Genomic DNA, 72,089 nt, shown 5'->3' with positions numbered 1-72,089 from the left:
GTGAGCATTATGTTACAGTATTGAAGAGTCGAAAAAAAACATTATAAATCCATGTGTTTTGGTCGTGCAATACAGTTTACCTTGTTCAATACCTTGTACTTAAGGCTTACATGCCAGATACATTATGTATGGATCTCATGTGCTTGGTTGGGAGTCTATGTAGTCTTTTGAACTTTAAAATTGTGCTTCCAATGAGCTGTTTCATCTTCCACCTTTTGTTTTAAAAAACAAGCAAAGCATATAGTAGACAGCATACTAGTTTGTAAAAGCTTTAATCAACTATTAATAGGCTGATTTATGAAAGCTTTAGAAATCATGCTCGGACGAGTCGGCTGTGGCTGGCCCAAGATCAGTCAAGATGCTGAATTACCAATTACCATCTTAAGCTGGAATAGTTGGCCCGGCCTTATTTTTTTTTTTCCCTTGATAACTGTTTATATCCCAATAAACCAATCTCATCCCATTTTCTTGACCACTTGTTTTCCAACTTAATCAAACTATCAATTACTCACTAAAGTAAGGAAAAAAAAAATGCTAAAAGTTAACAATACTAACATGTCACTCTAGCCATCCATTAAGTTTCTCTAAAACTAAAGAAAAGTATATTTTAGATAATCTGCTAGTCATTTTCAAGTTGACAAAAGCCTTCACTGATAATTGATGCCTAGAATGCCTCCAATCCCTAGACACAATTCTGGACTTGCGATGCTTAGTGACTGTGTAAGCTGGCTTATTGACTCAATCCAATATCCATTTTGGTACGCTACATTTTTGGTTTGAAAGTAGGGATGCTTAATCTCTATAATAAAAATATTTAGATATAGGGATTAGAGAGATAAGACATCATAATCTGTTTTCTTTTTTGGTAAAGAGACTTCATAATCCTCAATCAAACCAAATATCAATATGTTTTTCCCGGCCCAAAAAAAAGAAGTAAAAGATCACTAAAACAAACATGGATGCTGAAAAATTGGTTATGTCTTTGATTCTAATCGCTATTTTATTTCCATTTTGCATTTCCCTTGACACCTTAACACCAGATGAATCCATCAAGGATGGCCAGTCTTTGATTTCCAAAGAATAATTTTGCCTTACGCTTCTTCAGCCCTGGCAACTCCAGCTATCAGTTTCTTGGTTTTTGTTATGTCAAATTGACAAAACAAACTGTCGTGTGAGTTGCAAACAGGAATGGTCCTATCAATGATTCCGCTGGAGTTCTCTCCATCAACCAGCTTGGAAACCTTGTCCTCTATGACAGTCTTAACTGTCTTCTTTGGTCTACAAATGTTTCTGTCCAAGTTACAGCCTCCTCTGTTGCTCAGCTTCAAGATTCAAGAAACCTGGTATTGATCCAGGGGAATAACAAAAAGGTGTTATGGCAAAGTTTTGATTATCTGTTTTCCTTCTTTCTTAAAATTTTTAATCTTTTTTTGTTCTGTCATGTTCTGATCTTGTACATGAACTGTAGTATTGATTTAGAATGTTTTACTTTGTTTAGATGTGGAAAGTTTATTTTTTGAGATTTGGGTCATGGTTTTGGGGCTTTCTAGTTGATTTTGGAGGCTTTGGTGGTTAGTTTTTTTGTTAGTGAAAAACTACATTTTATTGACTTCTCAAAATCTAACTTTGATTCCAACCTTTGTGCACCTGTTTATTCTATTTAATGCTTATCTAATAGATAAATTTATCTTTTTTTGAAAATTTGACTACTGAAAAGTTATTGCAATGTGTTGTTATTGTAAATTGTAGAGTTTGAGACACTTGTATGACTATTGGCATGTCAAATTAAGTTTTCTATCTGATGAAATTAAATTTGTGACATGTATGTTCAATGTTCTGGAATAGTAATATAGATATAATGTTCAAACACTTTGTATCACTATCTATTATATGAGGCAGAAAATTATTTATGCATGTATGAAAACTGATTTTTTTTTTTTCTTTTTTCTTTATAAGCTTTCTGGTGCTACTGTGCAGTGGACTGGAAAGCAATTTTTTTTAGCGTAGCTTGGTTGGTTTGTCAACTCAGGGAGGTATGTGCTTCCCCTTGCCTTTTCTAAGAGAAAGGCAACTTAACTTGTAGTGCAATGCAAAATTAATTTTACATCTTAATCATATTGGCATTTACTATTTAAAGTAGCAAAAGTAATGAGTTTAAAACACCAAACTTGTGATCATATATAGCTTGCTGAAGAATAATTCATTTGTTAGTGATCTATTACGTTTTATGGACTTATCAAAAGCTCACATGGACCCAAAAGAGTTGGTTATTTTGGCTCTTTGGTGATTTCATTTTGTGATTCACAGATTGTAAATTCCTGGGCTAACTTGGGTTTGGTTTCTTAGGTCAAGTTAATGATGTTATGACTGAAAAAGCCCATCTTATGTTTTTTATTAGAGTATAAGATAGATAATTAAGACCTGTTACCCCATTGGTCTTGTGAAATATACAACAATGTTTATAAAAGTCGCGTGAATACAAAGCTAATTTTAATGAGATAACTATAGTATCTCCAACTTATGGTCCAATTCCAATAATCATTGTTTGGAATTATAAAAAAAAAATAGACATCCTTTTTGGATTGGTCTGATGTTAAGGTGTCAAGGGAAATGTAAAATGGGAAGAAAAGAAGAATCAGAATCAAATAAATGACCAGTTTTTCAGCATCCATGTTTGTGTTATTGGTCTTTCACTTAAAGTAACTATTTTTGGGGTATGGGGGAAAATATCGATATTTGGTTTGATTTAGGAATATGAAGTCTCCCTACCAAAGGTATAAAATTCGGGGTTTTAGGCTCTTTGTCTTATGCTAAAGGGTGTGGAGGAGCTTGCTGTTGCTGTCAAATTTACCATGGGTCCTAAGGTATATTCTATGGCTACCATATGACACCATTCCTTAATTCATATTTCTGATCATTCTTTAATAATGTCTCAATAAGAATTTTGATTAGCATTGCTCTTTCTACTGACTTTAGGCCAAAAATTTAATCATTTGTTGAAGTTCTCTATATCTGCTTCTTCATTTAGCAGATTTTGAAATGGATGGGAGATATGGTACAATAAATGAGGTGACTATTATGCTACACTATTAAAGGGTTAATGAAAGACATTATAAATCCAATTGTTTTGGTTGTGCAATACAGTTTACCTTGTCCAATACCTTGTACTTAAGGCTTTACAAGACAGATAGAATATATATTGATCTCATATGCTTGGTTGTGAATCTATGCAGTCATTTTTAAAAGTTAAAATTGTGCTTCCAATGAGCTGTATTGTTTTACACCTTTTCTTTTTGGATACAAGCAAGGCATGTAGTAGATTGCATACTAGTTTGTAAAAGCCACTGAAATTTGCTGTACTGAGGTTAGCCGAAGAACAGAAAAAAGCTCTAGGAATCAAGCTCAGATTAGTTGGCTGCGGCTGGTCCAAGATCAGTCAGGATGCCGAATTACCAATTACCATCGCAAGCCAGGATAGTTCGCCCTGCCTTGATAACTCTATGTATCCTAATAAGCCAATCTTTGGACTAAGCACCTTTTTTTCAAACAAAAAAAATAGCGTATCAAAATGGATATTGGATCAGGTCAATATGCCGGCTTACAGTCACTAAGCATCACAAGTTCAGAATTGCATCTAGGGATTGGAGGCATTCTAGGCATCAATTATCAGTGAATGCTTTTGTCAACTTGAAAATGACTGGCAGATTAAATATCAAAATACTTATTTTAAATAGTCCATTTTGGTTTGCAGAATGGATGCTTAGTCCTAAATAAAAATATTCCGAGACAAGGATCAGAGAGATTCCTAACTCCCTCTCTCTCTCTCTCTCTTGGTAAGGAGACTTCATAATTCTCAATCAAACCAAATATCAATATATTTTTCCCAACCAACAAATTTTTAATTTTTTTTTAATTTAAGTAAATAATCACTAAAACAAACATGGATGCTGAAAAAATGGTTATGTCTTTCATTCTAATCATTCTTTTCTTTCCATTTTGCACTTCCCTTGATACCTTAACACCAGACCAATCCATCAAGGATGGCCAATCTTTGATTTCCAAAGAAAATAATTTTGCCTTAGGCATCTTCAGCCCTGGCAACTCCAGCTATCAGTATCTTGGTATTTGGTATGTCAAAGTGACAAAACAAACTGTCATTTGGGTTGCAAACAGGAATGATCCTATCAATGATTCCTCTGGAGTTCTCTCCATCAACCTGTTTAAAAACCTCGTCCTCCATGACGGTTAAAACCGTCTTGTTTGGTCTACAAATGTTTCTGTCCAAGGGACAACCTCCTCTGTTGCTCAGCTTCAAGATTCAGGGAACCTGGTATTGGTGCAGGGCAATAACAAAAAGTCAAAAACGTGTTATGGCAAAGCTTTGACTACCCTACAGACACTTTGCTTCCATACATGAGGCTGGGGTTGAATTGGATAACTGGACTAGGCAGGTTTTTGACATCTTGGAAGTCACAAGATGACCCTGGAACTGGGCAATACTTTTGTAAGATGAATCCTACTGGCTCTCCACAAGTTGTCTTGTATAAGGGTTCGACCCTGTATTGGCGGTCAGCCCCATGGCCATGGCAAACATTAGCAGTAGCAACAACAGTATCTTTGGGTTTTAAGTACGATTTTGTTTACAACGAAGAAGAGGTATCTTATGCCTACTTTTTTGATGAGCCCTCCATCATTTCTAGAGTAGTGGTTGACAACTCTGGTTTGTTCCAACAACTTTTGTGGAATGATGGTGATCATCAATAGAAGGAACTATGGTCAACACCTAAATACTCTTGTGATAACTATGGACACTTTGGTGCATACAGTAAATGTACTCCTGACAATACTAACAGATTTGAATGTATGTGTTTGCCAGGGTATGAACCCAAGTCTCCAAGGGCTTGGTATTTCAGAGACGGTTCTGAGGGATGTGTGAGAAAGCAGTTGGGTTTTTCCATGTGTGGAAATGGAGAAGGATTTGTTAAGGTGGCACGTTTGAAGCCTCCTGATACATTTGTCGCAGCTTGGATGGACATGAGTATGAGTAGTTCAGAGTGTGAGCAGGCATGCTTGAGGAATTGTTCTTGCACAGCTTTTATCAATTACAATATTAGTGGGAAGGGATTCAGTTGCTTGTCATTTTATGGTGATCTGATGGTCATTTTAGAGTTTACAGATGATGGGTTTGATCTAAATGTTCGTGTGTATGCAGCTGAGTTTGGTAGTCTTCTTCGCTTGTTCTCATTTTTCCAAATTTTCATTTCTGTCTTTTTCATTTTATGAATCATTGTTAATTTTGTTCCCTTCAGCTAAGTATACCAGAAATTCTATAGATTTTCTTGGCAAGAAGAGGAAACTAGCTATTACAATATTGTCTTGCTGTGTTGTTTCTGTTATCCTTGCTAGCCTACATGTGGCTAATGACGAAGGAGGAAAAAGAAAGGTAAAAAAATCATTTGCATTGCATTGTTCATGTATATATACGTGTGTGTTCCACTAAGTCATGAAAAATGTCCCATATATCAGGAGTCATTTAGATTAGTTCTCCATTGTGAAATTATAGTGAGCACTGTCTGTCAATATGTTTTAGGACAGTGAAGAGAAAATTACATAATCAATCATTAAATTTTACTGGTACCAAAGGTTATTTGGAGGGAAATGAGCTAGAGGACAGTAGTAGACATCCAGATATATCGATTTTTTATCTAAGCAGCATAGTTGCTGCTACTGGCAATTTCTCTCTGACCAACAAACTTGGGCAAGGTGGTTTTGGTTCTGTTTTTAAGGTACGTTTACAATTCATAATTACATTGTTGAATGTTGATAGCATACCTATTTTCGTTTTTGTTTGATATTCCATTATTATGCGGGTGAGAATGGGATAAAATGAGTTTCATAATCTAGCACATAAGTTATTGAAAAATCAGATTGAGCTTACCCATCAAAAAAAAAAAAAAAGATTTAGAGTCCGTTTGGATAGAACTTATTGCTGAAAACTGAAAACTAAAAACTGAAAATACTGTACAAAAATAATTTTTTAATGTGTAAAAATTACTGTTCATCCCAAAAAGTACTGTTCATTGGCCTAAAATTACTGTTCATGGCCAATGAACAGTGACACATGCGCGTGGAAAAAAAAAAAAAAAAAAAAAACTGCCCAGACGTGGACGCAGCCTCCTATCCAAACGCATTCTTAGTCTTTGAACTCAATTTCTTAGAACTAATAGTTATGAGTAAGCTTATTCTTGGTTCATGAATTCAGGGACAGTTATCTAACAGGCAACAAATAGCTGTAAAAATTCTATCCAAGAGTCCAGGACAAGGAATAGAGGAATTCAAAAATGAAGTTATGTTGATTACAAAACTTCAACAAAGAAATCTTGTCAAAATTTTTGGCTATTGCATTCAGGAGGAAGAAAAGATGCTTATTTATGAGTACATGCCAAACAAAAGCTTGGACTCCTTCATTTTTGGTATGTCTTCTTTATTAAAATCTATTTCCATCATCTGATTTATTTTCTTTTATTATATGTTCAAAGAATAAATGTGAGGTACGTAAAAAACACATATTTCAACACTGTTTAAATTGCATTTTGAGTAAACTAGAGTAAAAATTTATTGTAGATCATACAAGAAGTTCATTGCTTAATTGAAGGAAACGCTTTGAAATCTTCATTGGGATTTCTTGTGGGATTTGCATCTTCATCAAGACTCAAGATTAAGAATTATTCATAGGGATCTTAGAACCAGCAATGTTTTACTAGATGCTGAGATGAACCCCAAGATTTCGGATTTCGGGATAGCCCATATATTCAAAGGGAACCAAATTGAAGACAAGGCAACTTGAGTTATAGGAATATAGTAAGTATCACACAAATACACGTGCACACATGCTCCCGTATATTATGCAAAGACTTGCACACTTACTACACATAAGGAAATGAAAGCCTTGCAAACTTTAACATTATGTATATAATGTTGTTCATGTGCAGTGGTTATATGTCACTAGAGTACGTAGTATTTGAGAAATTTTTAACAAAATCAGATGTCTTTAGTATTGGTGTCATATTGTTGGAGATTGTTAGTGGCAAGAAGAACAACAGTTTTTATCACAAGCACCGTTCCATAACTTTGATAGGGCATGTAAGTAATAGAAAACAGAAATCTTTATGGTATGCAGTTATAATACAGCCACTTATGGGTAATGCTACAAATCACACAGGTCTGGGAACTTTCGAAAGAATATAGAGCCTTAGATATAGTTGATTCATCGATAAATGTGTCATTTGTTTACCATGAAGTCTTAAGATGCATTCAAATTGGGCTCTTATGTGTGCAAGAAGATGCAATGGATTGACCAACAATGTTGGCAGTTCTTCTCATGCCGAGTTGTGAAACAACTCTTCCTTCTCCAAAACAACCTGCTTTCATCTTCCAAAGACCTACCAATGATTTGGGATCAATCACAGGAGGGGGATTTTATTCTACAAATGATGTGACAGTAACTAAGTTTGAAGCTCACTAAAGGTAAAGATTTTAGTTAGCTGCATCTAAATTGCTTCTATAAGGATTTGTGAGACAAATTGACATTTTACTCTTTGTATTAAAAAAATGTATTACTTGTTCTATTCTTTTTCTTCTTCTTTCTATCCCTTTTGTACCAAGTGATCCAAAGTAAAATGAAAAATGTTGGTAAATACAACCTAGTTCAGTGGACTGTAGTCTCCCTTGACCTTTCAAGATCTGTAACTGCAGTTCAAGCCTCATATGCTAACAATTGAAACATATTAGAGAATTATGTAAGCTATAAACAAATTTTCTGAGCCCCAAGCAATAAGTCATAGCCCAACATTAGAATTTTAAGGAAAGCTAAAAGCCAAACGTGCTGTCTGTGATGGATGGTAGTCTAGGAACAAAGTTCAATTAATTTTTCAAGTAAATATCCTTGTCATAAACAACTGATAGGAGTGTGTTTAATGTTTAACCTCACGTGTTAATCTAATCACCAGCAAAATCCTTGGATATTTTGATTCAGGTTTTTTCTGAAGTTTGAACTTTAGTAACCATATATATTTGAAGACCAAAATCTACTGTATAAATTATATTGGCTTTATGTTTACAAAAGTCCCCGCTTTAAATCTGCATGATCTCAGTAAGAATTGCAAACTGAACAAAACTTGAATCTAAACTTTCGATATTGTTTTCCTGTCCCTTCATCATCCATTTTCTTGGTTTTTTGCTTTAACAAAGTTTTGACTCATAATATGTTTAGAGCTATTTTTTCAAACCCGTTTATGTGGCTATTTATAAAATTATTTATGTGTATTATTTAAACAAGTCATATGACTAATTAACAAAGTCATGTGACTAAAACTATACATGGATGGTTTCTTCAATGCCACATAGTGAGTTGGAAAAAGAGAACTCTAAACATGTTTAGAACCAAACTTTTTCGTTTCCTTTTGGTTTGAGGCCAAGCTTTAGGTGTTTGATTGCATCATGCAGTTATATTGGATGAGTTTTACTTCTATATATACTCAAAATTGGGTGTGATCAAACCAGTAATAATGCACCAGGTCCTGTCAAAACTCCTTGATCACTTGTACTTAAAAGAGTAATATTACTGAATGATAACATAACTATTGTTTAGGCAAAGTCAAAGCAGGGCATGTTTCACATGTAGGCTTTGTTATCTGAGTCCATCCCAAAACGCGTGATCGCCATAACTCTTACCTGGTCATATTTCAATGTGAATGTGTGAATATGAGAAGCTGAATTTGGGTCTGGTCGCCTCAAATAATAGCCTTACATTACATCTCACATTGCCATTGACCAATGATCGTTCCATGTACATAAGTTATTGTCAACTCGTCCCAGGCATCAATGTTCAATCATCATCATGATGGACCCCAGTCACGTCTATTTTAACCAATCACACTTTTATGAAATTTCATTTAATTATTTATTAAATCCATTTATAATGGACAATTATTAGTTATTTATTGAAATTTATTGGGTACTTTTTTAGATTTTTTTTTCCAGGTCTTATAGACATAGTCACCCCCAAAATCATGAATTTCTTTTATTAGTTGTTACTTTTGAAATATAAAACCACCAAGTCTTAATATTCTATATAAACCTATTAGTTAACTGTAAAGTTGTAATTTACAACTATCTTGTGTTGGCTTTAATTCCGTGCCAAATTTGATTGTAATTTTGTTCAATCTTTTATATCCTGTATTTTATGTGGGATCTATTTGTAAAGGTTGTGTGTAAGAGAGAGAGTGTGAAGACTCAAGGCATCTATTGAAGACAAAAGGAGTTTTCGTGAGTAGTTCGAGACTAGCTATCCCGTGAAGTGATACATGTGCCCAGCACATAACTGGAATGCAAGAGTCATGACAGATGGTGACAGCTGGTTTTCGCGAGTGTCTCGCGGGTAAAGCCTTCCCGCGAGATACCCGCGGGTAAGGCCTTCTCGCGAGATACCCGCGAAACAGTCTGTTTTACTATTTTTTCCTATCTGTTCCACTACATTCTCATACACACTATATATACCATCATTATCCACATATTGAGTATAGAGCTTTTTAGAAAGAAAACCCTAGCCTCAAATCCTTGAGAGTGTGAGATTGTCATACCCATAATTCTTTACACCATCCATTGTGGTTTTTCTCTACTCCTACCTCTCCATTTCCAAATTTTTGAGAGGTTGATAGCCCAAACACTTATCACACTCATACTGAGTGTTTAGTGAGTTTTTGGTGCTGCTGGGAAGCATTGGAAGAAGCCAAGCTTTGGCGGATGCAATTGAATGCATTGCGGGATTTGGAAAGTTAGACAAGATACGGTTCCGAGAAGCCTTGTAGAAGTAGGAGCTTGGAGGGCTTAGGTACATTATGTGGATTAGGCTTGGAGGGTCTCTTGCTATTCGTGTATTCCAACTTATTGTCTAGTGGATCGATTTACCGCTTGGAGGGCGGTGGAGAGGTTTTTCGCCGAGTTCTTCGGTTTCCTCTTCAATAACACATTGGAGTATTATCTTGTGTTCGCATCTCTCTTCCCTACTCTTTTAGCTTTCATTTTATTGCTGTGTTTTGTTGAATATGGCTTAGAGTAGTTGTATTGTTTGTTCGCTCGCATTTACTCTATTCCGCATTTAGTTTAAGTTAGAGTAAAATCAACCGAGCCGTAATTTATTAATTTAGGGTCTTAACAACTCTTGTGTTTTTAACACAAATTCGAGCTTTCAATTGGTATCAGAGCGGGTACACTTGTTTTGGTTTCATTACCTAAGTGTGATCCTTGACCCCTTTGTGTGTATTGCCATAGATAGTGATTTGTATGCTTCTATGGATGTTGTTGATTGTAACATGCCATGTGTTTGTGAAAATGCCTCTATGAGTGTTAATCCTCAATATTATGATGACATGTTACATGAATCTATGGGTGTTATTGTTAATATTCCAAATGTCAAACTCTTGAAGAAAAGAGCTAAGAAGGTTCATGAGAATTTGAGCAAGTTTATGTGTGAAAATGATGATTTGATTGCTAAACTCAATGAATCCAACAAATTGGTTAAAAAGTATAAAAAACTTGCTGAATATTCTCTTGAAAAACTAAAGGAGTTTGAATGTTTGATTATGAACTTGGATGCTAAACTTGTTTTGTCTAAAAAATTAGTTGATGAGCTAAAATGTAAAAATGAATCTCTTAAGATGCATGCCAAGTGTTTAATTGCTAAACTTATTGCTAAAAAGGATGAAAAAATTTGTTGCAATCACGTTGTGGTACTCGATTTTGTGCCTATTGTGTGTTCTACCTCAAAGGACAAATCGGTGTACATTCCTCCACACAAAAGAAATCAAAAGGTGGAGAGAAAGGCTCTTAAGCCAAAACCTCCGTTTAGGTCTCAACCTAAGGTTTTTTATGGATCTAAGTTTGTTCTAACTTGCCACCATTCCGGTGTGATCGGTCATATAAAACCTCAATGTCCCAAGTTGAAAAGAGAACAAAACCATGTTGTTAGATCCCTCCCTAAAAGGCCTAGTGGACCTAAACCCATTGTGGTGCCTTTGGTCATCTTAGACCTCATTGCTCTAAGTTTCAAGTTCTTAAAAGAATCAAAAGAAAAGAGAAACTTGAACTTCTTGGAAGTTGTGCTTTGCAAGCAAAACTGGATTTGGAGGAAAATGGTAAGTTGTTGAAGAAAGTTTTTAATGTTCTTACCATCTTGTCTATGTGCATCTCCAGTTCTCATTCTTCTAACTCTCGTTTCACTTCTCATGAGACACTCATTCCAAACAATCGTTCCATTTGGATGAGGAAGGGTTCATATGGTTGAGCTTTTGCTCTTTTGGTCTTCAATCTAATTCTTTCGATCTTTGTAAGACTCTTCATGCATTAGATGCTTTAGTGTCATTCATTTATGCAACATGCATCTCTTTGTATACATTGTTTTTGTTGTTTTTGCATTTGATTTTGTTGGGTTCTAAGACTTTGAGTTTAAATGTATTAGAACTTCAATTTGTAATGTTGGCAAACCATGATCAAAGCGTTTAGTCTTGTTTTAGACTTGCTCAAAGTATGTTTATGTTGTAAAGTTGGAATCGAGTGTTCCGCAGAATTTACAGTGTAAATCTGCCTGACTTGATCGATCGAAAATTAGACTCGATCGATCGAAACTCATGCAGATTGTTTTTCTGCAGAATTTTTCAACTCAGCCCAAGTCTAGTTTAATGTGTAGGGTTTTATGTTTTGCCATAGGTATAAAAGGGAATACCTAACCACGTTTTATGGAGGCTCTTTATGCTGTGTGTGCGAATCTTTTGTGAGATCTAGAGGTGTTTGCCTTCGCATACACTTAGGGTTATCAAGATTTAAATTGATGTCAAGAGCTTGGTGATCAATTCAGTTGCAGATTCAAGAGCTTAAAGATATACAAACAGAGTGCTTGTGCTTGTTGGGAATCCAAGAAAGAAGTAGTTCATGAACTCGGAGCTGTCACGTTGTCGTAGTAGTAAGTTTCCTACTCGAGGTAGCAATAGGATATTAGTGGTCTAAGTCGCTATTGTGTAAATTTCAATTCTTTCATAGTGATTCAGTTTACCTTGAGGATAGTTAGGTTAAATCCTCCTCAGGTATTTTACCGGTTTGGTTTTCTTGGGTCATCATATTATTGTGTTATTTATTTTTCCACTGCTTTACATGATATGATATATATGTGTTAACCTAAATCTGCATAATTTACCTAAGTTAATCACTTGGCTAAATAAATAGGTGAATCTGGTCGTGTTTAAGGGGTCTAAAAACGTACAAATTTTACTTTTATGCTTTTGTTTTTGTGTGTGTAAAAAATCAAAAACACATAAAAAGTGGAGAATTCAAAAAGTTTGATCATATATGTTTGAGCACATATAACATGTAAGTTTGGCCTAGTACATTCGTACTAATGGCGTAGTGCATTTACGAGCTTAGTTTGTTTTGTATGCATATCTATCTTTGTGGGAAAATTTTTGAAATCTATGTGTGATTGTTGTAAATCGATCTTCAAGCTTGTCATGAATGATTAGTCATTAGTCTTGTTGGTCTTGATATATGCATAAACTTGTGTCTATATCTTTTCTCACATTTTTATGTTTTTGCTATATAACTCATCAAATGTCAAATCTCGAAAAGAGATATTGAGCTGCAAAAGCCGTCGCACATACTAGTATTTAACTGGGAAAAAGGGAAACCGACTTGTATTGAAATGTATGGTGCCTTAAAAAGCCAAAGACTCATTCACAAAATTGAAATATCCAAAAGTTCAGGCATCGATATCAAAATAAGATGTATTTTATTCAAAAATGACCAAATGTTATGATTTGTAAAGAAGCCAAATGAAAAGCTTCAAAGAAATGTAATCATTTTCTTGTGGGAGATCATATATGTTTATTTCTATAATTGAGATAGTCCACTTGACTTAGTACTAGTTGTGTATGACTTGATTGAATTGATCATTAAAACTTTACACTAGACTAAGGACTATTCCACATTTGATACTCACACACAACACACAAGACTTTGTTTAATAAATGATTATTTCATTTGTGTGATTATACATGATCAAATGTGATGTGTATGCTCAATTGCTTGTCAATCAAACCCGAAAATATTTTTGAGTACTTTTATATGTTTTTGAAAGTGTATTTATACTTTCGTGTTTTAAGTTTTTGTTTAAAATGCATTTTTGTGTTGTTCTTATAAAACTGGTTCAGAGGCATTTTTGCGAGAAGCTCGCGACTAATAGCTTCCTGCGAAAAGAGTTTAAGGAAAATTTAAAAATCTCATTTTTCACATAGAGAGTATCGCGACTATCTCGCAACTATTTTGCGACCAAGCTCTTTTGCGAAATATTTTTTAGGTAAAAACTAGAAAACACAATTTCATGTAGAGACTTTCGCGATTGTTTCACGACTGTTTCGCGACTAAAAGCTTCTTGCGAAAGTGTTTGTGCTTCAATGGTGTTTTTCGCGAGTAATTTTGTGACAGTCTAACCCGCGAAAAACGCGTGTTTTCAGTTTTATGTTTCCTCCTTTGCCTCACTCGAACCATTCTTAACCCAAAATTTTTTTCTTCACACAAAACCCAATTTCAAGTCCAAATCTCTGCAAAATCTCTTCAAAGGTATGTTTCTTAACATTCTTTTCTGTTTTTTCTTTCTAGATTATGCTGAATTTGTTTTAGGGTTCTTATATTGGGGTTTTTGGAAAAAGGGGTTGAGAACCATGTTTTTGGACAAATTTTTTAAAAAAAATTTAGATTGGGCTGAGTCCTATTTGGTTTGTGTGTATATGTATTGGCCCCTTGTGGCATTTTACACTTGTATTTAGGCAGATTTCTTTGTATTCATGCATTGTTCATACAAGTAGAACTGTGTTGCATGCTATGTGTTTGACAAAATTTTCAAGTGACATTTTTGTGTTGAATTAGACTCAAATGAGTTCCAATGTCTGGGTTTACCCTTGATTGAACATGCTTGACATGTTTTGATCATTGGGTGTGTGTTTTACACACTTTGCCCAATTTGTGCCTCAATGCCATGTCATGCATCACACTAGGCACACACTAGGCACACTCTTTGCATCACCTAATGCACACATGCATAGTTGATATTTTCTTGGATTTTGCATAGTGTTTACGTGGTTTAGATCGTAAAGCATGTAGTTTTAACACTGTTATGTTCTATTTTAAGTATTTGTACTTATTTGTTTTGGACTAACTTGAATCTAATCAAGTTTTGTGGTCTGTTTTGTGTTTCTGTTTTCTCTTTGTGCTTTGTGTCTGTTTTGCAGATGTCTCCCACCAAGCATGCTGCTACCAAGAAATCCTCAAAGCGTACTCGGACTGACTCGGCAAATTTCCGCTCCATTGAGGCAGACATGGCCTACAATGGCTTTTTCAAGGGCGGAACAATCATCATGGAAAAGGTTGTCGGAATGGAGACTCTTGAAAATACTGTCATTCCTGAGATTTTCAAGGAGAGAACTTGGACAAAGCTACTGAATCCAAGTGGATATGTGTATGGTGAACTCATCAAGGAATTCTTCGCTAATGTCATAGTGGAAGAAGATCATATCAATTGTTAGGTGCGCCAGAAAAAGTTCATTATCATAGGGGATTCAATTCAAGAGTTCCTTGAAGTTCGTCCTCCTTTTTAGCCGATTACCGTGCAATACAATGATTGTTTGGATTCCATTGAGGAAATGGTAAAACTTCTTGGTGGTACACTAAACAAGAGGTCAATGAACACCATTCCTTTCGTTGCAGAAATGAGGACATTGGCGTATATAATGATCCACAACTTGTACCCGGTCACTAACTTGACAACCTTGTCTAAGCTGAGGACCATTTTTCTATATGATCTCTTCACACATAAAGAGATCGACATATGTGGACACATTTATCATATTCTTATCAAGAGCATCTCCAAAAGGAACTCAAGGACAACCATGCCGTTTCCTACTATCATCATGGATCTCATTGCAAAAACAAAGTTGAAGGTTCCAAGCGGACTCACTATTGTGCAAAGGGACTATCCTATTGGTGCTCATACGGTGACTCGAAGCATAGCTCACATTTGAGGATCCAAAACTGGTGTGTCTCAAATACCAAGGGCTCAAGTTGAGGAAGAGAGTGGAGATACAGAAGAGGAGATAAACATATTTACTTCTGCTCCAGAAAGTTCTGCTCAGCCATCATCTTCAGCACTAGCACTAGGATCCGATTATCTTGATTGCCTTCTTACAACGGTAGAACAGATATATGGCATGCTCGAGTCTCATGTGCAGCACACCGCAGATCACTTTACCTACATCCAAGGCTAAATCATTGCATTATCATCTCAGCTTGAGGATAGGTTGTGGCGCAAAGATCTGATTAAGAATCTGAGCAATTCTAGCTCCTTTGGCCATTCTGGTCAACAAGGGGGAGAAACTTTTGAGGGGGAGTTGCACATTTTGAGGGGGAGCATAGCGTAGCACATGCACTTCATAGACATATTGGTTAATTTTTGGTGGTTTAGTTGTTTACTTTCTTTTGCCATAGTCTAGAATGCTTTTATTGACATTGCTTTCTTTTAAAGCTTTAAGTACTTTGGTTTAATTCAAGTTTAATATTCAATACCTTGTGTTTATCTCATTGCTTTGTAACATTTTTTTGTACTTTTAGTTTATCTTAAGTACTACATTCTTGTGCCCTTGTTGGATCTTGTATCCTTAATGCGAATACTTTGATATTTTGCATTGGTTGAGTGTTTTGGACATGCAATCGATTTTTTGCTTTGCACTTAATTGCGTTGTGTGTCCGGATGATCATTTGCTAGTTAAATGATCATTGTAGTCATTCTTTAATGACTGTTCTTGTATGATCATGTTATGCTTCATAGTTTATATCTTGTCGCTTATCTTGATCGCATTATACTTGCTTCTATACGTACTTTGTATTCAACTTGTCATGAGCTTAATGAAGGTTTTGTTTGTGTGCAAGTGTTTCAGGATACAGGTGTATTTGTGCAAATTCTTCACAGCTTCTAGATTAGGTGTGAGTGAGTTTTGCCATTGTTCCCAAACTCACGTTTAAATCTAGAGTCTGTTATAGGGTGTTTTGTCACGAAATAGCCAAAGGGGGAGATTGTAAAGTTGTAATTTATAACTATTTTGTGTTGACTTTAATTTTGTGTCAAATTTGATTGTAATTTTGTTCAATCTTTTGTACCCTATATTTTATGTGGGATCTATTTGTAAGGGTGTGTAAGAGAGAGAGTGTGAAGACTCAATGCATCTATTGAAGACAAAAGGAGTTTTCGTGGGTAGCTCGCGACTAGCCATCCTGCGAAGTGATGTATGTGCCCAACACATGACTGGAATGCGAAGAGCCATGACAGATGGTGACAGCTAGTTTTCGCGAGTGTCTCGCGGGTAAGGCCTTCCCAAGAGATACTCGCGAAACAGTCTGTTTTGCTGTTTTGTCCTATCTGCTCCACTACATGCTCATACACATTATATATACCATCATTACCCACATGTTGAGTAGAGAGCTTTTTAGAAAGAAAACCCTAGCCGAAAACCCTTGAAAGTGTGAGATTGTCATACCCACAATTCTCTACACCATCCATTGTGGTTTTCCTTTACTCCTACCTCTCCATTTTCAAATCATTGAGAGGTTGATAGCCCAAACACTTACTACACCCATACTGAGTGTCCAGTGAGTTTTTGGTCCTGTTGGGAAGCATTGGAAGAAGCCAAGCTTTGGCGGATGCAATCGGACGCATTGCGGGATTTGGAAAGTTAGACAAGACACAGTTCCGAAAAGCCTTGTTGGAGTAGGAGTTTGGAGGGCTTAGGTATATTGGGTAGATTAGGCTTGGAGAGTCTCTTACTATTCGTGTATTCCAACTTATTGTCTAATGGATCGACTTACCACTTGGAGGGCAGCGGAGAGGTTTTTCGCCGAGTTCTTCGGTTTCCTCTTCGATAACACATTGGAGTGTTATCCTATGTTTGCATTTCTCTTCTCTACTCTTTTAGCTTTCATTTTACTGCTGTGTTTTGTTGAATATGACTTAGAGTAGTTGTATTATTTGTTCGCTCGCATTTACTCTATTCCGCACTTAGTTTAAGTTAGAGTAAAATCAATCGAGCTGTAATTTATTAATTTGGGGTCTAAATAGCTCTTGTGTTTTTAACACAAATCCGAGCTTTCACTAACTATACCTATATAGGAACTAGGAAGAAAATTATTAGGTACTTTGCTCAATTTTATACTTATAATATATACCCAAAAATCCACAAAAAATTGTCAAAATGTATGTGCCCAATACCCATGGCATTAATAATATGTGTTGCTATAGGCATTTGCATCGCTAAGAAAGGTCCATGCATCTTCTTCACCTATAATACAAATGTGATTTATTTTTAAAATTGCCTAGTAAGCATGAAAATACGTGTAGAAGATGCCAACAATGCACCTATCTAGAATCTAGTTTTTGTATAAAATATGGATTCTTTTCGATTCCTTAAAGGAGAGTACACTACTTTTTATAATAATTGTCTAATTAGTGTTAATGTGGTGCAACTTACTGATAGTGAGTGTGTCTATATATATATATATATATATATATATATATGTTTCAAGTTACACTAGTCTGTTAGTAGATGAAGTTGTGTGGTTGGAAGAGTCGCCACCATCAGCTCATGAGGCTTTGTATTTGGATTCCAGTTTTATTAATTGAATGAAGTTTGGCTGGTTTTCCTTAAAAAAAAAAAAGTTACACTTGATGTAATTTAAATAATGTTTCACAATTCAATATTCTTAAATTATATGTGAATTTTGACAAATAAATCCACCGTTGGATTATATTATTTTCGTAGATTATTCATGTTTGCAAAATTTCAAGCATCAAAAATCGATAGTCATCTCATTAATCAATTTTAATTTAAAGTAATGCATGAAAAATAAGTTTATGGATTGAATAGTAATTAATATTCGATTGACATCACCATTAGCATGCGTGTTAATAACACATAAAACATGTAATGCGGTAGTAGAATTTTCAAAGTATGAGTTTTATAATAAATTATTAAGTAGTGTATATGCAAACATATACATATGCATAAACATAAACATTAACATATGCATATACACAAGCAAACATACTAAATTAAAAAATTAATAATTTTATAGGAGCATAAAATTTCTAAATGAATAAACATATATGTTTATAAAAAATATTTTTCCCACGAAAGTAACAATGACCGACCTTTATCATAATGAGGTCAGAAAAAGTCCCGTTTGTGATAAATTCATAAACTAGTAATGGTACTTTTTTTTCTAGACAACAACGTAATAGCTTAATCACATTCCAATTCATAATTTGAAAAAGCACAGTTATCTCATTTATGAATTGCTCAAGTTGATCCTAACTACCAATTTTGGACTTCTTAATAACAATCACAATGTTATCCGGTAATATTTCTGTATATATAGACTGTACCATAGCCTCCTTGTCCAAGGAATCTACTCTCATTATAGTTGGTGGTGACCTTTTCAAGCTCTTCTGCACTATAAATTTTGGTTGTCTACACAAAACCTTGATGATTAGATAGTTTCTTTAGTAATAGTAAGCCACCATTTCTCTCAAATAACTTTTCCTTTAGCTTGAAAAGCTTTCTATTTTTTCAGTCCCCAGTATATAAAACGACTTGCCACAAGCAATGCTAAAAGGTCAACACTGATACGTGCACACATTCACACATTCACACATGCATTTTCACCTTGTAGAACTCTTTAACCTTTTTATATTTCACAATACCTTTAAGAACTAAATATTTAACATATGAATCATATGAAAATGAGTTAGTCCATGTTTGAATTACAATGTAGCTAATGACCACCGCATCAGAATATATTTGCCATCAGTTCTGACTAGTTCATGGCAACTTACATGAAAATTAAAATTATAACAATTATAATAGAACTGGTGAATCAAAATTTTGAATTGGAGTCCTTTGTTAAAACCTTAACATTCTTTCTTAATAAATATTTATTCTAATAAACATTTATGTTAATCACTTAAATGAATAAAAAGTTTTTTTTTCATTTTATTTAATTTATTTTTGTTTATACAAGATAGAATTTCTACTCTAACCTAATTTAAGTGTATATGTGTATGAAGTTATTTCCTGGAGATTTGAATCCTAATCCTTGCCCCTCACACCCCACAAGCATTTATACTTATGGATTGACCACCACACCAAGAGTGCGTGATGGTAAATGAATAAAAAGTTAGAAACTAGTAAACCACAAATGTGCTCAGTACCCATGGTTGGCATCATTTTTGGGCCCTAGAACAGAGAGAAAGTTTATATAATTTTTGGAAAGATAGAAAAGCTAAACAAATAAATATTTGCCTTGGTAACTTAAACATATAAGTTTATAGATAAAAACCCATGAAGAAGAATAAAGTTAATGATTTTAATTTTATAAAAAAAAGTTAAAGAGTTTTAAAAGGTAAATCTGAAGTTATTTTATTTTGTAATTGCATTTTTTCCTTTTCGATGACATATTTATTTATGTGGGTTGTTTATGTGTAACAATTGAATTATTGTTATAAATTTTAACCAATCACAATTTTACAAATTTTATCTTTTTTTATAAATCAATTTATAGTAGAAAATTACTTGGTATTTAAAACCATCATTTCTTAATTATTTATATAGACCTATTAACTAGCTATACTAATATAGGAACCATCATTAGTGGGAGAATTTGCTTCAATTACTTTCAAACTCTTTCAAAAGATATATACATGCATTTATTATTTATTTTAAGTACAAAATTCATTATTTAACATTTTATTTTTGTTTTCATATATAAAATAAATAAATTGACACAAAATATGTATGTTATATTCTTCAAAAATAACAATATAAATATGTAAAATTAAACTATTATTAATAATACTTCAAAGGAGGGGGTTTTCTAACTATTTAAATTTAAGAATGTTTACTCTTAGGATACCATTATATCTCTCATCTTTATTTGTGCAACAATGGTTGTACTCAATAATTATTGTTTGTTGTAAATCTACTTGAGTGATCTGTGAAGCAAGCGTGGAGTGAATACTAGGGAATAACATATTTGTGCGCTGTGCCAACTTCAAATAGTCATATTTCACTTGTTTTAAAATCTAAATTAATTCAAATTTGTAACAAATTTAAAGTATTGTATGTCTACATTTCAATAAAGCAAGTTTTGAGTGAAACTTTTTTTTTTTGGAGAAATAATTACAACATGTTATTAACTCCGCAGCTCGAACCATTTCTTCCCTAGACCTCCAAGCACTGTGTACATGGGGGGGTGCCAATTCAGCTACAAGGCCATTGACAGTTTTGAGTGAAACTTGTTTAATGGAAACAAGTTGTTGCTAATTATGTTAATCTAAGCTAAAGTTTGCCGAATAGGACATTCCTTAAAACTCTATTTATTTCGCCATTCTCCTCATTAAAACTTTGCATTTATGTAAATGTATTACTTATTTTCCCTATGTTAATGAGATAGATGCATTTTTTTTCCATTGTTTTAATTATCTAAAGATAGTTATTTATATAAAAGAAATTTATATGATAATGTTTTTATAAAAATGACATAGGAAATAATTTATTTTGGACTACTTAGGGTCCATTTGGATAGAACTTATTTTGCTGAAATTGAAAACTGAAAACTGAAAACACCGTAGCAAAATAATTTTTAAATGTGTTAAAAGTGCCATGGGACCCATTTTTAATGAAAAAGTGGCTGAAAAGTGAAGTTTATGGGTCTCATGAACAGTGCACAATGCACTGTTCGCGGTTGAATTGGTCAAAAGTTGCGGCTACTGTTCATGCACAGTGCATAAATAGTAGCCTTTGTCCCTTAAAAGCTGAGAGGCTGCGCAGAGAAAAAAAAAAAAGAGCTGAAACGTGAACGCAATAAACGCAAACGCAATAATTTGTATCCAAACGGATACTTATTCTCTAAAAGATCAAAATAAGTTATTTTGAATATGGAATATTTTCATGTTTATTTTCTTTGGTATAAATTGAAACCACTATAAAAGGTAAAAGAAAATATAATTACGCATATAAAAAAAAATTAACTATATCAGTAAAGTAGTTGAAATAATCAACTTTTTGTGAACACACTAAAGTAATATGTTGATATTTCAATTATATCAGTCTTCACAATTTACATTTCCTAAATCCTTATAATGACATGTAGTGTGTGTGTGTGTGTGTGTTTTAAAGACCGAAATGTAGTAGCCTAAATTCTATGTAATTAAATAGAGTATTGTAAGGACACAATTCAAATTCCCAAACCACGATTGGGAGGAAATGGGCTTGAAAGGCCTTTCTTCACAATGAATTTGTAGAGGATGAGTTTGTAATCTAGATTTCAAGGATGACTTAGACAATTACAAAAAGAACGGGCTTTGGGCCCAATGGAACAAAACAAAGAATCGTTTGCAAAGAGTAAGACTGAGAATTCCTCCTCAGACTGTTTCCGAGGATAGTTTATAATAGTATTTCTCAAGTTTGGATACAAATATTGATTATCATACACTTTTTCTTTCTCAAAAAGCCTCTCCCTTCTTCGTATGCCTTCCCTTCTATTTATATTCTTTCCCTTCTCTTCATCATCTTCCACTTTCTGGTTGCAATCCTGATTTTTGGATACTTGTCCCATCCATTCTTCCCTAAAGCCCGCTGGGATTAGGGACCAAGTTCCAAGCTCTATGCTCAGGTCCCATCCTTCCATCTATACAGTCAGCGTATCACTTACAGAGCTTTTAATGTATGGGCGGTGGTAACAGCTTTACTTTAGACATTCCACCGCTCTTTCTTATTGTCCTCCACGTATACTGTGTATCCCCATAGTTGTAGGACTCTTTATTACCTAACTCGGGGACACTAAATTTCTCTTCCTATGTCCTCGGCTTAACATTCCGAGGACAAATCTACTCCTCGGACGTTTTGGGACATTTAAATACTCCACAATCATTTTGATGTTTTCGGATTTGGGTTTCTGGCCCAAAAGACTCCGTTGGGCCGTCCTTCATAAATTACCGGGCCCAATACCTCTACAATAGCCCCTCGAGATTCTTTATTTTTTTTCACCTCGGGAGGAAAATAGGATCTCGACTTAAAAGACCTTTTTACCCTGCAGAATCCTGGAATATTGCTGACGGAAATAACTTCTGAATTACCCATCGCGTGTTCCCGATACTTCGGTATGCGAAACGCCCCTGAATTAATTATTGGCGCTTCTATGTCCCCCACGTTTCATTGATATGACACATATCCAACGGTCGAGAGCGATTCCTGTGTTGAGGCGGGAATTCGCCCGCTTCAAAACACCTTTTGACATATAAATACTAATTTTCTTCAAAATTCTTCACACTACAGAAACCTCATAACGTACCTGCCACACTTTCCATCTCCCCGTACTCTCTCTCTGTCTATCAAGTACCCTGTCCGAGGTGACCGTGCTTTCTTCTTTTTTAAAAGTAAGTTCTTCAATACTCTTTCCCCTCCTTATCAGCTTTTTGTTTCTTTTCCTTCCCATCTTCTCTTTTTCACTGTATCTTTCATCCTCGGCGTAGTTAGTTTTCTTCACACCCCATTTTTTCAAAAAGAATGGGTAGATTTGCGTCCCTGGTGGATTCAAACGAAAAAATAGAGCAGTTTAAGGTTAAGTACAAAATTCCCTCGGATGTATCCATTAGGTACTGTAACGAGGAAGAGTATTATACAAAAAGAAAAACGGGGGAAGTTGTAATCCCGATGATTGTATTCATCGAAGGGGGAATGAAAATCCCCATGGGAACTGTTACTAGGGATTATCTTAGGGCCTTTAGATTGGCTCCCACCCAGTGCGCCCCAAATGTCTTTAGGATCCTAGGTTCCATAGATGCTTTAAATGAGAAGATGAACCTAGGGCTCACTCACCACGACATGAACTGGGTTTATAACCTCCATTACCTAAGCAAAAAAAGATGAATATTACCTAAAGTCTAGATACCCAGAAGTTAGGCTAATTCAATGTCTGCCTGAATCAAATAAGGGCCTAAAAAATGACTTCCTGATCGTATTAGGAAATTGGCACGACGGCCTCCCCTGTCCGACAAGGGAAGGAACTCCAGGTGAAGTTTCTTTTACATACTATTATCTTTCGTCTTTTTACTTATTCTTACCCACTTTTCCTTGGATAACTCTGCAGATCCACACGCAGCGGATCGTCATCCTAACCTTGTTAATTTCGGGTGGTTGGATATGATCCTACAAGCCGAGATCTTCGTGCATACCGACGGCCAACTCCTTGCGGCTCATCTGATCCTCGGCTACACTCCGATATCTAAAACTTTTCAGGCGCCGAAGTGCGTGATTAAAGCCCACGATCCTTGTCTTCCTCGGATTAGCGTTGCAGTGGAGGGTTTCTTGCTACCGGAGGGGACTACCATTCCTCAAGGTACTTTGGTCACCCAACCAATCCAACCACCACAATTCGTTCCAGTTGGGATTCCCACAGTTCCCTTCTCCACAAAATTAACCTCTGGTGAAGCTGCGTCTTCCCACTCTACTGTAAAGGAAGAAGAAGAAGAAATAGTTGAGGTACCAGATTCCGAGGACGAGTTTGAGGTTTTTAATCAACCCTACTCTCCTGAAGATTCAACTTCCATACTCGGCACTTCTACCCAAATCTCAAAGGTTACTACTAAAGAACTTGATAATATGGGCATCCAACGAAAGATTAAGCCCAGCCTAAAAGATGTCCTTGAGGGCGCTGACAAGGGCCCTAGAGTCCAAGAACCTTCAAAAGAGGTGCGCCCTCGGACTCAAGAAAAGGGTGCTGACAAAGGCCCCGAAACTAGGCTTCCTCCTCCTCCCCCATCCTCCCAAACTCAACGCACCAACATAGCTGATCTCAAAAGAAAAAGGGATCAGTTGAAAGGGAAGGAAGTGGTGGAAGTAGGAAAGGGCTCTATTTCCAAGGAGCCCGAGGTGGAAAAGGGTGGAAAGCAGGCTCGTACCATGCAGACTAGGTCGGAAAGAAGAACTGACCAACAGGTGGCCGTGCGCGCCCCTGTATGGCTTCCTGACATGTCTATGGACGACGAGGTCATTACCGTGGATGCGTCCATTAGAAATTCCGATGAAGGGACAGCTGCATGCGTCGCAGATGCATTGGAGCGAGCGCCGTTACTCCCGAGGATATGGTTGAGCTTAGAAAGAAAAGGGACCACACCGTCTTCATGACTTTGAAGAAGGAGCTTGCAATGGTGAGTTTTCTTTCTCTAAAACCTTGGCTTTTGTTTTTATTTCCTATATATATATACGTGTCTAAATTTTATATGTTTTGTTCGTAGGCCGTTCAATCGCCCAGGGCGAAGAGATTGCCATCAGTTCTACAAGTCTGCGAGGGCCGAGGAAGCCAGCGTGAAACCGCCCAAAAGATCTCGGACCTTCACAAGAAGAAACCGGCAGGAGGTCACAAAGCAAAATTGGCTAAGGCCGAGAGTGATAAGGCGGGCTTAGAGGCTGATCTGAAAACAACGACTAAACAAGCCGAGGATCAGTGCCTAATGCTTCGTCAAGCCGAGGATAACCTCTCAGCAGCACGAAGGCTCGTTGAGGATCTTAAGAAAGATCTGAACGAGTCTGAGATGGCCAAAGAGGAGGCCATCAAGGGCAAAGAGGAAGCCCTTGAGGAGAAGAAAAAGGCTGATAAAGAAAAAGAAGAGGCCGAGATCTCAAGGGACCAAGCCGAACAAGACGGTTATGATATAGGTGTGAAGGAGGTCACCGAAACTTTCAAGGCTCAGGTTCCCGAGGTATGTAGGCATTACTGCCTCCAAGTGTGGAATGAGGCACTTTCCCAAGCTGGGGTTGATGCTTCTTCCATTCTTTGGAAAGCGGAGTGTGTCTACTATCCTCCGGCAATTCGAGCCTCTACCATTCCTGAAGCTGCCCAAGAAGCTGCCCAGGGATCATCCGAGGATAAGGGGGGTGACTTGGCTGGAGATTCAGCTCTTCCTGAAGATGCTCCTAAGCAAGTTGATCCAGTACAAGAAAAGGCGCTTGAAGACGTACAGCCCTCAAGTGACCTTCAGGAATCTTCGAAGGATGAGTTGGGTGATCAAGCTAATCCAATAACCTTGATAGATGATCCCAAAGGCAAAGGAATTGCCGTTGAGTCCTCGGTTCAGCTTCCATCTCCTAAAGACCCCAAAGGCCCTCTGAAGATCAAGCTGAAACAATGAATGCTTGCTGCCTTTCTCTATTTTATTTTTATTTTATTTTATCTCTAAGTGTAATTTCTAAGTGTGATTGAAAAAGTACTATTTGGAATCTAATATAAGCACGAATCTAATATCAAGCTGATTCTTACTTTTTTGCTTTGTTTTGATCATATCATTCCATAAATACCATCTTTTTGTTCTTTACCAAAGTTAATAGCAACAACTTGAATTGAAATTGATAATCCAGGAAGGTTTAATTATGCCGGGAACTGCATTAAATGATGCATTTAAGTATTTGATTTTTCATTTTGGATCTCTAGTTGAACTATGTAAAAAATAAGGCATATAGTCTTTTGATTTAGACACGCAAAGATCTGATGTTTTTGACAAAAAGAAAAGAAGTGTTTAATTTTTCCCAAAGTAGATGATCCGAGGATCAGACGTAACTTAGGTTCTGTTTAACACTTAGTAAAGAATATCAATTTAGACGAGGTATGTGGTCCGATACCAAGCTTCAGCTTGATACTTAGACGAATAAATTGAAATGTTAATTTTCCCAAAGTAGATGATCCGAGGATTAGACGTAACTTAGGTTCTGTTTAACACTTAGTAAAGAATATCAATTTAGACGAGGTATGTGGTCCGAGGATCCAGGCATACCAAGCTTCAGCTTGATACTTAGATAAATAAATTTGAAATGTTAAATTTCCCAAAGTAGATGATCCGAGGACCAGACATAACTTAGGTTCTGTTTAACACTTAGTAAAGAATATCAATTTAGACGAGGTATGTGGTCCGAGGATCCAGGCATACCAAGCTTCAGCTTGATACTTAGACGAACGAAGATAATGAATGTAATGTAGTTTACAACAAAAAACGGCCGAAGTGCCTTTTATTTAGTAATAGTACCTTTGTAGATTATTTACATTCCAGGGACGTTGTACAACACGTTCGTCCAAATCTTCCAGATTGTAGGCCCCTATTCCTGCGACCGAAGTAATACGATAAGGTCCTTCCCAGTTGGGCCCCAATTTTCCCCACGCAGGATTCTTCGTCGTGCCCAAAACTTTCCTTAATACTAAGTCACCCTTCCAAGAGGTCGAAGTTTCACATGAGAATCATACCCCTGCTTGAGCTTATGTTGATAATAAGCTAGTTGAACCATGGCGTTTTCTCGCCGTTCCTCAACTAAGTCTAAGTTTCTCATTAATAGATTATCATTGCTATCTGGAATAAAGGAGCTTTTCTTCAGGGTTGGGAACCCAGTTTCTAAGGGTATTACTGCCTCGGCTCCATAAGTCATGGCGAAGGGTGTTTCACCTGTGGATCTTCGTGGTGTAGTTCGATACGTCCACAAGACATGTGGCAGTTCTTCCACCCACCTCCCCTTGGCGTCACCCAACCTCTTTTTGAGTTCGCTCACTATTACTTTGTTGACAGCCTCGGCTTGCCCATTTCCTTGGGGATAAGCCGGAGTGGAATATCTATTCGTAATGCCCAGATCACAGCAGTATTTCCGAAAGACTTTGCTATCAAATTGTAAGCCGTTATCTGAAATGAGAGTATGAGGGATGCCGAATCTGGTAACGATATTCTTCCATACAAACTTTTTTGCTTCCATGTCTCTGATATTTGATAATGGCTCAGCTTCAACCCATTTCGTGAAATAATCTGTTCCCACGAGAAGCCACCGTCTGTTTCCTGTTGCTTTAGGGAAGGGTCCGACAATGTCCAAGCCCCATTGAGCAAAAGGCCATGGGCTAGATAGAGGATTCAGGACTCCCCCTCGTTGATGTATATTTGTAGCGAACCTTTGACATTGGTCACATTTCTTTGCATAATCTTGCGCTTCTCTCTGCATATTTGGCCACCAATAGCCTTGAGTAAGGGCTCTGTGAGCTAAAGACCTTCCCCCAGTGTGACTTCCACAAATACCTTCGTGTAACTCTTCCAAAAGTAGCTCCGTTGCCTCGAGGTGTATACATAACAAATATGGTCCGGAAAAGGAATGTTTGTACAATTTCTGGTCCTCGGATAACCAGAAACGAGTGGCTTTCCTGCGAACTTTATCTGCTTTAGCCTTTTCTCCAGGCAGGATGTCATTTCTGAGAAATGTTACTATTTGATCCATCCAACTAGGCCCAGTCCTAATTTGGAGAATTTGAGTGGAGTTACCGTCCGTCCCAGTGGGTTTCAACAGATCTTCAACAAGGATAACTCGTGGTAGACTTTGTACCGAGGACGTTGCGAGCGTGGCTAATGAGTCGGCATGGGTATTGCCACATCTGGATACATGCAATAGTAAAAAAGACTCAAATTTAGATTGCATATACCTGACCTGGGTTAGGTATCCTTGCATTCTGGAATCTCTTGCTTCTAGCTTCCCTTCTACTTGGCCTACCACCAATAGTAAATCTGAGAACATTTGCACCGTCTTTCCTCCCATTTTATGAACCATGTTCATCCCCGCGAGGATGGCCTCATATTCCACTTCGTTGTTGGTGGCCGAGAATCCCAATCTCAAAGATTTCTCAAAGGTAATTCCCTCCGGGGATATCAAAACTAGCCCTATACCAGATCCCCTCTGATTTGCTGCTCCATCAACATGTACTTTCCATAATGGAGGCTCTTTGCATGAAATCATGCCTACTGATTTTTTACCCATGCCTTCTTGATATTCTTCTAACGAAGGCTCAGCAAATTCCGCCACAAGGTCCGCGATGACCTGTCCCTTTATAGAGGTGCGAGGCATATACTTGATATCGAAAGCTCCTAGGACAGTTCCCCATTTGGCAATTCTTCCCATATAATCTGCACTTCGCAGAATTGATTTAAGATGGAGTTGTGTAAGAACAACAACTGTATGAGACTGGAAGTAATGGGGAAGTCTTCGTGTAGCATGTACCACCGCCAAGATAGCTTTCTCCAGTGGCAAATAACTCAGCTCGGCCTCGTGCAGAGATTTGCTTACATAATAAACCAGTCTCTGGATGTTATTGTCATCTCGGATAAGAACCAAACTAACTGCATGGTTGGCCACCGCAATATATGCAAACGAATTTCATCAACTTCGATCGAGACATAACCGGTGGTCGCGAGAGATATTCTTTTAGGCTTGTTGGAAAGCCATTGCACACTCCTCGGCCCATTCAAAACCCTTCCATTTATTCAATAATTGAAAGAAAGGTCTGCACTCGTTCGCGGACCGAGATATAAATCGGTTGAGAGCAAGATCATACACCGTCACCTTTGCACTTCTTTAGGATTCCGAGGTAGGTGTAAGCTGTTTATTGCCTTAACCCGAGCAGGATTCACTTCAATTCCCCGAGTCACCATATATCCTAGAAACCTCGCTCGATCCCACACCGAAAGAGCATTTAGAGGCATTGAAGCCGCAATTTATACTCTCTCGGCTTCGAAAAGTGTTGCTCGGATCTTCCGGATGTGCGTAAACTTCTTTACTCTTTACCATCATATCATCCACGTATACCTCAATAGTTTTCCTAGGTGGGCCTCAAACATTCTCGTCATCATCCTTTGGTAGGTAGCCCCGCGTTTTTCAAACCAAAGGGCATTACCTTATAATGATAATTTCTGTTGGAGTGACGAATGCGTCTTCTCCCGGTCCTCAACGGCTAAAGGTATCTGGTGATAACCTTGGAAAGCATCAAGAAAACTCATCCGAGGATGTCCAACAGTAGCGTCAACCAATTGATCAATCCGAGGCATTGGGAATGAGTCCTTCGGGCAAGCTTTGTTTAAATCTGTGAAGTCTACACAAACTCTCCACTTCCCATTCTTCTTTTTCACCACCACCGTATGGGCTAACCATTCAGGATAAAACACTTCTTTGATAGCACCTGCCTCTTTGAGTTTGAGCACTTCCTCTTTTACGGCTTCAGAATGTTCTTTGGAGGACCTCCGAGGTGGTTGCCTCCTCGGTACTATAGTTGGATTGACTTTTAAATGATGACATATGAAGTTCGGATCAACCCTAGGGGCCTCATACGCGTTCCAAGCAAATACATCCATATTTTTCTTTAAAAATAAAATCAGTTCTGTCTTCTCTTCCTGCGGCAATTGAACTCCAACCTGGAAGAACTTCTCAGGATCATTGTCTATGAGAATTTTCTCCAATTCTTCACATACCGCTTCATCTACCTCGGCTGTGGGAAGAGACTTTGATTGCTATGCTTCTCCTTTAGCCGAGGCCGAGGAGTTGGTTACGGTCGACGCGAGTGCAGCCGTGACACCGTCGAGCCACAGACCGACTCCCAAGTAACTCCACCACTGGTCTCCAGAATGAAATTTGACTTTGACATGCAAGGTTGAGGAAACAGCCCCTAACGCATGCAGCCAAGGTCTCGCCACAATAGCCGTATAGGGAGAATAAGCATCGACCACGATGAAATCTACGTCTACCACCTCCGGACCTGATTGCACGGGCGATTTGTCCCTTCGGAACGACGGCCTCCCTTCGAAGCTTATCAAGGGTGAATCATATGGCATGAGATCTTCAACTCTTAATTTCAAGCCTCTAAATAGGTCGGGGTACATGATATACGCGCCCTTTGCCTTGATCAACCATTACCCTCTTTACATCATAGTTCCCTATTCTCGAGGGTTACCACTAAGGCATCATCATGAGGCCTGGATGGTCCCCATCTTGTCCTCTTCGAGAAACTTAGGACCTGGCGGGATACTTGCCTTAATCCTCTTCGGCCGATCCCGTGACTCTTCGGCCAATGTTCGAGCCATTGACATTACCCCGAAAGCGACCGAGCCTCCCTACCGAGGTGCTTGCAAAAATGACATTGATAGTACCTAGAGGAGGTACGGATGAAGGACCGTCGTGGTTTGACACTCCCGATTGGTTTCCTCGCCCGTTGGGTTGGTACGAAAGCGCTTCGGCTTTCCCTCCTTAACCAATTGTTCCGGATGATTCTACAAAGTGCGACAATCCTCGGTGGTGTGACCTCTCTCACTCGGTGATAATGGCAGCGGAGATTTTGGTTGCGTCTCAAAGGGTCCCCCGCCATTTTATTTGGCCATTTGAAAAAAGGCTCATGCCTTATTTTCTCCAACACTGCCTTTGCACCGCTCCCCGAAGACGGTGTTGACCACTTGTGGGGGTATGTGACCACCGCTCGGAAAAATCCCGCGCAGGCCTATTGTTGTTGTATCTGTCCGACCTGAAATCCCTCATTTCTTGTGGGATAACCTTCGCCTTGCCTTTTCCCTGCTGCTGATCTTCCTCAACCCTTTTGTACTCGTCGATGCGATCCATCAGTCGACGTACGCTTCTGACAGGTTTCTTTGTTAAGGATTTCCTCAAGTCATGCTCCGTTGGTAGGCCGACCTTGAAGGTCCTTATTGCTACATCGTCAAAGTCTCCGTCAATTTCGTTGAACATTTCCCAATACTGGTCCGAATACGTTTTCAGGGTTTCCCCTTCCCTCATGGCCATGGATAGTAAAGAATCCAATGGACGAGGAACTCTACTGCACGTGATAAAGCGAGAGCCAAATGCTCTAGTAAGCTCTTTGAAAGAATCAATGGAGCCTGCCCTTAAGCCGTCAAACCATCTCATGGCTACGGGCCCTAGGCTAGAAGGAAAAATCTTGCATAACAAAGTTTCATTCCCTGGAATGCACCTTTGCCATTCTCTGGCTGAAATGGCTTACGTGCTCCACAGGATCCGTCCGACCATTGTAAAGAGTGAAGGCCGGTTGTGTGAAGTGCCGAGGCAACCTCCCTTCTTCCAATCTGCGCGTGAAGGGTGACCTGGAGATTTGGTGTAACGCTCTTCCCATTGCGTCATTTCCTAAGCCCCTAGGGGGGTAGTCTCTGCCACGCCTCCCATGCAGATTGTCTTCTTCGGAAGAGACATATTCACCTGGGGGAGTTCTGGATCTCTGCCCGTAATTGTCATCCTCGGATCCTTCCGAAGAGGGGTCAGAGACCGGAGGAGTTCTCCTCCGCCTTTCGTGGCGCAATCTCCTCTTTAGGCCGTCAATCTCCTTCTGCATGGCCCTGGCATTTCTTTCATAAGGAACTCTGCTTCCTCCTTGCGAATGACTTGCACTTCTGATGGTGTGTGTAGTATGTACACTTCCTTCTCGATTCTCTCCGTGATCAGGATGCAAGGAGTGATCCTCACGCTGAGAGCCCACGGACTCCGCGCTGCGTTGTGGTCCTGATCCTACCATGATGTCCTAAACTTCCTTAAAGACTAAATTCCCACAGACGGCGCCAATTGTAAGGACACAATTCAAATTCCCAAACCACGACTGGGAGGAAATGGGCTTGAAAGGCCTTTCTTCACAATGAATTTGTAGATGATGGGTTTGTAATCTAGATTTCAAGGATGGCTTAGACAATTACAAAAAGAACGGGCTTTGGGCCCAATGGAACAAAACAAAGAATCGTTTGCAAAGAGTAAGGCGAGAATTCCTCCCTCGAACGTTTCCGAGGATAGTTTATAATAGTATTTCTCAAGTTTGGATACAAATATTGATTATCATACACTTTTTCTTTCTCAAAAAGCCTCTCCCTTCTTCGTATGCCTTCCCTTCTATTTATATTCTTTCCCTTCTCTTCATCATCTTCCACTTTCTGGTTGCAATCCTGATTTTTGGATACTTGTCCCATCCATTCTTCCCTAAAGCCCGCTGGGATTAGGGACCAAGTTCCAAGCTCTATGCTCAGGTCCCATCCTTCCATCTATACAGTCAGCGTATCACTTACAGAGCTTTTAATGTATGGGCGGTGGTAGCAGCTTTACTTTAGACATTTCACCGCTCTTTCTTATTGTCCTCCACGTATACTGTGTATCCCCATAGTTGTAGGACTCTTTATAACCTAACTCGGGGACACTAAATTTCTCTTCCTATGTCCTTGGCTTAACATTCCGAGGACAAATCTACTCCTCGGACGTTTTGGGACATTTAAATACTCCACAATCATTTTGATGTTTTCGGATTTGGGTTTCTGGCCCAAAAGACTCCGTTGGGCCGTCCTTCATAAATTACCGGGCCCAATACCCCTACAAGTATTAATGAGGAAAATGGATTTATTTTCATATATAAATTATATATAGGTGGAGTATCAATTATTTGAGAAAAATAAATGTTTGCAATTATTTTTTGAATTGAAATATGACATTCTTTCTCAAATTCAGTTACTTTGAAAAAAAAATAGTCAAAAGTCAAGCAAATATAATAACATAATAATACAAAAAATAATTGTGCACTTAAATTAGTGGAAATAATAAATATATTTTTTTAAATTTTACTTGAACAATTTTATTTATTTATTTGATTGGATACTAAAGCAATTGATATAGTGCTCGATAAATACCTCAATAGTTCCAATATTTACCTAGAACTATATACAAATTTCTAACCATGTGGAGCCATCTTTGCGTATAGGATAGCAGTGAATGGCGCTTAAGCTTAATAGGGGTCACCACTCCCCATCCTAATGAATAAAAAAATATACATATTCTTAATTATATCAATTCTGGCAATATTTTCTCTTTTTATGATAACATGTAATATAATTTAAGTCGATTTCCTAAACATTACAACACATAATTATAAATGGTTTTTATTGACCTAAAAAAAGGCAAATAATAGAGTCCTTATTTATGTGGTGAGTTCCTCTAAAGTATGTTAAGTTCGTTAAGGGTATGAATGATAACGTTGTAACTAGTGTAAGAGCAAGTGGGTGAATTTAAATTGAGTTCCTATCACTATAGGTTTGCAATGATAAGCATTGAGTGCATATCTCTTTCCATTAGTGATGTATGAGCTAACTAGTTCGATTTAAGAGGTTTTCCATTGGTATGGATTAGATTAAGTGCATATCTTAGTCATGATGCTCTCCAAAAGCATTCAAATAAGTAGGAATAAAACAGGGTAAATGGAATGAAATTTAGTAAATGTGGAAGCAAATATTAAGGGATGGTAAGAATTGATGGTCAAGAGATACAAAAAGAGGTAGAACTTTCTTTATCTTGGACTAATAATCCATAAAGATAGAGAGATCGAAGAGGATATGAATTATAGGATAATAAAAGTAGGGTGGATGAAGTGAAGAAGTGCATTGAGAGCATTGTGTGATCATAAGTTCAAAGGGAAATTTTATATGATTGCTATAGGACCAGCTGTGCTCTATGGTATTGAATATTGGGCAATTAAGAATCAACATATTCATAAAATAAAGTATAGCTTAAACGAAAGATATTAAGACGAATAAGTGGAAACACACAAAAGGATATGATTCAAATTGAGAAAATATGCTTAATGATAGGGGTGACTCTTCTTGATTAAAATATGAGTGAAAGTCGCTTGAGATAATTTGGTCAATTGTTGTGAATATAGCAATTAGTTGAAAGAGTGAAATTGTTTAAGTTGAGAGAATAAGGTAGAGGGAAGCCAAAAATAACATTAGTAGAAGTAGATAGTTAAAAAATACATACCAATTAAAGAAATAACAGAGACTATGACTTCGGATAGAATAAAATAGAGGAAAAAAATATATACATGACTAGCCCTAACTAATCTTGTTGAGGATCCATAATCGAGCCCAAAAATGAGGGACTAAAACTTTGTTGTTGTTGTAAAATATATATTTTAAAATGTTCAATGCATTGCGGGGACTTTAGTAGTTAATGTAAAAGATATGGGGAAAACCTATCAAATCATGGTATTGAATAGCTTTTGACCCACATATAATCCTAACACAAATCTATTGATTATATGTTTTGATTCCAAAATTTGTCACACAATTTTAAGAACTAACGCAAGTAAGTAAGTAAAAAAAAAAAAAAATTCTCAACCGACTTTAATTTTGTCCGTTAAAATCATACATTTTTTATTAAAAGAGTATTAGAAGAAATCTAGAGTCAACAGGTTTATAATTTAATTGGAATCTCATTATATTTTCAATAGAATCATTTAGGTCTAAATCTTCTCCCTTCGAATTTAAAAAATAAAAATAAAAAAAAGAACAAAACAAAAACACTCCGAGTGCAGTAGATGGATATAATTGATACGTAACATCTGACAAAGTAAAAAGTTGGTCAACTGATGGGCCAATCTTTGAGAAGAACATAGTTCACGAGGAAATTGATATGTTTTAGAGTATGAATGGAAAGCTGAAATGCGTTACATGCATCAAATAAGACAAACATTCAAGCCAACTCATTCATACGTTACATGCATCACAGCCTTATCTACACCAAACTCCTTTTCCACTTACCAAAAGGACCAATCTTGCAACCTCACCAGTAATGATCATGTATTTTGCTATGGTATTTCTCCTTCTGCAAACATTGCTTCTTTTCCTTCTTCTCCAATTTGGCACTTCGCATATAACTATCAGCAAACCCATTAGAGATGGTGACGTTTTAGTCTCTAGAGGAGAAACCTTTGCGCTTGGTTTCTTTAGTCCCGGCAAGTCCACCTACCGCTATGTGGGAATTTGGTACAAAACTGAACCTCAACAAAAGTACTAATGCTCAACTCTTGGATACAGGAAATCTAATCTTAATTCATAACGAAACAACTGGTGAGGTTCTATGGCAAAGCTTTGATTATCCCACCGGCACAACTCTTCCAAACATGAAACTTGGATTGGGCCGAGTAACTGGTCTAAGCCGAATCGTAACATCTTGGAAGTCCAAAGATGATCCGGGATCTGGAAATTGCTCCTTTAAGCTTGATACAGATATCTCCTCGCCAGAGTTGTTTTTGTACAAAGGCAACATTCGGTGGTGGCGTTCTGGTCATTGGATTGGCCATGGATGGGGTGGGCTACCCCCTTTGATCCCTAATTCGTTCTTGAATTTAAGTTTTGTCAACAACAAAAGTGAGGTTACCACGACTTGCGGTGTCATGAAATCAACTTTCTTAGCAAGAGAAGTGGTACAAGAATCTGGATCAGTCCAAAAGTTTATATGCAGGAAGGCAGATTGTATTTGGTTTTCTATAGGGTCAGTACCCTTGGACCAGTGTGCATGACTATTACAACAAGTGTGGTACATTTGGTAATGTCACATTGGAAGCATTGGTTCTCATTTCAAGTGCATGTGTTTGCCAGGATTCATGAGAAATGAGACAGGTTGGTGTGTAAGGAAGCGTGGGGAGGCATCATTATGTAGGAGTGGTGAAGGGTTTGTGAAGGTGGAAAGTGTGAAGGTTCCAGATTCTTCAATGGCACTAGTTTATCCAAATCTGGGTTTCGATGCGAGTGAGCCACTGTGCTTGCAGAATTGTTCTTGCACGGCGTATGGAAGTGTTGATGTGGAAGAGGAAATGGGGTGCATGATATGGTTTGGTGATTTGATGGATACCAGAGTTTTGGATGGGGGCCAAAGCCTGTATGTTCGTGTGGATGCACTTGAGTTAGGTACTCAATAATTTTATTAGCATTTGAGCTTTTTTTTTTATTGAAAAATATTAATGTCATTATCGATTTTTACTATAAAATGGTTTACAACTGATGAATGTGATTGATCCCACTACTCTAACAACATAATAAATAAATTTCTAAATAAATTTTTTAATAATATCTGGAATATCTAAAGCATCAATATGCATATTGTGCACCATTTTTGTGGCATGAGTGACTGGGAAAGTCTTCTTCTTGTTAGGTAAACATACAGATGGAGAAACTTTCTTGAATTCAGATATTCATGCAAAGGCCGGGGTTCTTTGGCAACAAGAGGAGGCTAGCAATATTGGTAGCGGCCTTACTAGTTACTTCATTACTCATTTTTCTCTTTGTGCTTTGGTTAATAAAGAGGAAAAGAACAGGTAAGCAAACCTTTCAATTGATTTTTTTCCTCAACTCAAGCTGCATTTGTGAATTGTGATGGTTATATATATATATATATGTGTGTGTGTGTGTGTGTGTGTAACCATCTTTTGTAACCGTGCTTGCATGAGGACAGGGAGGGAAAGACAACTCATAGTATTCAACGATGTTACTGAAAGTTCTACAAGCTTTCAAGTTTCTCATAAACTTGATGAAAGTAGAAGAACCCCAAATTTACTATTTTTTGACAGAAGCATCATTCTTGCCGCCACAGACAATTTCTCACTTGATAAAAGGCTTGGACAAGGTGGCTTTGGCCCAGTCTATAAGGTACTTCGCCTTGTGGATGATAAGCATCTATGAATATGCATCAATACTAATTTTATTCTACTACAATATTATACATCATAGGTACTTTGGAGGTATATTATAAGTTGTTATCACAATTGCACATAATAGGAACAAAAAAAATTATAATAATATTTTTTAATGATTTCAGGGTCAACTAGCTAATGGATAGGAAATTGCAGTAAAAACACTCAAGACGTTCAAGGCAAGGTATAGAAGAATTTAAGAATGAAGTTATGCTAATAGCAAAACTCCAGCACAAGTATCTTGTGAGGTTTTTAGGTTGTTGCATTCGTAAAGAAGAAAAGATGTTAATCTATGAATACATGCCAAATAAAAGTCTAGACTTTTTCATCTTTGGTATGCCATTTCTTCTATCACCAATCTCTTTCAACTATTTAATTATTGTTTTACGACATTATCATGAATTTTGATATGTTAGCATGTATTTGTTTTTAGTCATGAATTATTGATGGAAGCTTTCTTGTTCGGGTGTAGATGCAATAAGTAGGCAATTGTTTGATTGGAGCAAACAATTTGAAATTATTTCTGGTATTGCTTGAGAAGTCTTATATCTCCATCAAGATTTAAGATTAAAAATCATCCATAGAGATCTAAAAGCAAGCAATGTTCTACTAGATGCTGGAATAAATCCAAAAATTTCAGATTTTGATTTGGCTAGAATGTTTGGAGATGACCAAATTGAAGCAAATACAAATAGAGTTGTTGGCACTTAGTAACTCTCTCTCTCTCTCACACACACGCGCGCTATTTTCATATATTGGTTTGGATAAGATGTTTGGAAATGACCAAATTGAATTAAGTACAAAAATTATTGTTGGCACCTCTCTCTCTCTCTTTCTCTCTCTCTAAAATAAGCACAAAGAAAGTACGTATGATGTTTGCTTTGAAAATATATATTCTTCACTCTCACATCACGACTTCTCCTGAGTAAATAATTTATCCATTTCGTTGATGAAAAATCAAGTTTTTTTCTTGATTGAGAGATTTGGTTTGTTGAGATTTGAGAGGGTTCTTTTTTTATATTCCTAAGAGGACCCCTTAAACTCAATGGTAAAGTGTTAACGTTGAGTTTGCACCAAAGACGAGAGAAGCGGGTTGAGACTATCAACGATTTGGTAAATATATTAGTGACCTTGCCTTTAGTAGAGAGAGATCGAATAGCCAAACTTTTAGAGGCAACTTTATCTCGCACAAAATGAAACTTGATCTCTATGTGCTTTGTATAGGCATGGAAGACAGAGTTGACATACAAGCAGGTTGCGTCATAGTAATGGCCAATATTCTGACACCATAAGATTAGTTTGTGAGGTAGAAAGATATCAAGTTCTTTGAAGAAAGATTAAAAACCAGAATAATTTAGCAGTGGTGGTGGCTAAGGCCTTGTATTCAGCCTTAGTGTTTGACTTTAAGATTAGGCCCAACTCAACTAGCATCAAAGTATGCATTAAGAGCCGAAGATAGGCAACACAATAAATGAAGCCCATGGTGAAATGGTGGCCTTGAGGTTAAGTAAAATATGCTTAACAATGGTGTAGTGGGCAATGGTAAGTCAGTGCATGAACTAATTAGCTTTGTTGACAGCAAATAATATATTAAGTCTAGTAAGGGGTGGATATTGCAAAGCAAACGGTGTCTCAATACATGGTTAGATTTAACAATAGGTCCATATATATCAATATGAGTCAGTTTGTGGGCCAAAATCATTATTAGGAATGAAATTAATTGGATTAGTACCTAGAATGAGTATTTGTACTATAGAGTTTCCAGCTAGGAAAGGAGGTCAGAGACTGAAAGGGCCTCTAGACCAAGAAAGTAATGCAGAGAACCCAGAACATTGATGATAAATTCAACCACTAATAAGTGAATGATAATAACGTCAATGGTGTGATAGACAAAGCACGTGAGGATGACATTATCCACGGTTCCACATAGAAAGAAAAATAAATAAATAATGTGGCATACGTGCATGGTAATGGATAAATGGGGGAAGGATTACTTTAATACAATGATAAATTGCCTATTATTTTAAAAGATTAAGTGGTTAGAAAAAGCTATATTTATATTTAATTGTAATTCTAATAATTACTCACACACACACACATATATATATACACACATATAGAGAGAGAGAGAGAGAGAGAGAGAGAGAGAGAGAGAGAGAATACAAGATATTTGATTGGTTTGGCTTGTTAAGTGAGTTCGTTATCCATATCCTTAATTAACATGTACAGACACATTAACACAGAATGCTAAAAACATAATTACACAATCACAATTAGTGGCGAAGCCAAATTTTTTTCCAGAGGGAGCCAAGCTAAATATTAAAAAAAATTATGTATGAGCTATCCAAAACTCAAACAAGTGCACAATGTATCAAACTTGTCTTCTGGATTTATTCAAAAACATTGAGGAGTTAAAGGCCTAAATTCTAAAATCTTTGAGGGCCAATAACTACATTTTTCTATAATTTGTACTTTTTTATGATTTAAATACTATATATAATTGAAAATTGCGAAAAGCTCCCCCACTCCCCAACTTCGCCTATGATTATAAATATTTTTATTTGTGCAATTGCAGTGGATATACATCAACGAAGTATGCAATGAAATGATTATATTCTACCAAATCAGATGCCTTTAGCTATGGTGTCTTGATACTAGAGATAATTAATGGCAAGAGAAACAACCACTATCATGTTGAAAGTCCTTGCCTAAATTTGATTGGACATGTAAGTAAAATATATTATCATTTGGTTTTAATTTGATTGCACTTCACCTTGGTAGTACTGTAAGATTATACTATTAATTTTATAGGTCTGGGACTTATGGGAGGAAGGAAAATCCTTGGACATAATTGATTCATCGTTGGGTTAAGCATATCCTGTTAATCAAGTTTCAAGATGTATTCATATTGGGCTCTTATGTGTGCAAGAACAAGCAACAGATTGACCAAACATGGCAGAAATTTTATTCATGTTGGGAAATGAAACAAGTCTTCCCCCCTCCCAACAAGACAACATTTATCAGTAGAAAAAATATAAATTATGGTCTAGATTCAACAAATTCTGTAGGAGCAACTGCTTCACTTAATGACTTAACATTTTCTGTGTTTGAAGCTCGTTAAAGTCTGCATAGTTGAACTACATTTTCATAGTTAAGGACTATAGTGCACGTTTGATCGATCGTTAGATTTTATTATAAAGTTCTAAAGTTTTCTTTTAAAATTTAAATTTGGAGTATTGCAGTTGATGACGTGAGAAATGCTGAGACAATTTGCAAAGTTAAGTTTTGTTACCAAATTGTGCTATCAATTAAAACCTAAAAATTTTAAGGAAAAATGGAAATTTTACAAAATCTATGCACCAAACTGGAATTTATTAGTATATTTTAGAGTTAGAAGTATAGTTCAATCCTTTTTACAAAAGAAAATAAAAATATTTATCATGAATGAATTTGTCTTTTATTTTTACTATTCCATTTGTTTTAAGGGCAATGTTATCTAGAAAATAAGTAATTTTCAAAAATTATTTTTTATAAGATTATGTCATTTTCCTGTGTTTGGTATTAACCTTAAATGAGTTAAAAAAAACAATTTTCTAATTTCCATTATTTATCTTGCTGTGAAATAGAATTGATTTTCAAAAAAATTTAGTAGAAAACAATCTCTAAAAGTAAATCATAATTTAGTGGTATTAAATTTTTTTTTATGCGACCAACATTAAAAAATACAGAAAACTATTTTTATGCAAGAATTTCCATTGAAACAGAAAAATCTCAAACAACAAAATCATTATCATCTTCTTCATTTTTATTGGCAAAAGGGCAAATTTTCACATTCCTTTTGTTTTATTGGTTTTATTTTTATTTTTTGGGAGAAACTCAATTCTATGGTAGAAATTAATAAATTTTTTGAAAAGAAAAATATTCTTGTTTTTCTTTGCTAGATTGTGACTTTTGAAATAGTTAAAAAAAAAAAAAAATTAATGTCATTTGACAAGCACAGAAAGGGATACACATAATAATTCCAAAATTTGCTCAATAAAGTACAAAATATTTTTTGTTTTATGAAAGTAAAGTATAAAAATTGCACTAAAGTCACCCCCTTATCAAGACCCTTATTATAATTAAGATTAAGATAAGGAGAATGACACCTTAACCCTCCAGTCACAGTGCTTATATTTCAGCGCGAAAACGTTGTCAACATCAACTCGGACTTTAGACTTTAGATTTGTGAAATCTGAAATGCGTGTTTGGACTTTAGATTCCAGTCACGGTTTTCCTGTTTTTAAAATTTGAACTTTCAACTATAAAAAAGAACCTTAGTGGGTTTAGGATTTAATGACCTCCCAACGCCCAACCATCACTCAACTACCATCCAATTAATCTAATAACTTTGGAAAACCGACATTTGGTATATGTTCTTTGCAATTTGATTCTCATAATTAATACATCCATTAAATAACTCCTCTAAAATTCTTACATCCTTTATTTACAGTTTTTTACGGTTCATATTGACAGAAAGGCGAAATTAAACTGTTGGTTCCTAAAATTATACTATGAGTGTAATTAGTCTAACAAGTTTTAGATAAACGCAGTTACTCGGTCAAGTTTTAAAAATTAGCAGTATTAGTTATTCTGTTAATGATGTGACATTTTTTAATGAAAAAATTTGCAAAAATTATTTTACACTTTAGAAACCTATTAATACCAAACTATTTAAATACTGCATAATACCAAATTAAAATCTGAAATCTTTGAAACCTCAAATATTTGTTGCATTTACTTTTGATATATTAATGAAGAGAAAATCTATATCCCTCTAATCATTGGCTGGATTTACACGGTTTGAGCACCAAATCGTAGACCACGCCCCAGTTTGAACACATTCTTCTTGTCACCTTCAAATTTCCAGTTTCCATCGACTTTGTGTTCAAATATTTATTTGCTTTTATTTACTGATAAAATCTATCACAAATACCATTTCAAATTGATTTCTTTTGTTACAACTCGAGAGGTGGTGCATTTCATAATTAGATAGGGTGGGAATTTGATTTGGAACCAATTAGAATTAAGATTTTATTTTGGAATTGGGTTAATGGGTTTCTAATGTGCAAAATAATTTTTGTATTTTTCTCATTAAAAATGCCACTTCATTAAAAAAAAGGCAAGGTCACTATATCATTAACTGCGTAAACAACACTGTCAATGACAGTTAACATAAGAACTAATATTGCTCACTTTTAAAATTTGAAGGACTAATTGTGCTCACTTGAAACTTAACGAATAAACCAATAACACTTATATGATAAATTTCAGAGACCAATTGTGTAATTTCGCCTTAAAAATATGATCTTTGAGATCAAAGATACTTCTCCTATGTAAGAGGAAGAGTCAAGATTTGACCCACAATGTAAATTAAAATTTGATGTCTTGAAATTAGAGTCTATTAACATATATATATATATAGTCTCTAAACCCTAACATAAATAAGAAAATGGTAAAAGTCAAACACTGGATTATATAAGTGTGGATTATATAAGTTTAGAAAATGGTCTCTAAACCGTAAAACCTCTATATGCACTTAAATAAGTGTGGTACATTATACTCTTTAATTAAAGCAAACACTGGATTATATTGGCTAATAAAGCACAAACATTAATTTCTTTTTAAATCACAATTAAGGTAATCTAACCATGAATTTAAATTTAATCAATAAACTTAATTTACAATAATTTTTTTTTTTTTTTACATTTTCATATTAATAGTAGAGAAAAATTAACAAATACTCTAAAGACATTTGTTAGTTAACTACTTTAAAAAAGCTTTTATAAGGAAAAAAAAAAAAAAATTTAGCAAATTTGTCTTTTTGCGATTTTTTTTTCTATTTCCCATAAAAAAAAAAAAGCTATCCAAACTTTTCTAAAATTTGATTATTAACAAATACATTAACAACATTGGGAACTTAAGAAAAATCAGAGGCAGTAGGTGGGCAGTGGACGCATTAAATTTTGGAAGCACCCAACCGAAATTATAGGTGATAGTTTGGCCCATGAGACATAAATTTCTGACTCGGTCAAAGTTGTCAACAGCTGGGGCAAATTTTATTTTATTATTATTATTATTATTATTATTATTATTTTTTTTTTTTTGAGGGGATGATGGGACAATCTTTGATAACATAGTTCACCAAAAAAACAAAACACAATATATTTTAGAATTTGAATAAAAATGTCATACACGTTCCTTGTATCATATATTCAACCTCTATTTCCAGTGAGCAAAAAGACATATCTACAACCTTACTCGTCATGATAATATATTTTGCTAAGGGGTTTCTACTTCTACAAACATTTCTTCTATTTGTTTTTTCCCAGTTTGGAACTTCGCAAAACATTTCTGATGGGATTCTTACCATCAGCAAACACATCAGAGATGGTCAAGTTTTAGTCTCTAAAGGAGAAAACTTTGCACTTGGTTTCTTTAGTCCCGGAGTGTCCACCAACCGCTATGTTGGAATTTGGTATAATAAAGCTCCACAAAAACCCGTAGTGTGGGTTGCAAACAGAAGCAATCCTATCAATGATTCGTCTGGGATTCTCTCAATCGATGTTCATGGAAACCTAGTACTCCATGTCAAAGATCAAAACCAACCCATCTGGTCCACAAATATTACCACAAAATCAACCAACAACAGTACTGTTGCTCAGCTCTTGGATTCAGGAAATCTACAATTGGTTCTTAGCAAAACTAGTGAGGTACTATGGCAAAGCTTTGATTATCCAACTGATACAAATCTTCCAAACATGAAACTTGGGCTGGATAGAAGAACTGGTCTGAGTCGAATCCTAACATCTTCGAAGTCCAAAGATGATCTAGGAACTGGAAATTGTTCCTATGTGCTCAACACCAATAGCTCCTCCCCGGAGTTGTATTTGTACAAAAGTAACATTTTGCTGTGGCGTTCTGGTCATTGGAATGGAATTGGATGGAGCGGGTTACCCGAACTCTCTAATCCTAATATGCTCTTCAGTTCTAGTCTGGTGAACAACCAGACTGAGACTACTATAAGTTGGACTGAAATCCTCCAAGGAACATTCCAAAGATCAGTGGTAAACGAATCGGGGTATATTGAACGCCTTTTGAGTAGGGACACTAGGGAAGGAGGAAAAAAATGGCTTTCTCTGGGGAAAAAGCCTGACAAACTGTGTGATAATTACGGCAAGTGTGGTACATTTGGAATATGTGAACTTCATAATGATACTAGATTTGAATGCACTTGTCTACCTGGGTTTCAACCCAAGTCACCAAGTGAATGGTCTTCGAGAAATGCATCTGGTGGGTGTGTGAGAAAGCGTGGACAGGAATCTATATGCAAGAGTGGCGATGGGTTTGCGAAGGTAGAAAATGTGAAGCTTCCGGATAGTTCACCCGCACAACTTGATGAGAAGCTGAGTTTGAAGGACTGTCGGCAAAAATGCCTGCAGAATTGTAGTTGCACGGCGTATGGAGGTGTGGATAAAGAGGAGCAAGTCGGGTGTTTGAGATGGCATAGTGATTTGATAGACACGAGTGTGTTATTAGATGGGGGTCAAAATTTGTACGTACGAGTGGATGCGCTTGAGTTAGGCACTCAACAATTTACTTCAGGTACTCTAACAATTTACTAAGACATAAATATTTGAGAAAAAAAAACTGCCTACCACATGTATATACACAAAAATAAAAAACTTTCTTGCGTTAATTAACAGAGAATTTTTGTTTTCTTTTGTTTTTGTTTTTGTTTTCAGGTCATTCCAATGGGTTCTTTGCCAACAAGAGGAGGCTAGCAATTATGATAGTGATCCTACTTGTTACTCCATTACTAACTATCCTCTGTGCATATTGGTTGATTAGGAGAAAAAGGAAAGGTACGCAATGTTTCCTGTGTGAATTATTGTATAGGTTCTATAATAATTATTATAAACTTTATTACATAAATTTATAAATTGATGGGTGAATTTTTAAACATAAATTAAAAATATAAAAATTTCTTTTATTATGTTGTTGTTTTAATTAACAAAAATTATACTTAGAAATATATTTATATTTATTATAGTAAAATAATTATAACATGTTGAGAAGGGGTGGGATCCCAAGCATCCTGTCCATTCTCCAGGACGGTAAAAACTCATGCAAAATAGGAGCAAGACAAGTTGGAGTTATTTTTTCGTCCTTATTGATATGTGGGGTTGATACATATTAAAATGAGAGAAATGAGAAGAATTGGGAGAGATGATCTTGAGAATATCAAGAGAGGGAGGTAAGTTTTTTTACGCGGGGTACTAGAATACGTATAAAAAGTTATATCGTATATAAATAAATAATATAAATTTATATTAGAAAATATTATACACACATTACACCCTACATGCACACTCGAGATTGCGGGTGGGCTAGAACAAGACTTGGTCGGGTAGGTAAAACTGCAAAAGTCGTCACTAGTCGAGGGCAAGGTAAGTGCGCTACCATTCCTTTCAAATGGAGGAATGAAGTAGCAAAGAATACCAATAATTGTTACAATACCAAACTAAGAAAGTAGTTCCTCTTCGATATAGGAATAACCTACACAAGACAAGGTAAGATAAGTTGGATTTCATTTGAATGGAAGCGATAAACTCATCTCTTTTTAACCTTGAAATCACCAATCTTCTTCAAAGTTAAATAATCATTAAAAGCTTTAGAAAAATTAATATTGCACCAATGTCTTTTGAAGATTCACAAAATAATAGCCACCAAATTTTTCGAGGGGAGTTTTGTACACAAATGTTTGGGAAAAGTGTTATTTCAATACATTTCTGGGTAGGTTGGTGTAATTTATCTAGTTATATATAAATGCTTAACATATTTACAAATTTAAAACCATCCTTTCTAACTGTTCTTGTATGAGAACAGCAAGGGAAAGAAAGTTCAAATTGTTCAACGATGTTACTGCAAGTTCAACAACCTTTCAAGATTCTCATCAGCTTGGTGGAGGTAGAAGAAAACCGGATCTACCAATTTTCGATATAAGCACCATACTTGCAGCAACAGAAAATTTCTCTCCTACTAAAAGACTTGGTCAAGGTGGCTTTGGACCGGTCTACAAGGTACTTTCACCTTATACATGATAAGAATCTGAGATGACTATACAACTTTGTGAAATGTGAAGCAATGCATATTATTGTATGACTACAAGTTTTGTACATTTGGGGCAATGTTAAGGTCGAAAAGCTAGTATCATAATTGCACAAAATTTTGGGAGGAAGCTCTCATAATTTGTTATTTTTAATTTCTAATAGCCCCACATGTGTAAGATCATATTTGGTGAAGGTCAGGGACATGGTTTAAGTGTCTGTTTGGGATAAGCTGAAAATTTTAGCTTATTTTCAATTTTAGCTTATTTTTGCAATTATATATTCATAGGTCCCACTGCACTTTTGATACTATTCATGGGTCCCACTGTATAATTCATTTACTTTTATCTATAGTATTTTTAGTAAAAGTTTTCAGTTTCAGCTAAATAAGTTGTTTCCAAACGGTTAGTAAAGGTGGCACATGCATAGTGATATATAGTATAAAAAATCATAACAATTTATTAATATTTGTAACTATCAATTAATATATTAATAATTTTAAATCTCAATTATAATTCTAGGGTCAACTAGCCAATGGTCAGGAAATAGCAGTAAAAACACTTTCAAGAAGTTCAAGGCAGGGCATTGAAGAATTTAAGAATGAAGTCATGCTAATAGCAAAACTCCAATATAGGAATCTTGTGAGGCTTTTTGGTTGCTGCATCCATAAAGAAGAGAAGATGTTAATCTATGAATACATGCCAAACAAAAGCCTAGACTTTTTCATCTTTGGTATACCATTTCTTCCTTCACTTATGGCTTTCAACTATCTGATTCTTTCTTTCAGGCATTATTATAACCGCAATATAATTAAAATCAAGTTCAAGACAAATTATGATCTTAACTTCAACTGTTTTCCAATATGCATTATGTATAGACACTTCCATTTTTTTTGATCCAGACGAAATAGGAAGGCAATTATTGGATTGGAGTAAGCGATTTGAAATTATTTCTGGTATTGCTCGAGGAGTCTTATATCTTCATCAAGATTCAAGACTAAAAATCATCCATAGAGATCTAAAAACAAGCAATGTACTACTCGATGCTGCAATGAATCCAAAAATTTCAGATTTTGGTTTGGCTAGAATGTTTGGAGATGACCAAAATGAAGCAAATACAAATAGAGTTGTTGGCACCTAGTAACTCTCTCTCTCTCTCTCTCTCTCTCTCTCTCTCTCTCTTAATTGCATTCATATCCTTAATTAACACAGCCCTTCAAACTCAACAGTAAGGAACACGAATTGAGTTTGCACCAAAGATAAGATAAGTGGGCTACACATGCACAACCACATCAATAACAATGCTAAAAATAAAAATCACGGAACCATTATTATTATTTTTTGTTCAATTGCAGTGGATATATGACACCAGAGTATGCAATGGAAGGATTATATTCTACCAAATCAGATGTCTTTAGCTTTGGTGTCTTAACTCTAGAGATAATTAGTGGCAAGAGAAACAATCACTATCATATTGCAAGTCCATTCCTAAATTTAATAGGACATGTAAGTAAAATATATTATCATTTTGTTTGAATTAATGAACTTCACTATAGAAGTATCAAGTATGACACTGTTAAATTTTCAGGCTTGGGACTTATGGATGGAAGGCAAAGCCTTGGACATAGTCGACTCATCATTGGGTCAAGCATATCCTGCTCATGAAGTTTCAAGATGTATTCAAATTGGGCTTTTATGTGTGCAAGAACAAGCAACAGATCGACCAACCATGGTAGAAATTTTATTCATGTTGGGAAATGAAACAACTCTTCCCGCACCAAATAAGCCAGCATTTATCAATAGAAAAAATATAAATAATGGTCAAGACTCATCAAATTCTGCAGAAGCACCTGGTTCAATCAATGATGTAACCATTTCTGTGCTTGAAGCTCGTTGAAGTATGCACTTATTACTTATACTACAATTTCATATTTGGAGAAGTACAATGCTTATGGTACTCTATGGAACACTCTAGTGGTGTTCTACTGATAACCTTGTTGGCAAATGTTCAAGTTTTTTGTGGTTTGAAAGAACACTTACTATGTTATAATCTCCTCAATAGAACACTCTAGTGGTATTCTACCAATAAACTTATTAGCAGAAGTTCAAGTTTTTTGTGGTTGGAAAGAACACTCTCGTCGTTATGGCTCAAGGTGAAAAACTCTAAGATGATCTCACGTGGAGAACACTAGAGAGATAGGATTTTCTAATTATTTAGGCTCAAGAAGATTTGTTCTTAGCCAAACTTGATATGGTAACTTTTCTACTCAAAATTTGATGAACAAGGGGTATTATATTAAAAATAGTTAGTGTAAGTTGCCAGGCCTTCAATGTCAGTTATATTTTGTTGCAATTTCACTTGAGCGAGTTGTCTAATGTATACTTTTTTTTTTTTTAAGGATTAACTGTTTACTTTTCAATAAAACAAATTTCACTCAAAAATTAGTTATGGAGTTAAATCTCATCATCTTATAGTAGCTTTTGACCTACATTTAACTATAGCACAATTAGTATAAACCCAAATCTAAAATGTTTTGGCGCCAAATTTGCCAACATATCTATCAATCCTAATTTAAGATTAATGAAGAAGAAGAATCAAAGTCTTAATAAAGACTAAGAAGATGAATCAAAGTCTTTCTAAAGACTTTAATTTTGTTAGTTAAAAAATTGACATTTTCTTAAATATTAAAAATTGACATTAAATTTAAGGAATCATTCAACACATTATAGTTTATAATGTGGCCCTCCATGAGATGAAAGTTCTTTATGTAATTAACATGAGACTAAATTTCTAAGGCAACCAAAAGTTTCTAGAATGATGAATCATAATCTTCCCTTGTATTAATTGTACTCCATGAATTGTAGTATTCCACGTGTGTTTCACTGTTCCTTCCTTTTTCTTTTGTGATCAGTTTGGATGGAGGGAAGTAGAGTAAAGTAAAATTAGTCAAAAATTGCACCAATTAGCGTCAACGATCTAATTTAATGTAATTCTCTTGTATGATTTGCATACCTAGATTACACACAACTTACATCTTATAAGACTTGCACAACCTGGTCACAATTACACATTCACATAGATTCTAAATTTACACAAAGAACCATTTACCCACTCACTCACAAGCACCGCATACATGATTCACAAATACACACATACACACACAGCGTTTCCTATACACACAAAATTAACAGCCCAAATAGCAATTTTATTCAACCCAGTCAATTGTGGTATGATTCGGTCCACACACCTGCCTTACGCCCATGGCACTACCAATAGACAGGCTCAAGCCTCTAGGTCCATCAGCTCTTGCAACTCAATATGAAATGTAGCCTAAACTTGCTAGTCAACTCAAAAGTCCATTAAAACCAGCAAAGCCCATTTACGTATTTTAAAATCCAAAATCACTCAATTCATAATATAAAAAATGAAAACCCCAAACGAAAATTAAAAAATAAAAACCCAATAAACATCAAACCCATAATGTCTCTCTCAACTAACATTAGAAAAATCTGAAAACATGCTAGGCCCATAAAAAATAAATAAATAAAAAATAAATTTTATAGGAAAAAGGTCCATAAAAAATTTAACACGTTTAAATCTCAAAATCCAAAACGGTACACTAAAACCAAACTCTAAGTAGCACAATTCTATCAATAAACCCAAATCTAAAATCTAAAATGGTTGTTGCCAACCTCTTAATAATGGATGTTAGGATAAGAAAGCTCAGAGAAGAAATGTAGTTGCCCATAAATTGGCTCGTCATTCTCAATTTGTATCAGCCCCGGTTGTGTGGATTGAAGAGGTTCTTTCTTTCATCCAAAATCAAGTCTCTTGATGAAATTTCTTTCAAAAAATGATTGTCAATTTATCCATCAATCCAATTATAAGTAAAACAAAAACAAGAAAAAAAAATGCCTGAATTCTAAGGACTTTAACTTTAATATTATTATTAGTATTTTTTATGGAAATTTATAAAGATTTTTTGAAAGAATCTAAATAGATACAACATCTGTTGCCAACTCAACAGCACAAGACTTGGCAAAACCAGCCAATTTATTAGAAGGAACTCTATACATATCTTTGACTACATATTTACATATTAGTTTTGTTTATTTGTTTGTTTGAGAAGATACTTACACAGTAGTTGGACACATTAGATAGAAGCAATCATTCGACTAAAATTATAATTAATTGCTTGGCCCATGAGACTAATTTTTATTTTTGTTTTTTCATTTTTATCAACGTGAGACAAAATTTTGAAATTCAACAAAAAATTCACAAAGAATTATGAAATAAAGTCTTCCTTTCGAAAAATTGTACTCCACCAATCTTAGCTTGACACTTGTGTTCCTCTCTCTCTTTTATTTATATATATATATATATATATATATATATATATATATATATATAAAATTTACAAATTGATATGATAATGAGTGTAATGGGTAGATTTCAAAAAAGGCAATTATTGAATTTTTAAATTAGTTTTTTTATTTTATTTTACCAATAACACATTAGTTTGTAAATGTGATAAAATAAAATTTATAGAAAAAGTAAATTACCTGTTGCATTTTTTGTATTCCAATTTACTCTTCACCAATTGTGTTGTGCTACCTATTTGGCTTCTTTTTTTTTTGGCATTTTAAAATTTAGTATTTTTTTTAAGGAAAGTAAAATAATACTTAGCAAGTTGTGATTAGTAAGGTATAAAATTGGACTAAAAAGAATGTGATTGAGGATTAATTTGTGTTCTCTACTTCATCATTTCTTTCATAAATATATATGGTACATTATTTTAAAAATATTTATGTATTTTGCTAACCCGCAATTCGAACGCCTCCACCTAGACCTATTAAGTTATAAAAATCTTTGCATATATATCATATATAAGTAGTCTGCATCTATGACAGTGTGTACTAAACGTTTCTAATAAATGTAAACCCTATCTTGTCATGTCACATGCTCCTCAACGTTTCCACAAATAATATTAAAAAATCAAAATAAATAAATCAAAATGCATGGCCATACTTTGTACCACCAACAGCTGCCACAATGCCACCGGTCATCAACTCCAACCATCATTCCCCCCCCCCCCCCCCTTCGAAATGCTTCATTAATCTTCAGTCATGCTATTTGATTTTGGTTCAAAATCCTAATAACCAAGATTATTATGGAGTCCAAATAATTTAAATTTACACCAGAAAAAAGTCATCTTAAGGTTCGCACAAGAGGAGGTGCATTATTGTAATCATGACCAAAACTTTAATTCTGGCCATGGTGACAACGCCTCCATGGCCTAAGATGCATGTTATTATAAAGAATGGCATGAATGCATAATTGAAGCTTCACATTGGGCCAGTGGCAAGCAATTACGCCAACTATTTGTTACCATATTCATGTTTTGTGAAGTGTCTGATCCTTTAACTTGTTGGGATTCTAATTAGAAATTTCTTACTGAAGATATACTTAATAGACGAAGTCATATCTTCATTTTCATGAACTAATATTATCTGATAATCGATTGAAAAATTATGGCTTATATGAAATTGACCAAATCGTCCAACAATATGGCAAATCTTTTAAAGACCATCCTCAGATGCCTCAACCAGAAATGTCATATGATATAAGAAGTTTACAAAAAAAAAAACATGAGATCTTAATATCTGGCCTCAACAATGAACAAAGAACAATTTATAATTCTATAATGGAAGTTGTTTCTTCTAAAATTGGGGGAATGTTTTGCGTCTATGGTCATGGAGGAATAGGAAAAACATATCTTTATAGAAAAATTTTGGCTGTTGTAAGATCAAAAAGAAAAATTGCTCTTGTTGTTGCTTCTTCAGGTATTATTGCTTTATTACTTCCTGGTGGCCGAACAAAAAATTCATGATTCCACATACTGATTAATGTCAATGATGAGTCAACTTGTAAAATAAAGCAAAAAACAAAAATAGCTGAACTTCTTTTGAAAACAAGTTAATACTTTGGGATGAGGCACCAATGGCACACAGAAATTACTTTGAAGTTATTGATCGCAGCCTTCAAAATATACTGCAAATTGGACATCCGAGGAATTTTGAAAAACCTTTTGGTGGTAAAGTTGTGGTTTTAGGTGGTGATTTTTGACAAGTACTTCCAGTTGTGAAGAAGGGAAGACATGAAGATGTTGTCCAATTTGCAATTTATCAATCGCACTTATTGAATTATTGTCATGCCTTTAAACTACAACAAAATATGAGACTTATGCAGAACAATATGAGTGAAATGAAAAATCATCTATACAAGACTTTAATGAATGGATTTTGAAAATAGGTAATGATGATTTGGGAGAAGGTGATGGTGACAATAGCATTACAATTCCTCATGATCTAATCATCTAACCTACACAAAATCCACTACGAGATATTATTACTAGCACATACCTTGATTTGGATGGTCAATACAAGGATGCAAGTTACATTCAAGATAGGGCAATTCATGGCCCTACAAATGAAGTTGTAGAGGAGTTAAACGACTACATTGTCTCATCAATAAATGGAGTAGAACATGAATATTTGAGTTCAAATTCTATTTGCAAGTCTTCTTTGAATGTTGCTGATCAAGACATTTTATATCCTATTGAGTTTTCAAACAGCATAAGATTTCCAGGATTGCCAAATCATAAATTGACATTAAAAGTAGGCTTGCCTATTATGTTGCTTAGAAACTTGAACCAGAATGAAGGGCTTTGCAATGGAACAAGACTGATTATTACAAAACTGACTACATGGGTTATAGAAGTAAAAATTGTTATCAGCACTAATATAGGCACATGCGTGTTCATTCCAAGGATAACATTATCTCCAAGTAATTCAATGGCCTTTTGTTCTAAAGAGGAGACAATTCCCATTTTCTGTGTGTTTTGCAATGACAATAAATAAGAGCCAAGGACAATCATTGAAACATATGGGAGTGTATTTGCCCAAACCTGTTTTCAGTCATGGGCAATTGTATGTTGCAGTTTCTAGAGTAACAAGTAGAGATGGGTTGAACTTCCACATAATTAATGATGAAACTGACCAAATTTCTGGGACAAAAAATATTGTGTACAAGGAGGTTTTCAACAAACTTATTTAAGTTGTTGGTCATGCAAGATAAAAACAGTTTATATGTTTAAAGGTCATTTATACATTTGTACAACTCTTACTTCTCAGTTCTCATTTTAATTGTTGCACTGTCTTTACTTCCTTTAGGCATACAAAATACATTGTCTTTCAAGCTTAAGCCAAAACTTACAATTGTAATGGTATAATATTGCGGTACTTAACATGTCCAAAAATCACCTTCATTGCTATAACAATTGTATGGTCGATAACTACATAGAAACAGATGTCGTTCATTTTAAAAATTCAAACCAATATGGTTATTGACTTAAGTAGTTACTAGAGTTAAAAAGAAATTTAGGAATATCTTGCAACTTTGGGAATGACAGACTTACAAATGGGTTTGAAATTTTTTTACTATTTTTCTATCTGGTTACTACTAAAGAATTGAAACTATAAATAAAATGTTTGATTAATTACAATCGAAATGCTATCAGTTCACGTCACTAATAGTCATATTGAATGATGTATACAAGCAAAGGTCAAAAACTTAAAGATGATAGAGTTCAGTTTTCTTAATCAGCTTTAAAACAAGATTGAAAATTCCAAAATTAGAATTAGAGTATCAAGGATGTGGGATGCTGTAAAAAAAACAATCAAGAAATTATTAATTCAGATATGACTTTTATTGATGAACGGGTTTGTATAAGTTTTTTAAAAAAACACATCAAAACATTTCTTATACATTATATAGAATATTCACTTTATATACCTACAACTAATGTCTTTTACTTGTAGAATTATGCAATACACTCTACCATTCATAAGAATATTTCAAAAAAACTCAAACATTTTTTGCAAGAAGGATAGCTATATGCATTATCAAACTTTGAAGTTGTCAAAGACCTTTTAGCTGAATTGATACCTCCCCATGCACAAAGTTGTTGGGAGTCTAGGGGAAAAGAGTTTGAGTTGTGGGATTGGCAGCATGTTGTAATTATTTATAAAAAAAAAAAAACTTTGAAATTGGTACTTGCAATGAATTCTGTAGACCAATTCAAAATGAGTATAACATCATATTGTTGCCAACAACCAACATTCAAGAATTAACAGAAACTGAAGTCAATATATATATATCTTATCATCAATTTGAATTTATTGACTACAACACCATCGTTCACTAACTTAACAGTCATGTCCAGCTATCAGGTATTTAATTTATTGAATATAAATTTTGCGTTCTATTATTGTCAAGAAATCTTACATTATATTGTTGTTATATAAAATACAAAATATCATTATCATAAATGAAAATAACTAACATTCGAATTTTTATGATGCATAGAAATTACTGCAAAAGTGGTTGCTATTGTCCAATTGAACATCCTAGCATTAAAGAATCAAATGTTGCAATGAGGAACATAGTTGTCATGAGTATATAGTACGTTTCAATTCCTAAAAAATGCAATACATTGAACTTATATAATATAAACTTACATTAATAACAATATTTGAATATAGGAAATGAAATAAAGCTTACCCTTTGGGGACTAATTGTAGATGAAATTGATGATAATCTCTTCAAAAGGAATCCAGGACCTTTTATTATAGTTGCTACATGTCTAACTGTGAAAACTATTAAAGGTCAGTGCATTGTTTCTTTTATTTGCATGTTTATAAGTACATTAAAAAATTTATATGTGCATTTTAAAAAATTCCTCCATATAAATGTAGGGGAATATAACTTATTATCTACAAGCGGAAAAAAGTTTATATAAATTTAGAGATTCCAAAGACTTCTATGTTTATGGATCAATAAGTATTCTATATCTTTTTAGCAATATATGTTATATAATATTTTACAGTATATGCAAGTTTATATTGACTTCTTTATGTTATAATCATAGGGAAGTGAAAAATGATCGTCTTATAGAAGAACTGCCAAAACAATTTAAGCCACATAGAACAATTGAAGAAGAGATGAACAACTGATGTCATGGAAGCCTAAAGAAAGCACACTCAATGCTCTCTTTGATGGACAGAAACTAAATTATTAGCTTCTGGGCAGTAAACCTCGAATCCACGAAGGGTTCCTTGAATCCACGAAGGGTTCCTTGAATCCACAAAGGTCCTTGAATCCATAAGGAAAAACGGTTTGGAATCCACCAGAAAATAGAAAGACAAAAGTCTAAATTTTGTTGATTGAATAATTGTTAAAAAAATGTGTAAAGACTTAGAAGTTTATTTAAGGGCTCTGTAACTTGACAAATAATAAAATATATTCTAAAATAACTCCTAATTAATACCTAATCATAATGGGCACTAAATTTGACCTTAAAAACATTAAATGCACCTAAAAACAAGGAAATAAATAACCTAAATCTAAAATAGCATTTTTTACATAATAATACCAAAAATAATAAATTACAATAATTAAATAGTAAATTGTGTCCTACATCAGACCCCTTCACTTTAAACAAACTTGTTCTCGAGTTCATCTTTGAAATCTGACATATTCCGCTCCAAATAAACAAATACTTTAAATGCCTGAGCCCCTTGATCTTCTTTCCATACTTGCAACTCATCAATGGAATAAAAAAATAAATCTGGATTTCTTTTTCCTTGGGCTTCATATAATTGTAGAGACTTATCAAGTAAGAACTAACAATTGAATAAAATCTATCAACCCCAATAAAATTAATAAACTTTGTTTTGGTATCTCCGACCAAAATAATAGGAATTTGAATGTTGCAATCATCTAACTGGACTTCATCGAGATCATTGACAACTACCTCTATGAGTTCTTCTTTAATGGTCTCCACTATCTCAACCTCAAGATCTTTCTCTATAATAGGGTATTCATTAATCTCCTTCACAATCTTGATTTCAGGTTCTTTTTCTATAACAAGGCCTTCATTAATTTTCTCAGAAATCTCTATATTTTCTTCTTTGACTTCTACATATTCTTCAAGAACAATATTTCTTGAAGAATATGTAAAAGTCATCATCACGTATAGGATAGCAATGAATGGTGCTTAAGCTTAATAGGGGTCACTACTCCCCATCCTAATGAATAAAAAAAATATCCATATTCTTAATTATATCAAATCTAGTAATATTTCCTCTTTTTATGATAAGATATAATATAATTTAAGTTGATTTCCTAAACATTACAACACAAAATTATAAATGGTTTTTGTTGACCTAAAAAAAGCAAATAATAGAGTCCTTATTTATGTGCTGAGTTCCTCTAAAGTATATTAAGTTCGTTAAGGGAATGAATGATAACGTTGTAACTAGTGTGAGAGCAAGTGGGTGAATTAAAATTGAGTTTCCTATCACTATAGGTTTGCAATGATAAGCATAGGGTGCATATCTCTTTCCATTAATGATGTATGAGCTAACTAGATCGATTTAAGAGGTTTTCCATTGGTATGGATTAGATTATGTGCACATCTTTGTCGTGATGCTCTCCAAAGGCATTCAAATAAGTAGGAATAAGATAGAGTAAATGAAATGAAATTTAGGAAAAGTGGAAACAAATATTAAGGGATGGTAAGAATGGATAGTCAAGAGATACAAAAGAGGTAGAACTTTCTTTATCTTGGACTAATAATCCATAAAGATAGAGAGATTGAAAAGGATGTGAATTATAGGATAATAAAAGTAGGGTGGATGAAGTGGAGAAGTGCATTGAGAGTATTGTGCGATCATAGATTCCTTATTAAGTTAAAAGGAAAATTTTATAAGACTGCTATAAGACCAACTATGCTCTTTGGTATTGAATATTGGGCAATTAAGAATCAACATATTCATAAAATAAGTATAGCTTAAATAAAAGATATTAGGGTGAATAAGTGGAAACACACAAAAAGATATGATTCAAATTGAGAAAATATGCTTAACGATAGGGGTGGCTCTTCCCGATGAAAATACGAGTGAAAGTCGCTTGAGTTGATTTGGTCAAATGCTGTGAATATAGCAATTGGTTGAAAGAGTGAAATTGTTCAAGTTGAGAGAATGAAAAAGGTAGAGGAAAACGAAAAATAACATTAATGGAAGTAGATAGTTAAAAAATATATACCAATTAAAGAAGTAACAGAGACTATGACTTCAGATAGAATAAAATAGAGGGAAAAAATATATACGTGACTGACCTTAACTAATATTGTTGTTATTGTGATATCTATATATATATATATATATATATACACACACAATGCATTGCAAGGGACCTTAGTAGTTAATGTAAAAGATATGGGGGAAAACTCATCAAATCATGGCATTGAATAGCTTTCGGCCCACACTTAACCCTAACAAAAATCTATTGATCATATGTTTTGATTCCAAAATTTGTCACACATTTATAAGAACTAAAATATATATATATATATATATATATATATATATATATTAAAATCATACATTTTTTATTAAAAAAGTATTAGAAGAAATTTAGAGTCAAAGAGGTTTATAGTTTAATTGGAATCTCATTATATTTCCAATAGAAATATTTAGGTTCAAATCTTCTCCCTTTTAATTATCAAATTAAAAAAAAAAAAAAAAAAAAAAATCAAACAGAACAAAACAAAAACACTCTGAGTGCAGTAGAAGTATATAATTGCTACGAAATATCTGACAAAGTAAAAAGTTGGTCAACTGATGGGTCAATCTTTGAGAAGAACATAGTTCACGAGGAAATCGCCATGTTGTAGAGTATGAATGGAAAGCTGAAATACGTTACATGCATCAAATAAGACAAACATGCAAGCCAACTCATTCATACGTTACATGCATCAAGGCCTTATCTACACCAACCTTTTTTCCACTTACCAAAAGACCAATCTTGCAACCTCACCAGCAATGATCATGTATTTTGCAATGGTATTTCTCCTTCAGCAAACATTGCTTCTTTTCCTTCTTCTCCAATTTGGCACTTCGCATATAACTATTAGCAAACCCATTAGAGATGGTGACGTTTTAGTCTCTAGAGGAGAAACCTTTGCGCTTGGTTTCTTTAGTCCCGGCAAGTCCACCTACCGCTATGTGGGAATTTGGTACAAAACTGAACCTCAAGGACGAACCGTGGTGTGGGTTGCAAACAGAGATAGTCCTATCAATGATACTTCTGGTGTTCTCTCAATTGATTCTCATGGAAACCTAGTACTCAATGTCAATTATCGGAAACAACCCGTCTGGTCCACAAATATTGCCTCAATATCGAGCAACAAAAGTACTAACGCTCAGCTCTTGGATACCGGAAATCTAATCTTAATCCATAACGAAACAACTAGTGAGGTACTATGGCAAAGCTTTGATTATCCGACAGATACAACTCTTCCAAACATGAAACTGGGATTGGACCGAGTAACTGGTCTAAGCCGAATTGTAACATCTTGGAAGTCCAAAGATGATCCGGGATCTGGAAATTGTTCCTTTATGCTTGACACAGATATCTCCTCGCCAGAGTTGTTTTTGTACAGAGGCAACATTCGGTGGTGGCGTTCTGGTCATTGGATTGGCCATGGATGGGGTGGGCTACCCCCTTTGATCCCTAATTCGTTCTTGAATTTAAGTTTTGTCAACAATAAAAGTGAGGTTACCACGACTTGGGGTGTCATGGAATCAACTTTCTTAGCAAGAGTAGTGGTACAAGAATCTGGATCAGTTCAAAAGTTTATATGCAGGAAGGCAGATTGTATTTGGTTTTCTATAGGGTCAGTACCCTTGGACCAGTGTGACTATTACAACAAGTGTGGTACATTTGGTAAATGTCACATTGGAAGTAATGGTTCTGATTTCAAGTGCATGTGTTTGCCAGGATTCATGAGAAATGAGACAGGTTGGTGTGTAAGGAAGCGTGGGGAGGCATCATTATGTAGGAGTGGCGAAGGGTTTGTGAAGGTGGAAAGTGTGAAGGTTCCAGATTCTTCAATGGCACAAGTTTATCCAAAACTGGGTTTCGAGGCGTGTGAGCCACTGTGCTTGCAGAATTGTTCTTGCACGGCGTATGCAAGTGTTGATGTGGAAGAGGAAATGGGGTGCATGATATGGTTTGGTGATTTGATGGATACAAGAGTTTTGGATGGGGGCCAAAGCCTGTATGTTCGTGTGGATGCACTTGAGTTAGGTACTCAATAATTTTATCAGTATTTGAGCATTTTTTTTATTTGAAAATATTAATGTCATTATCAATTTTTACCATAAAATGGTTTACAACTGATGAATGTGATTGGTCCCAGTACTTTAACAACATAATAAATAAATTTCTAAATAAAATTTTTAATAATATCTGGAATATCTAAAGCAGTAATATGCATATTGTGCACCATTTTTGTGGCATGAGTGACTGAGAAAGTCTTCTTGTTGTTAGGTAATCATACGGATGGAGAAGATTTCTTGTTTTCAGATAATCATGCAAAGGGGTTCTTTGCCAACAAGAGGAGGCTAGCAATATTGGTAGTGGCCTTACTAGTTACCTCATTACTCATTTTTCTCTTTGTGCTTTGGTTAATAAAGAGGAAAAGAACAGGTAAGCAAACCTTTCAATTGATTTTTTTCCCCAACTCAAGCTGCATTTGTGAATTGTGATGGCTTTATATATATGCAACCATCATTTGTAACCTTGCTTGCATGAGGACAGGGAGGGAAAGACAACTCATAGTATACAACGATGTTACTGAAAGTTCTACAAGCTTTCAAGATTCTCATAAACTTGATGAAAGTAGAAGAACCCCAAATTTACTATTTTTCGACATAAGCATCATACTTGCCGCCACAGACAATTTCTCACCTGATAAAAGGCTTGGACAAGGTGGCTTTGGCCCAGTCTATAAGGTAATTCACCTTGCGGATGAAAAGCATCTATGAATATGCATCAATACTAATTTTATTCTACTACAATATTATACATCATAGGTACTTTGGAAGTGGATTATAAGTTGTTATCACAATTGCAAATAATAGGAAAAAAAATTATAATAATATTTTTTTATGATTTCAGGGTCAACTAGCTAATGGGCAGGAAATTGCAATAAAAACACTCTCAAGAAGTTCAAGGCAAGGTATAGAAGAATTTAAGAACGAAGTTATGCTTATAGCAAAACTCCAGCATAGGAATCTTGTGAGGCTTTTAGGTTGTTGCATTCATAAAGAAGAAAAGATGTTAATCTATGAATACATGCCAAATAAAAGTCTAGACTTTTTCATCTTTGGTATGCCATTTCTTCTATCACTAATTGCTTTCAACTTTTTAATTATTGTTTTATGACATTATCATGGAATTTTGATATGTTAGCATATATTTGTTTTTAGTCATGAATTATTGATGGAAGCTTTCTTGTTTTGGTGTAGATGCAATAAGAAGGCAATTGTTGGATTGGAGCAAACGATTTGAAATTATTTCTGGTATTGCTCGAGGAGTTTTATATCTCCATCAAGATTCAAGACTAAAAATCATCCATAGAGATCTAAAAGCAAGCAATGTTCTACTAGATGCTGGAATGAATCCAAAAATTTCAGATTTTGGTTTGGCTAGAATGTTTGGAGATGACCAAATTGAAGCAAATACAAATAGAGTTGTCGGCACCTAGTAACTTTCTCTCTCTCTCTCTCTCTCTCTCTCTCACACACACACACACACACACACACACACACACACACACACACACAAGCTATTTTCATATATTGGTTTGGATAGGATGTTTGGAAATGACCAAATTGAATAAAATACAAAAATTATTGTTGGCACCTCTCTCTCCTTCTCTCTCAAAAACGTACTAAGAAAGTACATATGATGTTTTGCTTTGAAAATATATATTCTTCACTCTCACAAATCAGTGTGTTTGTTTATTACTGACACAAGTTTGATAATGCTTATTACAACATAAAGATTACAATAGGATATTTGAGTACATCACGACTTCTCCTGAGTAAATAATTGATCCATTTCGTTGATGAAAAATTAAGTTTTTTTCTTGATTGAGAGATTTGAGAGGGTTCTTTTTTTATATTCCTAAGAGGACCCCTTAAACTCAATGGTAAAATGTTAACGTTGAGTTTGCACCAAAGACGAGAGAAGCGGGCTGAGACTAACAACGATTTGGTAAATATATTAGTGACCTTGCCTTTAGCAGAGAGAGATCGAATACCCAAACTTTTAGAGGCAACTTTATCTCGCACAAAATGAAACTTGATCTCAATGTGCTTTGTATAGGCATGGAAGGCAGAGTTGACATACAAGCAGGTTGCGTCATAATAATGGCCAATATTCTGACACCATAAGATTGGTTTGTGGGGAAGAAAGATATCAAGTTCTTTGAAGAAAGATTAAAAACCAGAATAGTTTAGCAGTGGTGGTGGCTAAGGTCTTGTATTCAGCCTTAGTGTTTGACTCTAATACATTATATTGTTTACGAGGGATTCAGTTCTTGTATTCAGCCTTAATGTTTGACTCTAAAGGAATGGTCTAGATTCTACCATGTTAGTATACCACTAACAATGTTATTAAAATAATAAAATAATGTTGCAGATAAAATAATTAAGATTATTGTTAGTAGAATGCTGACATGACAAAATTTAGACTATTAAATCATTAAAAATAGTGAAGATTTAAGAAAGTCTATTTGGTAAAGTACCCTAGAAAATCTAGAGGATCTGAATCCGTTTACGAGCACTCTAAAGGAATAAGATTAGGCCCAACTCAACTAGCATCAAAGTATGCATTAAGAGCCGAAGATAGGCAACACAATAAATAAAGCCCATGGTGAAATGGTGGCCTTGAGGTATAGTAAAATATGCTTAACAATGGTGTAGTGGGTAATGGTAAGTCAGTGCATGAACTAATTAGGTCTGTTGACATCAAAGAATATATTAGGTCTAGTAAGGGGTAGATATTGCAAAGCCAACGGTGCCCCAATACATGATTAGATTTGACAATAGGTCCATATATGAGTCAGCTTGTGGGCCAAAATCATTATTAGGGATGAAATTAATTAGCTTAGTACCTAGAATGAGTATTCGTAATATAAAGTTGTCAACTAGGAAAGAAGGAAGTCCGAGACTGAAAAGGCCTCTAGACCAAGAAAGTAATGCAGAGAACCCAGAACTTTGATGATAAATTCAACCACTAATAACTGAATGATAATAACGTCAATGGTGTGATAGACAAAACATGTGAGGATGACATTATCCACGGTTCCACATAGGAAGAAAAATAAATAAATAATGTGGCACATGTGCATGGTAATGGATAAATGGGGGAAGAATTACTTTAATACCATGATAAATAGCCTATTATTTCAAAAGATTAAGTCGTTAGAAAAAGCTATATTTATATTTAATTGTAATTCTAATAATTACTCTTACACACACATATATATATATATATAGAGAGAGAGAGAGAGAGAGAGAGAGAGAGAGAGAGAGAGAGAGAATACAAGATATTTGATTGGTTTGGCTTGTTAAGTGAGTTCGTTATCCACATCCTTAATTAACATGTACAAACACATTAACAAAGTCACAAAGAATGCTAAAAACATAATTACACAATCATAATTAGTGGCGAAGTTAGAAATTTTTTCCAGAGAGAGCCAAGCTAAATATAAAAAAATTATTTATGAGCTATCCAAAACCCAAACAATTGCACAATGTATCAAACTTGTGTTCTAGACTAATTCAAAAAGATTGAGGAGTTAAAGGCCCAAATTCTAAAATCTGTGGGAGCCAATAAGTACATTTTTCTATAATTTGTACATTTTTATGATATAAATACTATATATAGTTGAAAATTGCGAAAAGCTCCCCCACCCCCCAACTTTGCCTATGATTATAATTATTTTTATTTGTGCAATTGTAGTGGATATATGTCACCGGAGTATGCAATGGAAGGATTATATTCTACCAAATCAGATGTCTTTAGCTACGGTGTCTTGATACTAGAGATAATTAGTGGCAAGAGAAACAACCACTATCATGTTGAAAGTCCTTGCCTAAATTTGATTGGACATGTAAGTAAAATATATTATCATTTGGTTTTGATTTGATTGCACTTCACCTTGGTAGTACTCTAAGATTATACTACTAATTTTACAGGTCTGGGACTTATGGGAGGAAGGAAAACCCTTGGATATAGTTGATTCATCGTTGGGTCAAGCATATTTTCCTCATCAAGTTTCTAGATGTATTCATATTGGGCTCTTATGTGTGCAAGAACAAGCACCAGATCGACCAAGCATGGCAGAAATTGTATTCATGTTGGGAAATGAAACAAGTCTTCCCCCTCCCAACAAGCCAGCATTTATCAATAGAAAAAATATAAAATGTGGTCTACATTCAACAAGTTCTGTAGGAGCAACTGCTTCACTTAATGACTTAACATTTTCTGTGTTTGAAGCTCGTTAAAGTCAACACTAACTAGTTGAACTACATTTTCATAGTTGAGGACTACAGTGCACGTTTGATCGATCGTTAGATTTTATTATAAAGTTCTAGAGTTTTTTTTAAAAAAAAAATTTTAATTTGGAGTATTGCAATTGATGACGTGAGAAATGCTGAGCCAATTTGCAAAGTTAAATTTTGTTACCAAATTGTGCTATCAATTAAAACCTAAATTTTTTAAGGAAAAACGGAAATTTTACAAAATCTAAGCACCAAACTGGAATTCATTAGTATATTTTAGAGTAAGAAGTATAGTTCAATCCTTTTTACAAAAGAAAATAAAAATATTTATCATGAATGAATTTGACTTTTATTTTTACTATTCTATTTGTTTCAGGGACAATGTTAACTAGAAAATAAGTAATTTTCAAAAATTATTTTCTATAAAACTATGTCATTTTTCTATGTTTGGTATTAACCTTAAATGAGTTAAAAAAACAATATTCAAATTTTCTATTATTTAGCTTGCTATGAAATAGAGTTGATTTCCAAAACAATTTAGTGGAAAATAATTTCTAAAAGTAAATCATGCTTTTTTTTATTGACTAGAGACAGTTTTCCTTTTAACTTTTTTTATTTTATTTTATTTTTATGCTACCAACTGTAAGTGCACAATTGCGTCTGGACCCAAAAACACACGTGGGCTCAGGCCCAATGAGCCTTAAACAATGAAATTTGTAGAGTGTGGGTTCGCAACCTAGTTTAGTGGTATTCGAAGCTTGATGAACAAGCTAGAATGTTACAGTGTTTGCAAACAACAGACAAGTAGGGCAAATGAACCTCCTTGGACGTAAGCCGAGGACGATTTATATATTATTTCTCTTTTTCTTTTTCTTTCAAAGGTTGCCGTTCTTAGTCTTTGTCTAGCCACCTCTCTCCTTTCTTCACTCTTTTCCCTCCTTAAATACTTCTTCTTCTTCCCTCTTTATCCATGTGTAACGCAAATTACCCTATTAGATACCTGTCCCATCCACCACCCTCTGGAAGTTTTCAAATGATAGCAAGAAGGCTGACTTCTACTGTTCAGGGGTCATTTCCCCATTAATGCGGCTAGTAAGGTAGGTGGAGGGTCTTTAATGTGGAGGTAGCAGCCTTTTTCTAAGATATTTCTTTCACTCCGTGGCGTCTAGGAGGTATTTAGATCCCCCTCTTAACCAACAATTCGTCCAGAACACTGCCTATAATCTTCTTGGCGAATCCCAGGGTCATCACGGATCTTTCCGAGGGGAGATTAGTTCTCGGACGAATCCTTAGACCTTCGCCCCGTGGGCCGACTTACAATCTTAAAGGCCTTTAGTAAAAAACGGTCTGGAACCCGTCAATGAAGCCCAAGGCCCAAATACTTGCTTAGGTCCCTTTACTCCCCACAATAGCCCCTCAAAACTTTATTTTTCCCCATCCGAGGAGAAAAATGGAGTTTTGATCCGTCCAAAATACCCTCCACACATTTCACACATCACCGCGCGTGTGGGGATCTTTTTGTTTCCCATAAAACGTCGTCTGGCGCTTCGAATCCCGGAATGCGCGCATTTATGACCACAAGTTACACACTGTTCCCCATGTTCAACGGTGAGATGAACATCCAACGGCCCGTGTCCCCCCCCTGAAAATTTGGGCGAGAAGAATCCAATTTCGAGGCCGCCTCCCGCACTTCATGACGCTTGGAAATCCGCACCTTCATTCATTTCTTCAGAGTTTAATCACATCAAAGTATCTATCATTGCCTTTTCTCTCTAGAAACCCGTGGAAACTCGCACAACTAAACTTTGTAAGTTCCTACTTTCTTTACTCCTTTCTTCTCGGATTCTGTCCTCGGCTCCCTCCATAACTACTTTCCCTCACAAAACTTGTTTTTTCTTTCCTCCTAAATGGGTAGGTTTAAGTGTTTAGTAGACACCGCCGTTGGGATGGAAGACTTTAGGGCCAAATACCATATTCCCAGTGACGTAGGTTTAAAATACTGTCCGGCGGAAGCCGTAGGTGGTTCTAGGAAGACGGGAGAGGTTTTCATCCCTATGATTGCCTTCATAGAGGGTGGGATGACCCTCCCTATGAGAAGTGTAACTAGGGAATACCTTCGCAGCCATAGGTTATGCCCCGACCAATACTACTTCATACTCGGCCTCATTATTAGTAGCCGAGAACGCCAACTTTAGGGATTTTTTGAAGACAATTCCCTCGGGGGATACCAGGACGAGTCCGATGCCAGACCTTCTCTGGTTAGCTGCCTTATCAACGGATACGTTCCAAGTCAAAGGTCTTTCGTTCATAATCATGCCAGCTGATTTCTCATCCATGTGTGATTCCTTCAAAGTTTCTTCCAACAATGGTTTAGCAAACTCTGCCACCAAATCTGCAAGAACCTGGCCCTTCACCGAGGTACGTGGCATGTATTTGATATCAAAGGCACCCAAAATAGTTCCCCATTTAGCCACCCTTCCAAAGTAGTCGGCATTACGCAACACTGACTTGAGAGGCAGTTGGGTCAAAACTACAACGGTGTGGGACTGGAAATAATGAGGAAGCCTCCGCGTGGCATGAACTACGGCTAAAAGTGCTTTCTCCAAAAGTAGGTAACGCACCTCGGCGTCATTTAGAGTTTTACTGACGTAGTAGACCGGTCTTTGCACCCCACCGTCGTCCCTTATGAGGACCAGGCTGACCGCATGGACGGCCACTACCAGATACGCAAATAGGACCTCATCTACTTTAGGCCGAGACATAATGGGTGGCCGGGAAAGATATTCCTTAAGTTGTTGGAAGGCTACAACGCACTCCTCGAACCATTGGAACCCCCTCCACTTATTCAACAGTTGGAAGAAAGGTCTGCATCGGTCAGCTAACCGCGAGATGAACCTGCTGAGAGCAGCGATCATTTTGGTTAATTTCTGAACTTCCTTTGGATTCCGAGGTGGCTGTAAGGTTTGAATAGCTCTGACCTGTGCCGGGTTCACCTTTATCCCTCTATGAGTAACCATATAACCCAAGAATTTCCCAGAACCCATACCAAAAGAACACTTCGAGGCATTAAGACGCAACTTGTACTTTCTAAGTACCTGAAAAGTGTCGTCCAAATCTTTCACGTGCGCAGATATCGTCTTACTCTTCACTACCATGTCATCCACGTATATCTCAATGGTCTTTCCAAGCTGCAATTCAAACATTCTGGTCATTATCCTTTGGTAAGTAGCCCCAGCATTCTTCAATCCGGACGGCATCACTTTATAGTGATAATTCCCTGTTGGAGTAATAAAGGCAGTTTTATCCTGATCCTCTGCCGCCAGTGGAATTTGGTGATAACCCTGGAAGGCATCCAAAAAACTCATCCGAGGATGTCCGACTATGGCGTCCCCTAGCTAGTCGATGCGCGACATTGGGAACGAGTCCTTTGGGCAGGCTTTGTTTAAATCCGTGAAGTCCACACATACCCGCCATTTTCCATTTTTCTTTTTGACCACAACCGTGTGTGCCAACCACTTCGAGCAGAAAACTTCCTTAATAGCCCCAGCCCTCTTGAGCTTGAGCACCTCTTCTTTAACGGCTTCGGAGTGCTCCTTGGAAGAACGCCGAGGGGGCTGCCTTTTAGGAGGAATAGCAGGATTGATGTTCAAATGATGACAAATGAAGCTTGGGTCAACCCCCAGAGCCTCGTAGGGGTCCCAGGCAAAAACATCGATGTTGTTCTTTAGAAACTCCACCAATTTCATCTTCTCTTGGTGTGGTAAACGTACCCCAACCTGGAAGAACCTTTCAGGATCATCCGATATCAGAAACTTATCTAGGTATTCGCATACGGCCTCCTCTGTTGTCACCACGTTGGGCGCATCCAGAGTTGTTAATTGCTATAAGTCTTTCACAGCCAAGGTCGAGGACTGTGCTTCGGTCTGATGCAGCACTGCGGTCGATATGCATTGCCTGGCCACCAATTGGCTGCCGAGAATCTCTTCAATGCACTCCCCCGAAAGGAACTTAATCTTAACATGCAAGGTGGAAGAGACAGCCCCTAGAGCGTGCAGCCAGGGCCGAGCAAGGATGGTTGTGTATAGGGAATATGCATCGACCACAATAAAATCCACCTCAACCGTCTCCGAGCCAAATTGCACAGGCAACCGAATCTGTCCCTTTGGTATAACGGTCTTCCCTTCAAAACTTATTAACGGTGAGTCATAAGGGGTGAGATCCTCCAATTTCAACTTCAGCCCCTTAAATAAGTCAGGATACATGATATCTGCACTGCTACCTTGATCAATCATCACCTTTTTCACATCATAATTCTCTATCCTCAGAGTGACCACTAGGGCGTCGTCATGGGGTTGGATGGTCCCAACCTTATCTTCCTCTGAAAATCCCAAGACAGGCACATTCAGCTTCAATCTCTTCGACTTGGAGCCCGCCTCCTCGGCTTGGAAGTGCAAAACCGCCATCACCTTGGTGGGACAGGAGCTAGTCCTGCCAGGCGCAGCGAAGATAACGTTGATCGTTCCCAAGAGAGGCCGAGATGAATTATTCCTCTGATTATTCGAGCCAGACTGACTGCCCTGACCGCCAGGTTGGTACAGGTGTTGCTTTAATTTTCCTTCGCTGATAAGCTGCTCCAAATGGTTCCAGAGGGTCTGACAATTCTCGGTAGTATGACCCACGTCTTGATGGTACTGACAAAAGAGATTCTGATTCCTCTTGGCAGGATCCCCCGCCATCTTACTGGGTCATCTGAAATAGGGTTCCTTACGGACCTTCTCCAGTAGCTGGTGCACCGGTTCTTGGAATAGAATATTAACAGTCTGAGGTGCTGCCGAGCCAGACTACTCGGAGTAATCTCTTCTCGGCCTGTTGTTGTGGTATCTGTCCGACCTGAAATCCCTTCTCTCCTGCGGGATAACCTTCACCTTACCCTTCCCCTGCTGTTAGTCTTCCTTGACCCTTTTGTATTCGTCAATACGGTCCATGAGGAGGCGTACACTTCGTACGGGTTTTTTGGTTAAGGACTTCCTCAAGTCATGATCAGTTGGAAGGCCTACTTTAAAGGTATTGATCGCCACCTTATCAAAATCACCATCTATCTCGTTAGACATCTCCCAATATCTGTCGGAGTATGCTTTCAACGTCTCGCCCTCCTTCATAGCCATAGACAACAGTGAGTCCAACGGTCGAGGAACTCTGTTGCATGTAATAAACCGTGAAGCAAATGCTCTGGTCAGTTCCCCGAACGAACCTACAGACCCTGATTTAAGACCGTTGAACCACCTCATAGCGACAGGTCCTAAGCTAGAAGGGAAGACTTTGCACATCAGAGTCTCATTATGAGAATGCACCGCCATTCTCTGGTTAAAGTGGCTCATATGTTCCACCGGGTCAGTCCGGCCATTATAAATGGTAAAGGTGGGCTTGGTGAACCTCTTGGGGAGCCTCCCATTTTTAATTCTGCGTGAGAATGGCGATTTGGAAAGTTGGTGCAACGCCCGGCTCATGGCATCGTTCCCTAAGCCCCTGGAAGGGAGCTTCCTGTTCCTACGACCTGGTGGGTCATCCTCTTCGCAAGAGGATGTTTTACTGAGGGGCGACCATGACCTCGAACTGTAACTACTTCCCCGGGCTTCCCCCGAAGAGGTATTAGATGAGGGTGAAGCACGCCTCCGCCTGACGCGACGCAGCTTCTTCTTAAGGTGATCAATCTCCTTCTGCATGGCCTTAGCATCATCTTCGTGGGTGGCCCTGCCTCCACCGTGAGTATAACTTGCTCTAGGATATTCAGTGTGAACGCTACCCTCTCGATCCTCCCGGCGTTCAAGACGTTCGAAAGGATCCTCAGGTTGCGATCCCTGAGATTCTGCATGGTACAAGCCTAAGCCTGCCATGGTGTTCGAGTTCTTTTCACACTAGATTCCCACAGACGGCGCCAATTGTAAGTGCACAATTGCGCCTGGACCCAAAAACACACGTGGGCTCAGGCCGAATGAGCCTTAAACAATGAAATTTGTAGAGTGTGGGTTCGCAACCTAGTTTAGTGGTGTTTGAAGCTTGATAAACAGGCTAGAATGTTACAGTGTTTGCAAACAATAGACAAGTAGGGAAAATGAACCTCCTCGGACGTAAGCCGAGGACGATTTATATATTATTTCTCTTTTTCTTTTTCTTTCGAAGGTTGCCGTTCTTAGTCTTTGTCTAGCCACCTCTTTCCTTTCTTTACTCTCTTCCCTCCTTAAATACTTCTTCTTCTTCCCTCTTTATCCACGTGTAACGCAAATTACCCTATTAGATACCTGTCCCATCCACCACCCTTTGGAAGTCTTCAAATGATAGCAAGAAGGCTGACTTCTACTGTTCAGGGGTCATTTCCCCACTAATGCAGCCAGGGAGGTAGGTGCAGGGTCTTTAATGTGGAGGTAGTAGCCTTTTTCTAAGATATTTCTTTCACTCCGTGGTGTCTAGGAGGTATTTAGATCCCCCTCTTAACCAACAATTTGTCCAGAACACTGCCTATAATCTTCTTGGCGAATCCCAGGGTCATCACGGATCTTTCCGAGGGGAGATTAGTCCTCGGACGAATCCTCGGACCTTCGCCCCGTGGGCCGACTTACAATCTTAAAGGCCTTTAGTAAAAAACGGTCTGGAACCCGTCAATGAAGCCCAAGGCCCAAATACTTGCTCAGGTCCCTTTACTCCCCACACCAACATTAAAAAACATAGAAAACTATTTTTATGCAAGAATTTCCAACGAAACAAACAAATCTCAAACAACAAAATTATTATCATCTTTTTCATTTTTATTGGCAAAAGGGCAAATATTCACATTCCTTTTGTTTTATTGATTTTATTTTTATTTTTATGTTTTGGGCGAAACTCAATTCTATGGTAGAAATTAATAAATTTTTTTAAAAGAAAAATATTCTTGTTTTTCTTGGCTAGATTGTGACTTTGGAAATAGTTCCAAAAAAAATTTAATGTCATTTGACAAGCACATAAAGGGATACACATAATAATTCCAAAATTTCAATGAAGTATAAAATATATATATATATATATATATATATTTTATGAAAGTAAAGTATAAAAATTGCACTAAAGTCACCCTTTATCAGGACCCTTATAATTAAGATTAAGATAAAGAGAATGACACCTCAAACCTCCAGTCACGGGCACCATACTTAGGTTTTCCTGTTTTTAAAATTTGAACTTTCAACTATGGAAAGGAACCTTAGTGGGTTTAGGATTTAATGACCTCCCAAAGCCCAACCATCACTCAACCTCCATCCAATTAATCTAATAACTTTGGAAAACCGACATTTGGTTTATGTTCTTTGCAATTTGATTCTCATAATTAATACAGCCATTAAATAACTCCTCTAAAATCCTTAAATCCTTCAATTGCAGTTTTTTAGGGTTCATATTGACAATAGGCGAAATTAAACTGTTGGTTCCTAAAATTTATCCTATGAATGTAATTAGTCTCTCAAGTTTTAGGTGAACGCAGTTAACCGGTCAAGTTTTAAAAATTAGCAGTATTAGTTATTCTATTAATGATGTGACATTTTTTAATGAAAAACTTTGCAAAAAATATTTTACACTTTAGAAACCTATTAATACCAAAATATTCTAAATACTGCATAATACCAAATTAAAATCTGAAATCTTTGAAACCTCAAATTTTTGTTGCATTCACTTTTGATATATTAATGAAGACAAAGAAATGATATGTCCACAACATTTTTACAACATTTTTACAACAAATCCTAAGTGGCAGGATGTTACTGGTTGTTATTGTTGGGACAAAAAAGTAATCTTAGTGTTAGGTTCAAATTTGAACCAATAACAACTAACCACCTATGATTTGTTGTAAAAATGTTGTGAACGTAGCACCTCTCTTAATCATTGGCTGGATTTGCACGGTTTGAGCACCAGATCGTAGACCACGCCCCAGTTTGAACACATTCTTTTTGTCACCTTCAAATTTCCAGTTTCCATCGACTTTGTGTTCAAATATTTATATGCTTTTATATATTGATAAAATCTATCACAAATACTATTTCAAGTTGATTTCTTTTGTTATAACTAGATAGGTGGTGCGTTAAATAATTAGATAGGGTGGGAATTTGATTTGGAACCAGTTAGAATTAAGATTTTATTTTGGAACTGGGCTAATGGGTTTGTAACGTGCAAAATAATTTTTGTATTTTTCTCATTAAAAAATGCCACTTCATTAAAAAAAGGCAAGGTCACTATATCATTAACTGCGTAAACAACACTACCAATGATAGTTAAAAGAAGAACTAATATTTTTTAAAATTTGAGGGACTAATTGTGCTCACTTAAAACTTAACTAAGGAACTAATTGTACTTATATAGTAAACTTCAGAGACCAATAATGTAATTTCGCCTTAAAAATATGATCTTTAAGATCAACAATACTTCTCCTATGTGAGAGGAAGAATCAAAATTTGATCCACATATAAATCAAAATTTGATGTCTTGAAATTAGAGTTTATTAACATATATATAGTTTTCTAAACCCTAACATAGATAAGAAAATGGTAAAACCTCTATGCACTTCAATAAGTGTAGTACATTATACTCTTTAATTAAATTCAAACACTGGATTATATTGACTAATAAAGCAAAAACATTAATTTCTTTTCAAATCACAATTAAAGTAATCTAACCATGAATTTAAATTTAATTGATAAACTTAATTTACAATAACTTTTTTTTTTTTTTACATTTTCATATTAATAGAAGAGAAAATTTAATAGATACCTTAAGAACATTTGTTAGTTAACTACTTTTGAAAAGCTTTTATAGGAAAAATTTTTGATTTTTAGCAAATTTTTCTTCTTGAGAGATTTTTTTTTCTCTATTTTCCATAAAAAAATTTATCAAAAATTTTCTAAAATTAATTATTAACAAATACTTT

At 35.9% G+C, this 72,089-nt stretch overlaps 2 protein-coding genes and 3 pseudogenes across 3 annotated transcripts; all 5 read left to right on the top strand.

Annotated features, from left to right (window-relative positions):
* The first annotated feature begins 3,937 nt into the window (after positions 1-3,937).
* On the top strand, positions 3,938-7,632 carry LOC142636087 (G-type lectin S-receptor-like serine/threonine-protein kinase RKS1; annotated as a pseudogene).
* A 26,981-nt stretch (positions 7,633-34,613) lies between these two features.
* On the top strand, positions 34,614-39,634 carry LOC142636086 (G-type lectin S-receptor-like serine/threonine-protein kinase At1g11410; annotated as a pseudogene).
* Positions 39,635-42,739: 3,105 nt separating this feature from the next.
* LOC142636083 (G-type lectin S-receptor-like serine/threonine-protein kinase At1g11410) lies at positions 42,740-48,024 on the top strand. The gene is made up of 7 exons (XM_075810161.1): positions 42,740-44,157; positions 44,298-44,417; positions 45,442-45,635; positions 46,184-46,394; positions 46,564-46,801; positions 47,017-47,167; positions 47,250-48,024. Exons 1-7 carry the CDS (start codon positions 42,819-42,821, stop codon positions 47,556-47,558), a joined length of 2,562 nt encoding a protein of 853 aa, XP_075666276.1. The 5' UTR covers positions 42,740-42,818; the 3' UTR covers positions 47,559-48,024.
* Positions 48,025-51,366: 3,342 nt separating this feature from the next.
* LOC142635761 (uncharacterized) lies at positions 51,367-52,778 on the top strand (annotated as a pseudogene).
* Positions 52,779-57,607: 4,829 nt separating this feature from the next.
* On the top strand, positions 57,608-63,145 carry LOC142636084 (G-type lectin S-receptor-like serine/threonine-protein kinase At1g11410). Of its 2 annotated transcripts, none has more exons than XM_075810163.1 (7): positions 57,608-58,874; positions 59,139-59,276; positions 59,388-59,581; positions 59,748-59,958; positions 60,098-60,335; positions 62,601-62,751; positions 62,837-63,145. In XM_075810163.1, exons 1-7 carry the CDS (start codon positions 57,608-57,610, stop codon positions 63,143-63,145), a joined length of 2,508 nt encoding a protein of 835 aa, XP_075666278.1. The 2 variants fall into 2 exon arrangements, with proteins under 2 accessions (XP_075666278.1, XP_075666277.1); XM_075810162.1 differs by having other exon boundaries at positions 59,118-59,276.
* Positions 63,146-72,089: the final 8,944 nt, after the last annotated feature.

This window comes from Castanea sativa, chromosome 5 (assembly GCF_040712315.1).
Source record: "Castanea sativa cultivar Marrone di Chiusa Pesio chromosome 5, ASM4071231v1".
NCBI lineage: Eukaryota > Viridiplantae > Streptophyta > Magnoliopsida > Fagales > Fagaceae > Castanea > Castanea sativa.
Note: the sequence above shows the minus strand (reverse complement) of the source record. Positions and strands in the feature narration are given on the sequence as shown.

Excerpts from the sequence above, each read along its gene's own strand:
- LOC142636083 (XM_075810161.1), top strand. The coding sequence starts at position 42,819 with ATGATAATATATTTTGCTAAGGGGTTTCTACTTCTACAAACATTTCTT. Across the intron at positions 46,395-46,563 it reads CCTAGACTTTTTCATCTTTG|ACGAAATAGGAAGGCAATTA; the intron begins GTATACCATTTC and ends TTTTTGATCCAG. Across the intron at positions 47,168-47,249 it reads TCCTAAATTTAATAGGACAT|GCTTGGGACTTATGGATGGA; the intron begins GTAAGTAAAATA and ends TTAAATTTTCAG.
- LOC142636084 (XM_075810162.1), top strand. The coding sequence starts at position 57,608 with ATGATCATGTATTTTGCAATGGTATTTCTCCTTCAGCAAACATTGCTT. Across the intron at positions 59,582-59,747 it reads GCTTTGGCCCAGTCTATAAG|GGTCAACTAGCTAATGGGCA; the intron begins GTAATTCACCTT and ends TTATGATTTCAG. Across the intron at positions 59,959-60,097 it reads TCTAGACTTTTTCATCTTTG|ATGCAATAAGAAGGCAATTG; the intron begins GTATGCCATTTC and ends GTTTTGGTGTAG.